The sequence below is a fragment of the Perca fluviatilis genome, chromosome 5, assembly GCF_010015445.1.
Source record: "Perca fluviatilis chromosome 5, GENO_Pfluv_1.0, whole genome shotgun sequence".
Lineage (NCBI taxonomy): Eukaryota > Metazoa > Chordata > Actinopteri > Perciformes > Percidae > Perca > Perca fluviatilis.
Window position 1 is genome coordinate 33,188,810 of NC_053116.1, and position 60,948 is coordinate 33,249,757.

Here is a 60,948-nt window from a genome sequence, read left to right on the forward strand (position 1 = left end):
AATGTAAAGGAATGCTACTGAGTGCTGCTATGTTTTTTACCATGGATTGAAGGCATGGTCAGAACCAGAAAGTGGCATAACCGCATATTTCTGGAGATATGTCTTGTTCTGGAAAACATGCTAGAGCTAGCTGGTCACAATCCTTGTCTAAATTTATTTCTGTTTTCTCTGTATTGTGCTGTCTATTCTGCTGCAGCAAAAACTTATTGAAGGGAGGGGGTGAAACTCAACTGACAGTTGCTTGGTAACTGTCGGCTTGCTAACTGACAGACTCGCTAACAGACAGTTAGCAAGCTTGTTCGCTTAGTTGTTAAAAGAAAAATTGATTCTGTCTATTCGATAGATGCATTTGTACCGTTGACTCCTGTCTAATAACTGTCTGCAAACTATTACAATGTTGTGGAGAAGGTTATACCCTGACAAAGGAGGTTAAGTAATTCTGCCACACAGATAATAAGCTACGATAGCTTCTTCTGTTTTTTACTCTCTGGCTTTCCATTAGTGATAGACGAAAATGAACAAACAAATCTTTCTGAACAACTCTTTGTGTCCGGTATGTGCCGGGTCTGTCTGTCGAATGTACCGAGTGCTCATGAATTCCAGACTTTTCCCACTCATTCCAGACTTTTCCCACTCATACAGCCACAGATTTATCTCAATTTATTCTCTACTTCTCTTCTCCTCTCCTCTTTCTAAATCACTCCTCTCTTATTTCCCCCTCCTCCACACTGAGGATAACCACAGGAGGTGAACTTTAAGAAGCTCAGAAAGACAAAAGCTTTTCCATGAAAAGATGGATTTTCCCAAAAGCCACCAAAAGCCCCGGGTGGTTGTTTTCACACAGAGAACCAAATAATTTGCAGAGACACTAGAGACACATTTATAGATGTGTTTTTGAAGTAGCTACTGAGCTGGGTATTCTCATGAAATGGAGCAAACGGCCACATGCTGCTATTGGCAGCCATTGCTTCAAGGCAGTTGTAAATGTGTTTGACCAACCGATGCAAAGCAGGTGTACCAGTGGTAGGGTTTCTTATGCCGCGTTCCATTTACCTCGGAACTCGGATTTTCCGAGGTCAAAGTTGGAAACACGCCCCCTGACCTCAGATTTCCGAGCTCGGAACTCGGACAACCTCGCAGTAGCCCGAGTTCAAAATCCAACATGGCTGCCCCCTGTATCAACAGTTGTGAAAGCTGCAGTAACATAAAGTTATAAGCACTTCTGTCTTAGTTGTGTCACTAAATCAGTCGTTCACACTGGCATGTCCAACTTCTATCTGTGGACATGTTGTTACGCTGTTTGAACGGCGTAATGCGTTGTTATCAACTGGTATTGCTAACAATAGCTAACCGGGCTAGAGCTAATGAAAACAATGAAAATCCGACTTTTAAATGGAACACATTCAACTCAGGTATGACGTCATTCCCAGCTCCGGCTTCCGAGTTCCAAGATAAATGGAACGCGGCATAAGAAATAAAGTAGAAATTTAGAAAATGTCTAATAGTATGTGTAACATTGAATTCAATTTTATATGAAAGTGATATGCTTTCATTGACATTAATGTTTACACCTGAACCCTTCACACTTTTCTTCAATTTTACCGACATTACCCAAGCAATTCGTTTTTTACTCCCAACTCGTAAAATACGGACGCTTGGTCAGATGCTCTCAGTGTCAGATACAACGCCAAAAGCACCCTTCAGCTTATGTATGGAACGCACCTGTAAGATGACGTAGTATTTAGAGTGACAACGGTAGTGAGTAGTAAGAAAGACCGAAATACCCCATAGGGAGGTTGGTTGGGGTGGTGGATGAGTCAAACAACACGACTTTCAGCCAAGGGCCCGGGGTTTGTGTCACAGAAACATACTTTTTATATCCCCACCCATGATCTTTTCCTAAACTTAACTGTCCCGTTCTTCTACTGTGTGTCACTGAAACATACATTTCATAACCCCACCCACAATCTTTTCCTAAACCTAACCATCCCTTTCTTGTGCCACATGTCAGTCAATATGTCCCGACCTACAGCGTCAAAAGAGAAGTCAAGCGTCCCGACTCTCAAGAAGACTTTTGGCGTTAATAACAAACGCCACAGGACACACTTTTAGCGTGAGTAACAAACGCCAAAGGACGCCAAGATTCCCAACGCTTAAGGAGACTTTTAGCGTGAATAACAAATGCCAAGGGACGCCAAGATTCCCGACGCTTAAGGAGTCTTTTAGCGTGACTAATAAACGACAAAGGCACATGACCAAGCGTCCGTATTATACGCAATGGGAGAGTGAGAATGTGTTGACCCAAGACATATTTTTGGGAGAGAACACATTGGATCTCATGCAAGAACCAACCGTATGAACAGATTTGTTCTTAAAGTTACACAAATTAAGACGACTAATCAAGTTAGAAAGGTGACCCAGTACTGTTAGTTACACAGCAAAATATATTTAACATTAGCTAACATTAGCCACCTAAGAACGAATGCATATATTGAATTGCGCACGAGTCCATTTTATTTATTTATTTTATTTGTCAGAGGAATAATTGTGGTATTTCTTCTTTTAAAAAGGTATAATCTCCATTTAAATGGCACATAGAAATGATTTAGAATTAAATAAAATATTTCCTTGTAAATATTTAGTAAAATATTTGTTTATACTTCATTAGTATGCATGCTTATGCAGTACAATTCAGTAGTCGCTCAGAAAACTCAGTCTCAGCGTCTTTGTGCAGCTTACTGTCCCAAGGGGACCATCACCTTTTTACGCCCGTAACATCACCTACTATATATTATATTCTCTCATCCATCTCAGTAACTTTCACGGCCCCTGGACCACCTCACATCTAAAGGACCACTATGCTTTAGTAAGGCATTATTTAGCATCTAATGTCATGTCATGTCATTCCTTCATTATATTTGTCATTTTCTCATTTTGTTGCGCCCTCCAATACAAATACTGATACTGATTTCCAACGGCCTGACATCAGTGTGAAATTCTTCTTTTTACAGGTACCATTACACAACAACACACCTGTATGAGCAAGCCTCACAGAAAAAAAATGGAAGAGAGGTTTAGGTCAAGAATACGACAGTGTCCTTCCATAACAGGTAGAAAACCTAAATTCACGAAAGTTACAAGGATTTTACAAAAAAAAGGTTGATTTTTCAAAATGTATCCAGGAATCCACAAAAACAGTAAGTATTCACAGTAAGCAGGAAAAGATTTAGCAACGTAACGTGTATAGATTCTGAGTAGATGTTCTGTGATACATAAGAGTTCTGTGGAAAAGGAGTTGCTACAGCTTCATCGGGACATTATAAAGCTGTTTAACCCATGCTGGCCTTGTGACACACTAACTCCTTTGACATCAGTAGTATATACACACACACAAAGAAACACACACACACACACACACACACACACACACACACACACACACACACACACGCATCTACAAACTAGTCTACGCAATCAGCTGTGCCACAGATGTGGTCATTAATTAGAATTTACACTTGTCAGCAGGCACATGGCCATACACACAGAAACATCCAAACCCCCCCCCCACACACACACACACACACACACACACATTCTCTCTCTCTCTCTCTCTCTCTCTCTCTCTCTCTCTCTCTCTCTCTCTCTCTGTCTCTCTCTCTCTCCACGACACACAGCATTTTTCATGCTCCACAATATTAGCTCATTATTCACCAGATCAACTAGAGGTTCGACTTGTGTGCATCAAGGTGTGATTGTGTGAACGGAGAGAAACTGACAGAGATGGATAGACACAAACAGGTTGGAAGAGGGTGGATCAGACATGTCGCCTGAAGGCAGGATTAAATGTGGGCCGGAACGATCCAGAACTGCTTTCCTGCACCTTTGATTAATAACTAAATTAATCTGATTGGCAGTTTCACACATCAGTGTTTCATTCTGCAGTGGGCGTGTGGTTAATTCACATGTCTGTAATAACAGCAGGATAGTTGAGTGTCTGTTATCTAAACTGGTAAAGTCAGTTGATCAGGTGAAGTGAAGATAACATTGTCGGTAGCCTACTGGTTACAAACAGTAAAGGAACGACAGACAGAACGATTAGACAGAGAATATTCGGTTAAAACAGAGTGGTGATGCCACTTTAACCCCAGCTAACAGGCATGTTAAGATGGACTTGTTTATTTTCTGTACCACGTGCCTGTGCTGCAGCCAGGACAATATGCCCTAATATGGGCATGCCTGTGTTGTGAATTCCTGCCTTATGAGTGTCTGTCTCTGCAGTCAAGTGAGTCTATGTGTATGAGAGAGAGTGAGTGAGAGAAATGAGTGTATATTTAGGTTGGCTTCCATGCGGTGGGACTCCACACTGCAGGGTCTGGCTGCCTGCCAAACTCCTCTGTTACCAAGGAAACATACTGCAGCCTGGCATCCAAGGGAAGCAACCCAATTGAACTGTTTTTGGCCTTTTTTTCCTGTGGCTGGGGAAAGCTCTCTGCTGCCCATATTACAGATACTATACAGCTGTACGCATGGGCATGGAGTTCACACGAACACACACAGACATATGTAGATGGACACGCCCACTTGTCTTCCACGACATGCATTCATACACTTTGAGGCACATGCATCTTCTATCAATATGGGAGTTTTGATTAATTATTTTTCAGCACTATCTCTTATAGATAAATCCTGGTTGTAGGTGAAATGAGACAATCCTCCATCCCTGTGGTGGCACCTGACTTGTAAATATGGGTATACCACCGTAATGCATGTAAAGGATTTTACTTTTTATGCATTTTTGTCAAGATATCTTTTTAGCAGATCCTGTAGAACTGGTTGCATGTTGAAAATAGTTTTGCCAAATGCCACTAAAATGAAGGTTACAATCTATAAAACGTTAGTCCAGTTTTAACAGACAACTTGTCTTTTCTGTTCTTTGCTTTTATCAGCTGCTCAAACAACAAACTGAGAATTTGGAAAGTATAAGCCCCATTTGCCATTATTATTAAATTCTCACGTTTCGATCACATTCTGAGCAGCATGCTTAGAGGAGTTGGTCCTGTCAGCATGCTAATCACAATGCGATAACGAAGACTGAGTCACCTGGTCACACAAAACTTCAATCAGAATTCAAGTCAAATATGTGCAATTCTTGCAGATTTTTGCAACTGGTGCAGAAGCACTTCCATCTCACTCTGTCGTGTACTGACACACCCGGAAGGAGAACAACACATCCTCATGTATACAATGCAAAGGGACAGTGAAAACACTGACAGTGTTTCAGGGGATGTAAGCAAACAAACACACACAGATAAGTGCTAATTTGAAGCTTGTCAGAGATGTGTGTGGCAAGCTGTAAGGCAGCTTCATATGAATTCTTAGAAAACCAACCACTTTAGTCAGACAAATGAGGAAGTAAGGAGCAACATGACGAGACTGAACCGTGTGACACAGCAGTGACCATGCTTACCTCTGGATGGAAGAGATAAGGACTTCAGCTTTCTATTTTTCTTTTTCGATTGCTTAAACACTATTTTGAAAACAGGGACCGGTTTTTCAGAAAACTACACACAATTAGCACAGCCAATTAGCAGAACACCTCAGGCCCTTTGCAAAATGAAACACTCTTGCAAAAACTATATACTAATTTATAAAAACATATTTTGTTACCATATGAAACATACACGTTCCATATGACTTAATTCAGTTTGAACCAGTTAACCACTGTTGTTGCTAACCTAAAACACTTTTAGCAATTCTACTTCTTAGTGATTAGAGTACTGTAAATGAAGTACACAGAGAAAGTGCAAATATACAATAAGTTTAACAGACACTACACAAGACCAATGCTGCAGACAGAAAAGATCATTTATTTCTCCCCATATACTCAAATGAGTCAACATGTCAACATGGAGAAACACAACAAAACATGTCCCAGTTGTCATGCTATTGTACTACAGTAGTATGCATACCACTGTTAGCTCAGCAAATAACAGACAAACATGAAATACTGTATCCAGTACAGGTTACAATTACAGTGAAAAAACAATAAAAAAGATCTGAAAAAAACATACAGTACAGGAAATACTAGACTTACCTGCTGCATTTTTATAGTGCTTAAACCTGATTGGTGTGTCTACAATTATGTAAGCAATCATGTGTTTGGGCACCTGATGGCTGTGTTTCACAGATTGGCTCACAGGTGTGGTTTCACAGTCAGTGCTTTGGAATGGCAAGGAAGTAACATCATGATATACTTCTGTGTCTAATGTTTACAAGTGTGTTTAGTGTTTTGAAAATCATTGTGTGTATCGTTTTGCAAAAAGTGTGAGGCTGACATCTGGGCCAATGTTTTGCTCCTTGAGTGTAAGATTTTGATAATTGTGTAATACTTTTGATATCAGTGTGTAAGCAATCGGCAAAAACTGTAAATTCATGTCAATTCTTTATATTTTGAAATTGAAAGCTTCTTTAGGGGTATTTGCATTATTTTTTCCACATCAAGTATTGCTCATGGACGGTTTTAGTGGGTGCACATATATGATAAGCATATATGATTAATGTAATACTTTGCAGTGTTCTCTTGACTTATATCAGAGTGCCCCCTGCTGGTTTAAACATTACTGACCAAAATCCATTCTATTATAAGTTTAGTACATATAGGACTTTGTCTTTACATTTCACCAAGTTAATTATTAATTCAGTGTTAATGCCTTTACTATACTTGGAGACCCTTAGGTGATAGACAAGGGCAATTATTCCAGCCACTGGGCAATAAGATTGATGGACTGTGAAAAATATCACATTTATAATCATATTTCTAATAAATACAACAACTTTTTGCAAGTTGTATATCCCAAACGATATTTCTCCTACTTCTTAAGCTTAAATAAAAGAAAGATGCATTGTCACAAAGCTTAAAACAGAACTCTTTTTCATGAGAAGATTACATTTTGAAGCTTCCACAGGGCAGTAATGCCATTATTTATTACACAGCAAACCATTTTACTAACACATTTAATCCTTCACTTTAACTGAAAAAAGTCAAAACACCATATTTGGAAATCCATGGTTTTCACTGGACAGTGACGAGATATCCCTGTCAAAAGATAAATTACAGCAATGACCAAGATGTGGACTGCAGCAAAACCTTATTAGGCCTTCTTACGATGCATCTACATGTACAGTGTGAACATGCTGCACCATCTAGACTAAAAATGTAAACACATGCTCATGTGTTATGTTCACATACACACGTCTACATACCCATGTTCACGCAATCATATATGCATGCAAATATACAGCATAGACACATATACACAGTGGGAGGTTGTATTAATGAAACAGAATAACAAACTAAACAGGTTTATCATGCACACAAAGCATACTGGGACATCAAAGTGTATATGAAGTTTTCTATTACATTGTTTTTCAACATTCTTTTGAATTTATTGATTGTACTGCTCCAAGATTGTTCTGTCGAGTCATTGCTTTTACTGAAATGCACTCCTTGCCTTTGCTAGAAATGATTGTACACAGGGAAATGTACATACAGTATACAGTATATGACCTTTTTTTTTAAAAACATGTCCTTCTGTTGTTACACAAAAAGTGAACTTGCTAAATGTGAACAAGAAAAGAGAACGGGAGAGACCTTTAACGACAATATGAAAAAAAGGAAGATATATGCGGGAAAGAGGCGGCCCCTTTCCAGTTAACTCCACACAGTTCCTCTTTCTTTAGAAGTCCAACCCTGTCATATTTTACTTTCAAAACATTCCTCTTCCTGCTTCTCTGGCATGCAATAGGGCTACAAATAAATGCACACAGCGTGCACTCACAAATACACCCCCCACTTCCCTTTCCAGTGTCAATGTGACCACACACGCTGACTTCCCCGCACACACTACGATCAAACATTAGGCCGTGTAGAGGTTGAGACCGGACATGTGGTCAAGCTGACGGTGCTCGCTGTGTTTCTTTTTGTAGAGCTGTCACTCAGAGATTCACCTCCCTCTGTGCCTGTTAAAAGACTTGACACTGACGTTGGCCTCCAGTTCCAACGGAAATGACTTATACCTACCGTTCTGTAAACACAGGGAAAGGAGCAGGGAAACTTGTGGTTTGTTGGACAGCGAGAACAATTACTATATGTTTGCATAATACTGTATATAGTGCACCTGCGTGCATGCATGCACAGCTACTGTGTATTAGGGTAATATTTCCTTCATTGTGCAACAATATAATAGGGCCAATTATTATTGCATTTTTTTCTTTTCTTTTTTTAAATGATTTTACATTTACAAATATAAGAAATAGGTGTAAATTAAGTGTGACCTATATAGAGTATAACAGTTGACATTCAAAGAGAAGAGAAGAGAGACTATACATGGGGGCAGGGCAGCAGGTCCTGTCATTTCAATTTCTCTGCTTCACTGGCTACCTCCTCTAGATTGTGAAAGAGTAGGATACCAGCCAAGACATCATCCACACACACACGCACACACACACACACACGCACACACACACAGACACACACACACACACACACACACACACACACACACACACACACACACACACACACACACACACACACACACTTAACGACACTCCCAGAACAGCAATTGAGTCAGTGGTCGGGGGCCTTCGACCCCCCGCTGTCTCTCAGCCAAGTGTGAGTCCAGACCCTGTAAACAGAGCATCTTTCATGGGTGGCTGCTGGTGAGCACAGCCCCGTCAGCAGCATCAACGCCAAGGAGCTGACTGGTGGAAACAGAGCAGGACTGATGACTGATGCTGGACTTCTCCTCTTACAGTAAAAACATGGGGACATTTGTTAAACAGTTTGTACTGCCAAACTGCCAAACGTAAAATAAGATAGTCTCCCTTGCTGAACTTATGCTAAGCTTCATTTGTTTTGTGATACCACAATGAAAACTGAGTAAAATGTACATAAAATCAGCATGCAAGGTATTGGTGTTGAAAAAACAAACAAGAGTCTACAGTCATGCTCTGTGAGGCTGTACATAGACACAGTGGTGGTTGAGCTAATGTCATCATGGGAGTCTAAATCCTTGAAGTTCCACTCCCGGGATTGCTCCATTGCCGATGGAAATTTCGCCGGATTTTCCGTCGCCTTGGGCTTCCTTTGTGTTGACATTTTGAACTCCGGTCAACTATGGTTAACCTTTTCTCAGATCTCTGCAGGGTAAATCAAGACAGCTGATGCTTTTGAGTTTTTATTTTTACACTTTTGGTGCTTTTCTTTTTTTTTTTGAAACATTTTTTGCCATTTTTGTTTACTTTTTTGATACTTTTTGACCGTATTTTACGTATTCAACCGTATTTATTTTGAGTTTGACATTTTTTGTTCGATATTTTCTGACCTTTTTTTGTCCGACGTGTTTTCTTTTTCAAACTTTTTTTGATGTTTGTCCTAAGAAAAACAATGTGTATAGGGGTCAGTAAAAATTGACTTTCACTAACACTTGCGAATCTGTCCTGGGCTACAGAGAACCCAGAAGAAAAGATTGGGTCACAGATGCAACTTGGAGTGAGATCGAAGCTAGACGAGACATCAAAGCAAAACTCAACAGCTGATTATTTTAAAGAAGTGCCAATAAACCAGAGCACATTTTTCTCCCAACCCTGAATGCTGTGTGGACTCGCCAGCACCGTGGTGGAGGAAGGTCTGTTAATGCGAGACTAACAGCATGGTGACATGCAGTTTAGCATGTTCGCATGCTAACATTTGCTAAACTGCATGTACAGTTGAGGCTGATGGGAATGTCATTTGCATGTATTGTGTCCTAAACCAAAGTACAAAGTATTGGACAAAATGAATGGTTGACCTGATGATAGTCAGTGAATCACAGTAGATATTACAAGAATCTCTGTGCAAAATGTCCATTTAATGGTTTTATTTAAATTAATCAATTGATATTTTAGTCTAGGTGAAAGTGGGGGATCGATTGATCAACTGGCATCTTCAGCATGATGCTAGCATGGCTAATAGTAATAATAATAGTGGAGAATAATAATACAATATGGCATGTAATAAAATTTGAAACCTTCTAACCTACAGTATTGGTTGTAAGATTTTGTCTTTTAAATCATTTTGTGGCCTTTCAGTACAGTTTATTGGGCATTATTCAAAGTAAAATGTGTATTTTTACCAATTTTGTGATGTTTTAACATAAAAAAAGGATATCACAAATGTCACACTCTATGTGTAACAGAAAACTACAAAAGCAGAGTTTCAAAACAAAACTCGGGAAAATGTCTTTAACAGCAGTGAAACAAATTTTAATTAACAAATATATTTTCTTGTGTGCATTGGGGTGGATAAAATATCACGGTAGTACCTTTCGGTACATCCAACCACCTGTAAGTATTCACATATACTTTATAGAATCTGGTTGTTGCTATGTGAACTAAAACAAGTCATACGGGTGACGTCAGTGCAAAGGTTGTGTACAGAACATGAAGAATCCTGAGTTAAGCGTGACGCTCCTGCGTAAGATCTGCGCCGTGGCTAAGTACGTAGCTATGTGGAGAAACTAACCTTCTTTTTCTTTTTAATCAAGCTTTATTTAAAAGACGTGGCTATAAGGAGACACGGACCTAGGCCAGACCTTACGTCGTAGCCTGACGTGCACATAATCGGCCATGGCCTTGGTAGCGTTGCATTTGCCCCGACTCATTTCCTGGTTCTCCTTCTCCATAAATAACATGAAATCAAAGAAATTTCCTGCTACAGATTTCCCACCGTGGTCAGAAAGCGCGGAGGAGACACTTTGTTTCTCTCACTATGCCTCTAGAGTCGGTACTTGCTCCGAAGATAATTGTCGTCACTCTCTCACTTTTTCTACCACACACTCCCCACACACAGAGACACACATATGCTGGCCTTGCTATTCTCTTAAAGAGATCGACGCGCACACACACGCACAAGTATAAACTTCATGCCATTTAGGTAGGCTATGGCGAAAGCTCTGCGTGGAGCCTCCGCAGAACCACAAATCATGCTTGAGGTGTCGAGTTAGCTATCCAGTTTCCTCTCTCAGTGTTCAGCACATTAGACAGAGCCAGAATAGCACCACTGACTGCTTGGTGAGGATTCTGTAAAATCTGGTCAGAGGTCTATGTACTGTAGGCTAAAATAACATTCCTTTCATAAATATACAACAGGCCTGCAGGCATTATTACGTTTCCTTTAGCAGGTGATACAACATGTGTTTGCCTTTAGTGTCACTAGATGGCAGCATTGTCCTTTTTTCTATGGATCTAACAGAAATAAACATCATCAGTCAAGTGCAGGCTTGGCTTTTCTTCTGTCAGAGGATCATGTAGCCATGAGTGTGTTGTGTAATGTCAGGCATCATCAGTGTCATCCAGCAGCATTCAACAAAGAGAAAAAAAAGAAAGGAATCTCATTTGGATGAAACACAGTAAATTCCAAAGCTGTCAGCGTGTCATCATGACATAGGTCAGTGCTCTTTACACTTCATTACCAGAGCTCATAAACCAGACACCACTTACTATAAATATTATATGATATAAACAGTGAATTGACTCACACCTAACAGTGCTTTTAATGCTAGGGGTGGAACCTAACAAGTGATTGTAAAGGAACACAATAGAATCTCGTCATTAAACTGGGTGTTGATGGGCAAGATAATGTGATAGCATTGAGCTTCAGAATTATTTATTATTTATTTTGACAGATTTATTATTTTGGGGTTGAAAAAGCCATTAAATAACTAAGCATGTTGTGAATATGCAGATGTTATTGACAAATTAATCAATAGAAATGTTATTGATGTAAATACTAATTCACTTAACTTAACCATTAATCATCTTTAGACATTGACAAAAAAAGAAAATCTCAAATCAAGGTCCCCTTACAGTACACATGTGTTCTGGAGCCTTTGACAGGATCACACAGTCTTTATCAGCCGATTATGTCGTCATGGAACTGTAGCGCTGAAACTGTCCATTATTCAGTTACAACTTAAACCCTGTCTGCTAATTAAGACTATGGTTGTGTCCGAAATCACATACTCTGCACTATGTACTCAATATGTATTATATCGTGGAGCTGGGCGATATGGAGAAAATCAAATATCAAGATATTTTTGACCAAATACGTCCATGTCAATATTGCGGCGATATTGTTAACACAATAAGATTTTTGATAAATAATCACCAATAATGTGGATACAATGACTAAGTGGGTAAAGGCAAATAAAAAACAGCTAGTAAGTCTGGTAAGTTCAGAAAAGTATATCACCTTACTGTAATGTAGCCTTTAAAACCAGGAACATACACCTCTTATGTCATATCACAATATTACGACATCCAAAATTTAAGACAATATCTAGCCTCATATATCGATGTCGATATAATATCGATATATTGCACAGCCCTATACTATCTTTCAACATACCTTTGTGTAAATAAACAGTACTGTGTGTCTTTTCGGACGCACTGAGCTACAATTTTCAGCATCACTCCCTGAGAGCCTCCTTGCCGTTGAAGACACATAACCATGGTAACCCCTGCCGACCTCCGCTCTAGTGGCATCGCCAGATAACGCTTAAATTACTGAAACAGGTGAATAACGAGACAACAGATGTTTAAATATGTCGAAATGTAAATTAGAGCATTATTGACGTTACAGGGCTCCTTGGTCTCTGTTCATTTGTTATGATCGTTGTCGTTACTACCGCGTTGCATTGTTTATTTATTGTTTATTTATGCCAGCGTAGTGTCCAGTATTGCATACTGTAATATTTTACTGGAAATAGTATGCAATTTGCATACTATTGGTTTCATACTAAGGTTTCGGATATACTAGAAAAATCTCACATACTGTTTTAGCCTACTAAATAGCATGATATTATGGAATTTCGGACGCAGCCTATGTGAGAGGGTTAGTTAGTGGTCCTTGAGTTGAAATTATTCGGTTCAAATTCTTTACATCAGGACCCATGGCATTGGCACAAGAAAGTCAACTTTTTAAAGATTTTGTTTTCTATAGGTGCACATGCTTGATTAATCTTAAATCATCTTCAGAGACTGACAAAATAATAAGAATTCAAGGTCCTCTTACTCGCTTGTTCTGGAACTTTCTACTGTATCACACAGTCTTCATCAGCAGATGGATTTCTGTCAGAAGTCATGGAACTGTAGGCGTTCAAAATGTCCTATATTCACTTACATCTTAAACCCCGTTGGTGCATGCCATGATTCATCTTAAATCATCTTCAGAGACTGACAACATAATAATAATATCAAGGTCCTTTTACTCGCTTGTTCTGGAACTTTCTGCTGTATCACACAGTCTTCATCAGCAGATGGATTTCTGTTATCATGGACCTGTAGATGTTCAAACTTTCCAATATTTGCTCTTCTTTCATGGGACACAAAGATTCAGTCACTAAGGCCTGTGTTTCGTATTGCCTATGAGTAATGCCACACCCCTACCAGCCAAGTTGACAGAATATATTAGCTACCATCGAGCTATTCTTAGAGATTCACCACACCAGACAAGACACATCTCTACTATAACAGTAGTTGTTGATACAACCCAACACACTGTATCCAACAACTTGGAAGTCCTCCGGGGATTACAGACACTGTGCTGTGCCGGGATAGATTTCCAACGCTTTGCTTCCTGTAAAAGCTCTACGGAATCTGTGTGCCACCCTGTTACCCCATGATAGGAATAACTGGACAGGCATAGCGGGGACTCAGCCTCATTCCACACAATTACCTCAATTAACACCAGCCACAGAGCCTGCCGTAGGCCTGAGAGAACAGCATGGTGTGCGTGCTGTTTTGGATTCATCAGATGGAAAAAGAGAGAGTTCACGTTGTAACGTGACTCTGGTGTGACTGCCTTGGTTGTTGCTCCTCATTCCATTGTTTGATATTTGCCTTGGCAGGGACACGAGGCGCCTGTAAAACATGCATCATGAACATAACTTCTGTAAAACCTGATCAGGACTTAGCCCACCAGCCATTGTATATTTATCTCTCCAGTCACCTGTGCTGCTGTCACAGCTTAATTTGTCACTTGTTGTCCTTGTTAGGTTTTTGGAGAGGTTTTGCCCTAGAAGTACAGAGATTAGATGAGACATACAGCACCGTAGAGCAGTAGCCAATAACATCAGTTTTAGTGAGAAATTACTCACAATACGAACTGTGTTCCACTCTCTTTGTATTTTGCAGGGTTTGAATTAGCATGTGAATTGAAAATGACACAGTAGCATTTAAACAATTCCCCTGTACACAGTGCCAACGTATTTCTTCTAGTACAGCCTTTCAGTTTTTGCTTCACTATTACAGGAACACACATAGTATCTGCAGTTGTTTATTCTGGTTTGCTTATTTCTGTATTTAGAAATGTTTGGACGCTTCAGATGTCAAACTACTTCCTCATTTTAGCCATGTCCATGACTCTCTAAAATATTTGTGTCCTATACATCATCACAGAGAAGACAGGTCCCAAAGGTCCCGCGGGGAGTCAGTCACACATCCGGCAGAGCCCTTTATTTAGAAGGTTGAAACAATGGAAGGCTCTGGGAGTTTTTTTTATTCAAACATTCTTTGTTAACCTATAATTTCGTCTGCCACAAAGGCTTATTGTTCAGTCTAAAATAATAGCTTAAAGAATTGTCTAAAAAGAAATTCTAAAAAAATTGCAAGTTGCCAGAGCCCAAAATAAAGAGAACCTACAAATGTACTGTAAGGGTAATACATTTTCAATTACAGGAGAAAGCAAAGCTTCAGATGTACAACTCTATTAGGCAGAAAGCTTTAACCATGAAGCGGCGTGTCAGTCTGTAACCATATCTTAGCAGCCTGTCTTCACCCACTCCATCAACACTATGACTGCTGTAAAGCCCATTCCTTCACTCCATCCACTTACTAACCTTTCTATATTAAGGCCCACTGACCACCTCCCCATGTGTGACCAGTAGAGTGCTGTACATACATATTCCATCAGAGGTATTCTGTAGTACATTACACATACACTACATTGTAAGCTCTGATTACTGTTTATTGTGCACATACAGTATGACTTCAGTTCATGTTGCATTATATTATTAGAGATATTTAGCCGGGAGGTTTGGAGGTATATGTATGAACAGATTTGTTTATTTGTGTTATCATATTTATGTTGTGTTTATGCATATTAATTAAATGTGGTTACCATTACACTAATGATCAGTTAAACTGTCCTTATATCTCCTTACAACAACACTATGCTGTGTTACAAACCATTTCCTAAGTGTCTATATATATTGCTTTTGAAGGCTCATCATTGTGTAATCATGGATACTAAATCAACAATCAGGGATTACTGGTACATAATGACACAATTAAACATTTTTCAAAAGCTTTCACAAAGGGAAATGTTTTAAGAAGAATTAGTGTGTCTGACTTCAATAGGCAGAGTTCCATAGTGTGGGGGCTCTAATAGGCAAAAGCCTGATCACTCTTTGTGAAAAACCGTGACTTGAGAGTAACCAGCAGGGCTCCATCCGTGGATCTTAATGGTCAAGAGGGCACATACCAGGTCAGTTAGTTCAAGATGTATTTAGGAGCAAGGCCCTTTAAGCAAGGCCCCTTATTGTAGGGAGGTAAGCACAGGGGTGATGTATGCCTCTTGTCCCGTTAATGAGTCAAGCAGCAGCGTTTTGTTCTGACTGGAGACGGTGGAGGGAGCCCTGGCTGATACCTGAGTAAAGTGTGTTGCAATAAGTAAGCTGAGAATAGATTTAAGCATGTACAACTTTTTGTAGATCAGCAATTGATCAAAAATCCTTTTGGATTTTCCATTTTGGAGATTAACTTAAAGAAACACAACTGAACATTTTTGATTTTATCATCAAAATAGAGGCAAGCATCAAATATAACACCAAGATCAGCAACAAAAGAACTGATGAAATTTGGGGGATCCAACCGAATGACCTCAGACTTATAGGTACTTATATTTATATGGACGATTATTCTAGTGGGTGTGATATTCATGAACCTTCAGAACTTTAAAAGCAGCAGCTGAAGAATGTATTTGGGCATGTTGCGTATGTATAAATGTGTGTGTGGATGTGTGTGTGTGTGTGTGTGTGTGTGTGTGTGTGTGTGTGAGTGAGACTATGATGGTACAAGATGAAGCATCTGTCACCAAGAGTTGATCTGCATAGATGCAGTTTCTCACGCCCAAGAACCCTATACCCAGAACCATTACTGGTGATTAATAAATCTTTTACTTCCACAACAGGTGCTTACACTTTTGGAGAATGAGTGAAACCATTCTCGCACATCATGCACAGACACACAAGCTAAGTCACATGAAAATAATCTGTAAACTCGCCAAATGACTGAAACGTGTACAGGCGATTTGTGTGCACAGAGTGAAGTCACATACTCACATAATGGCCGGTCCAGTGTTCAGAACAGCTGTCAGATATGTTCTGTGATAAGAGCGGCACTTTTGAAAATGATGACATGTTAATGTAATTTCACAGGGCTAAATTTTCTCAATCTTAACATTCAAGTCTTGAACTAAATGTCATATGTCATCCGATCTCCTGTCTATTTGGCTATTGTTCAGAACAGCTGTGTGAGAGATGCAGTTTGTGGGGAATTCACCATTCAAAACACTTGCTGTCTATTCTACTTACAGTTGGGAAAAAAACATTCAGATCCTCAAGTAAAAGTAAAATACTTTTGAGGATATGACGGTATTTATTTTAGGCTAAAGTCTATCCTGTACCATTCACAGTGGTAAAACGTGACTCATTAAAGCTGCTTTATCAATATTTAATATATTAAGAATGATTGATTTGACTATGTAATGTTAATGTTGATAGTAACAAACATTTATATATTTACCAGTTTGGTTGTTTTAGGTTAAAAGAAATGACTTGGTTATGTTTAGGCATCAAAACTGCTTCGTTAAGTTTAGAAAAAGATTGTGGTTTGGGTTGAAATCAGTACATTTGTTACTTCACTTCAGGTTACGCACATGACGCATAATGTGACCTAGTTCCATTTGTTCCGTAAAAAATAAATAAAAATTAAAGTATTTTCTAACTTTCACACTGTGTCAGCTTACTTCCTGCTTTGCTCCTGTCATAAGCACTATGGCCACTAGAGGGCATCTGTTAAGTGTACTGTAAGACACGCTGTGTTTTAATGTGCTGGGTAATGTCATTTTTCCCATCGTGTGCTACATTAAAATCAATCCGGGAGTTTCCCGGGAGAAATAACAAACCGGGAGGGGTCCGTGAGATAGGGCTAAAAAAACGGGAGAAACAGGGAAAAACAGGAGTGTTGGCAGGTATGTAGTAACTTTTCCTCTCCAAAATATCAGAGCATTCTGCTGATGCTCATAGAAGAAAGCTTATGTTTGGTCTTCAATTCTATCCCTCTTGCTTTATCATCAGCCTGATTTTTTGCATATATTATTTCTTGTTCATATTGCAGCAGGATGTAAGCTATAATCACCACTGGAAATCACCATGTCCTACTTCTACACCTGTTAAAAAGCACACAATACGCCACGTAAATAGAATATTTTTTTTAGTTGCTGAAAGGTGTAGTTCTTCACTGTTGATAGAGCTGAGCTAGTTTCCTTTGCTTGGAGCTAAGCAAAGTTCATCACATCCCCAACCTATTTCTCATGTGGACGCACAGAGCTGAACCTGACACTGAACTTCTGATCTGACTCTGTGTAGGATAGCAAACAAGCATAGTTTCCCAAATGTCAAAGTGTTAATTAATTAGGCACAAGGTCTAACCAGCTATGTCAGCAGAAAACTTGCTCCTAATGAACTTTCCATGGTGTGGAGGCAAGAACAGTCATTAGTTGGAGTTAATATTCCCTCCAGTTTGTTTTGGAATTTATAGTCGTGGCTTCGTTTTCACTGCATGTCAAAAACAAGAACGTTTTGAATGCCTCTCTAATATTAATCATGGAAAATAGCAATACTCGTATCACTGATATCCCTGAACTGCTAAAACTACACTGCATGGTTTATCTTCTTAAAATTGATCTCAACATGTTTGCAAAAGGAACTGCAAGAACATTTGGTTTGTCAGTCTTAACAGTCCCGTAATTTAATTCCTGTGAGACTATGATGACAGCAGTGGTGTCGTGATGGCATGGAAAGTTAGGATATGTAACCCGTCTGGTGCCTTGAAGACTACTCTGAATCATCTTGGGATGTAAAAGATTTCAAATATGATGTGACCCCATGTCTGTGGTGACAATGTAACATGATGATCACAAACTTCAAAACACACTCCACAACATCACTTTAATCACCAATGGCAGCCTCACACAGCCTGACCAAGCGCTATGTTGTAAGTGGGCTACAGAGCATAGCAGGATTCTTTTAGAATAGTTTGAAAAGTGGGAATGGTTTTAATTAGTATGAATTTCATTCAAAAGTTAAATAACACCACTAATTTAAAAAAATAAAAGATTTAAAAGTTCAATAATGCCAAAAGATGTAGAACATTGTATGGATTAATACATTTTCCAGCTGAAAGTATGAGTATGTCCAAAAAAGTCATATTATAGTATGTCTAAAAAAAGTCATAAAAAGTCATAGTACATTATGTCAAAACAAGTCATAAAAAGTCATAGTACATTATGTCAAAAGTAGTGATACATTCGTAGTATACTATGTGGAAAAAAGCCATTCAAAGCTTAAGAAAATCAAAGTATAGTTTATTGAAAAAATTTATGAAAAAATCATAGTATAGTATGTCGCCAAAAGTTATAATATAGTATTTGCTCTATATCATTCCCCCTCTCTTTCCCCCTTCAAGTCTAAGCTTTTCTATCAAATAAGGGACTAAAATGCCCAAAAAATATTTAAAAGAACAAAGGCATACTATATAATGTTAAAAAACTCATAAAAAGTCATAGTTTAATATGTCTAAAAAAATGTCATAGTATAGTTTATCGGAAAAAAAGTCATAGTATAGATTATCGAAAAAAGTCATAAAAAGTCATAATATAGTATGTCAAAAACAAAGTCATGTCGAACGAAGTGATAAAAAGTTGTTTTGTATGTCGGAAATAGTCATATATTTCCCGTTTATGTCTCACTTCTGGCTCCGGTTAGTCACCTAGAAGAATGAGTTGGTGCATTTTTTTTACTTTTTGCTATGCATTGGCCAACTCAATAAAGGCTTTTTAACCTTTTTCTTCAACAAGAGTGCCTTGGTTTTCACACTGTTCTTATGCTATAATGAGCTAGTTTGAAAAATTATAACATCAGTATATCCTAATATCCAACCACTTCCCTTTGATGGGTCTCCCAAAAGCATCTCAGTTTTATGCCAGCTATTTCCAACGTAATAACCTTTGTAGCCGTTGGGAAAGCCAGCAGCCCTGGACTGCAGTGACTGACACCTCCTTGACCCACCGCAGCCCTGCAGAGGCAAATACACCAAAAGTATCTGTTTCTTTGTATCATTAGACCTGCTCGTTTGGGCGCTTGGTGCCCCCAGAATAACTACCATGGATCCCAGTGTTGAGTGAGTTCACGGTAAATGAAACACAGGCCAACACACACACAGACACACACACACACACACACAGGTGCAGATAACTACCCCCCATTAGGCCTGCCCGAGTTGTAGTTGCACCCCAGGGGATTTGTTTGTATGAGTACCACAGCTTGAGTGCATTCATGGCTTCTAGTTCAGGGCCATGAATGCATGTTCTCCTTTATTTGAATTTGTTTGCAGATGAGATCATTTTGTATTTTGCAGATGGTCCGGAGGGATGGGTGAAGGTTAGGTCGCCCGTCTCTCTAAAGGACATGATTTGGACCACATGTGAAATGGCACCTGTATTACAGTAACCATGTGCAGTAAAGTACCAGTGTATACGATACAACCTTGCAATATTGGTCTTAATCTGTGTTAGTATATGTGCAATGTATATAATATGCAATGTGTAATCTAATCAGAGCATCAGACCCATGTATTTTACTGCACCATATACATCTCAGCTCAGTGGTAACAAAGTGGCAACAAATCCCTGCATTAAGGTCAATGGTGGAGGAAAGATTCAGAAATTTTACTTAAATAAAAGTAGCAATACCACACTATAAAAAAACTAAATAATAGTTAAGTCCTGTATGGAATTGTATTAGTTTTAGTAGTAGTGGTAGTAGTAGTAGTAGTAGTAGTTGTTGTTGTTGTTGTATTATAAGTATCAAAAATAAGTTACAGTAAGATGGAGCTAATTGTACATACTCTTGGGTAGTTCTTTGTATAGTATGTATAGCTTTCAAATAAATGTGGTACAGTGTTTCCCTCTAAACTTTAATGGATGAGCAAGGGTAGTGTTGTTGATATAATAATATAGTAGATAGATAATAGTAGATAGTAGTTAATATATTGAAGATCACTGGAATGGGGTTGTGGCGCCCAGAGGCACTTTTGAATCTGCTGCTCCCAATGCTTTAAATATGTTAAATGCAGCAGGCATGCTTTAGGTCTTGTAGCTCCACAATGTACTCATGTGGGTGCGCACATGTCTGTTAGTGGTGACAGACCCATGAATCTATCACAGAAGGTATAAAGAAATATGTGAATGACACTTGTTATCTGTATATCAATGCTTTGCATATGCATTACATATACATACCGTACATGTGATTATACTGTATGTAGGCCACTCTATGTGTGTGTGTGTGTGTGTGTGTGTGTGTGTGTGTGTGTGTGTGTGTGTGTGTGGTGTGCGTGCGTGCGTGCGTGCGTATGCCCTTTGCAGAGGCAGTTTGTAATCAGCTGTCAAAGTGGGCTCTGTCCCCATCGCAGCAGTTGAGAGCAGAGCTGCGTGTTGGGCAGCGAAAAGCTCTCAAGTCCACTCTGCACGCCTATCCACGCACAAACACCAACACCAGCAGCAAAGGTGGAGGACGGACAGGACAGCCATTCAACCGGCACTTCTAAAGCATATTGATTAGCTGTATTTTTTCAGCTGTACACATGGTGGTGTGACAGTGAGTGTGTCATTTTGTGTGTTTGGTTTGCCTGTTTTTAGACTCCAGTGACTTTACTGGGAACCAATTGAAAAAAGGTAAGACTTGAAACTGATCAATATCTAATCATAGTTAATATATAGGGATATCAAATACTTCTACTATTGAATGTCATTACTGCTACTGCTGTTAATAGCAAATTGTAATAGCAAGAAGACAGAATTATATCGGTGCAATTTTTGATCAATGATGTACAAATTACCACGGGTCGAACATATACTAAAAATATTCAAACTCAAGTTTCTTTCCACATCTTATATAAAGTTATTATTATGTGATGAAAAATGTTATTTAAGAAATAAAGGATTTAAGGTTGTTTTTTGTGTATGTGTGGCATACACATTCAGGCTGTACTAAAAGATTAATGTGAAAATTAACAATTTGAGGTAAGAGATAAAGATAACAAAGTAAATAAAATCTAAATGTGTAAAAATAGAAAATGTACATGTGTCACAATTGTAAGCAAAGTACTAAATTAAATTAGCAGAGGATAACGTGCTAGAGAAGGTCGAGGATAAACGGAACAGCGTGACAGAGGTCAGACGACAGAGTTCAACATCCTAATGTTTTTTCTGGCTACAATTATTTCTTTGCCAGAGCATAGAAAAAAAAAACAGAAATAAAGACAGGAAAATACTTTACACTTTTAAATGCAATAATGAAGGTAATAATGAAAGTTAGCTGTTTTTATGCTTCCTTTCATCCTCGGTACATGTCTTAGCCATTAGTCCACCAAGACAAGGACCCAATAATGGGTCAATGTAGAAGTCGCTTTTAATCTTTTAAATTACATAACAGAAGCGATCGTATAGACATGAAATGTATTAGATAAATAAAAATAAATACAATTTCATTGTAATTAGATAAATTAGATAATTCGGTTATACTCAAACCTAACTTGTTTGTTTATTTGTTCTGAATGGCACCGGTGGAATTACAGTACCAACTGTACCTGTCTTTAACCCGCTATAACACCATAACATCTCTTCTAATATTATGGTATATATTTTACTTTGCTACAAACTTGATTATGACTGATTGACTTTTCTTTTTTTGTTTTTGTTGTCTGTTTCTGTTTTACTGTTGTGTCTAATTATGATTGTACTGTATATTCAATTATTGTTAAGGACCCCCTCGAAAACGAGATGGTGCATCTCAAGGGGTTACTCCTAATAAAGAAATTTTCAACAACAACAAGGTGTCGTGTGATGCCAACTGTCATGATAACAGTCTCTAGAGAGACATTCAAATCCTGCTTTTTTTCTCACCTCCACACAGTCCACCCCAACCCTTATGTTTTAACATAGTTTTTATTCATTGACTATTTTATATAAACAGAAAGCAATGACAGTTGAAATTTTAAGTAGTAATTTGTTTTATTAGTTTGGATCTGTAAATGCTTTTTTGTGGTGCAATATATTCCAGTACGTATGCACCTTATGGCCGTCTATAATCTGTATGTGTTCTTAGCCCTAACATTTGTGGAAAAGTATTTGTTTTGTCCTGTCCATGTGTGTGTACAGATGATTGAGCTGGGCCTCGCTGACGGCAGTCTGATCGACGAGCTGATGGAGCTGACAGCACAGAGCCTCAGTCAGCTGGAGATCCAGGAACGTTTCAACATCATTAAGGAGATCGGCAGAGGGAAATACGGCAAAGTGCTGCTGGTCACTCATCGCTTCAGGGGTATGACTGGGCTTTGATTTCTAATCTCTTTCAGTAGAGAATAAACTTGTAGCAATTTATTGTTATCACCAATTAAAGTAAAATAATAATAAAATATTTTACACTTGCTGATCTGAATCCCCTTTTTCCCCAGAAAAAAAGCAAGGAGTTAATGTGTTTAATGTGTCTTTAATTGACAGAAGATAGGTTTCTAAATAAAATAGCTCACTACAACATATTTAAGCCATGTTTTTTGTCAGAAACTGAACAAATTGAGTTGTTTTTCAAATTAAGTTATTTGTCTAATTTGTTTTCTTTTTTGTAACTGTCAGCCCAGTTGCAATTTTGCATATGTACTGGAATCCAAAAAAGGGGCCAGCAATCCAATCTACGAAAATAAATAACTTTCCAAAACTTTCATGGCAAGGCACATTTGTTGTAATTCATAGCACACAAAGAGAGATGAAGAGGCATTTACAGAGTAATCACAGTGAACAGGAGGGAGGTGGGAAAAGTAGGCTACTATTTGAAAAAAAGACAAGATCTGCACTCTTCAGAACGGATGGGAACCTTGAACTCTAGGCGACCCTGAGAAAATAAGAGATGCCAAAGTGGAGCAATGACCGGGTCGGTGTATAGACAAAAGGAAGAGCAGAATGCAAAGCATGAGCTGGCATGAGGTTAGCTGGCCCGGGGCTTTGAATTTTCGAAAACCATTGGAAAAGTTCCATTGGAATTGGGGGGCAGTGACCTGCGTGACAATTAAGGTTGTAGAAAAGCCATGCTACAATATATTAGGTAATTATTACAGCATACAGTGAATACCTTAAATCAGCACAGTGTCCCTGAAGTGGTCATACATATTTGTACATTGCTCTAGTAAGACAAAGAAGATGTGCATGAACAGTGATATTAATAGACACAGTATGGGTGATCTGCAGGGACTCCCATGGCCTTGAAAGTGATGCCCAAAGCCTCGACTAAGCTCCAGGGCTTTCTACGAGAGTACTGCATCTCCTTACACCTGTCCTGCCACCCCTGCATTGTGGGCCTCTTTGGCATTGCCTTCCAGTCTAATGAGCACTACTGCTTTGCCCAGGAGCTTGTCATTGGGAGGGACCTGTTTGCTGTCATCCAGCCAAAGGTGAGTCAAACACTGGCAAAACAAGGTTAAAACACTAAGAGTACAGCCCCGATAGCAGTGCTTTGAGATAAATGCTAATGTCAGCAATCTTACATGCTCACATTGTCAAAACTGACATGTTTGTTTTAAGAGGTAGAATGTCCATACCAATGTATCCAATTGTTGTTGAGGTAGGGCCTCTCTTTCTCTAATTGAAAATGTTGGTATTGGCAGTAATAGAAGGATACAGATGAACAGTTCCTCATTCAAAAAGTCATTAGGATTCATCCTCTGGGCACCAGGAATATCTGTGAAAAAGTTAATGTCAATACATCCAATAGTTGGCGCTAGTGAACATTAAAAAAATCCATAAGAGGATTACCAAGGCATTAGGATTCATCCTCTGGGGCCATGAATGTCTGTACAAACCTTTGTGTTAATTCAACCAATTGCCAACTGACAACTGACCGACACATAAATATTGCAATGCCTATGCCGCTAGTGTGGCTAAAAAACAATGGCATGCATGGTGGGAGAAACATTTGGCTCAATCCAAATGTTGAGACCTCAGTGGTCTTGCAAACATAACTAGTGCCTAAAGCTGTCAAAATCCACAATTCATGAAGTCCGAATGGGGTTCATGTGGACCTTCTACAGACTTTCTTTTTACATAAAAACGGAGTTGGAAAGAGTACCAGAATTTTTAAGGCCTATTCACGTAAAAGTACTATTGCTTTAAAAAAATGTTTTACTCAAGTAAAAGTAAAAATTAGTGATTCCACTGTTGAATTAAAAAAAAACATCTTTAGGCTACAATACATTGCATTAAATGTCTTTGTAAACTAGTGGAACAAAATCAGCAACATGAGCCCTTATGTCCAATATTCTGCGACCTTTGGAAGTGACACAAACAGCCCTATCCCTTCTTTTGCCTGATTGTTCTAGGTGGGTATCCCAGAATCTTCGGTAAAACGTTGTGTCCTCCAGATAGCCAGTGCTTTGGAGTTCATCCACAGCCATGGTCTGGTTCACCGTGATGTCAAGCCTGAAAACATCCTCCTGTTGGACAATCACTGCTGCCAGGTCAAGCTGGCGGACTTTGGCCTGGCTCAGAAGAGAGGCACTCTGATACGCTTCATCACAGGAACCCTTCCCTACATGGCCCCAGAGCTTTGTACAGTGGCCCTGATGGAGGGCCAAAAAGAAGTGACAGCTCCTCCGCTTAGTGTGGAGCCAAGTCTGGACACCTGGGCCTTCGGTGTGGTTATCTTCTGCATCCTTACGGGGTATTTCCCCTGGGAGCGCTGCATGGACTCGGACGACTTCTACCAGGAGTTTGCAGACTGGTGCAGAATGGAGAGGCCAAACAATGAGGAGGACATTCCTCCTTTGTGGAAAAGGTTCACTCCAGAAGCCATGGAAATGTTTGGTAAGCTCCTGGCTCTGGATGTAGGAAAGAGGTGCACAGTGGGGGAAGTGAGCACGTATGTGGAGAAAGACTGGCTTAAGAAGGTACATGGGATTGAGCAGCAGCAGACAGCAGAAAGAAACAGTGCCTCTGGGAATAATCCTGGGCATTGCGAGATGGAAATACAGCCTAATACACAGTCACAGACTGAATAAAAAAAATAAAATGCCTAGAAAGCATGTTAAATATACAATTATAGGTGAAAACAGTAGTATTATGTATTGTGTGGCTCTGGAAGCAGCTGTACATATTTGAAAAAATAAAATAACCTTGATGATGTTGGGGTTATCTTGGATTGGGCTTTAAACCTAACATTTTTAACAGAAAGCCTGCATTACAAACTTGACACATAGGGTTTGAAAGAATTGTACACACTTGCATTGTGGGAGTGTAGGATCCACTGTGTTTGGAGCTTGACAAGTCAGGACATCTCAGCCTCTGCTGCACCATTCTCTTTCAATCTGTGTCTTGTGAGTCCCCCAACTCTACTGAAATGCAATACTAAAATGCTGGCGTACCCCTTTAAAGGTGCTGTACTCAAAATACTGAAACAATTGGTCTGGGATTGCCTCCACGCGGCTCTCACAGACCGTTCTCCAGCTTGTCAAATAATTACCTTTTGTCACTGCCCTCAGCGTCTGATAGCGACGCACAAGGCAGTCACATGCACAGCCGAAGAACAAAGAACAGAGATGCTCAAAAAACATTACACACAGAGGGAGCATGACTTCATTCTCTGCTCAGGACGCCATTATTCCACTATTATCTTTACATGGCAAATATTTGTTTACTGCTATATCAATGTTCTGAATGTCAAGTACAGCTCCAGAATAATACCAATACCAGAATAAATGTACTTTCTAATATACTAATACATGTAATTTCCAAACACTGTTGAATTATTAGGTACAACACATAGACATGTATAACATGACAACAAATGACCCATTAAGTGGGACTACATTTTTATGAACCATGTTTTTTCATGATTTCGTAAAATTTGCTTTGTTTTTTATAGTTGTTCTTCAGTATAAAGTTCTGCTCAAGTATGTACAACTGGATTTCAGTGTCACCTTCTTCTCTGTTCTGAGTACATGAATTACAACCTTTTACCATAGACTAAAGTACATGGCTGCAAACAAATCCATTGTTTCTTGTACTGAATAGTACAACAGCATGGGATTGTAGTGGTGCCTAAGGAGTAAAACGGGCTGTTTGTGGACAGCAATTACATACATTATTTTGTCACCCTTTGGCATTTGTTTCCAGATATTGCTGTGATCTGCATGCATCAGGCAGCACATGCCCTATACTTTATTGCAAAAAGCATCTGGAGTGCAACAGGCTGCTGAAGCGCATTCTGACCTTCTGCCCAGGGTGGGGCTGTTGTGTCGAGTTATCACATAGAACTTAAAGTAAAAGCAGTGCAGCTCTATCTAGGTTTCACCTATGTTGCTGCACAAACTGATAAAAATTGTTGAGAGTTTTAAACATGGATTGTTTATTTAGATAATTTTAATATACAGTATAACTTTGATATACATGATGTATTATTTAATGTCAGCTATGTTGGGAATTAGCATATTGTCCCGATTACTTGCAGGTCAACTAACAATATTTCTCAACAGCAACACATTTAACAGTCTGACATTTAATATAGATGCAGGATGCATGTTAATATATATTGATCAACATTTAAAAAGTGAAGTTCATGAATGTTAAACTATTTATGAACTTTTTGTTATATTTTATATTTATAGAGATTTTGTAATTCAATCTTTGATTATAATGAGACAACAATGAGTTTGACATAACAAAAAAAAAGAAAAACATAACAGCATGAAATAATATGTAAAAAATATGAAGCGTGAGCAGGTGATGACAGACGTGTTTCTGTAAACAGTTTAATCAATCATCCAGACTTTCTATGTATAGCACTTTTCATGCATAGAAAATGTAAAACAAAGAGCATCACAGTGGATTTGTAACTAATAAAACAGTCAATAATAACAACATTCACTGAAAATAAAAACAGGAGCTGAGGAAACGCAATCATAAATATCATTTTACTGTGAGGAGACACCAGAAGCAGTTGTTAACGTACCCCTACACTTCACAATTGCTGTAGCGTTGTTCGTAATGTTACGGTGTGAGAGCATAAATTAGAATCATGCATCCATCCACTTAGTCGTGCTCTTTTCATCCACTCTCTTGGGCTGATATCATATTACCCTCTTTGAAGTTAGAACCATGACCTATGTCAGATTTCTGTGTCCGTCTCACTCAGTTTTTATCCCCCCTTTCACCTACTTCACTGACCTTCTTCAACCCCTTTACATTAATAATCTCTTGACAATCTGCTACAGCTGGCTCTCCACTGATGGATGTCCTGTTTTGTCCGAGTATAAAGGACATCACAGGTGCTTTCAGGATGGGACATGAGCCCATCTAAGGGGGGCAGACCCAAACTTGGCAGGGGGCCTGGACCTGCTTATCCCCCTCATGTGTTACAGCATTTTTAGGGCATTACACTAACCAGGGTCATCTTTCAGCTGACCCCTGGTCATACAAACACTACTACAGCCAGAAAATCTGACCACAAAGCCCTCTGTGCTTGTGTTTACACACATACAGTAGCCAACCTAGTGTTTAAAAAGATTAAAACAATATTTTGCATGCCTATTCAGTGTAACACAACATTACAATCAGGGTATTAATCTTGTGCACTTTAACCAGCTTGCCTTGTTACAGAACAAAGAAGAAGAAAATATATATTCTTTACGTGTTTCAATACATATTTTTTCTCACTTTGCTGCATACGAGTGAGAGATTATGCTTTCCTGCTAAATCTAACCGTCTAAAAAAATCATAATTTTAATGGTAGACTGAACAGATAAGCATAAGTGGAATTTACAGGAAACTTCATCAACACGAGAATCAGGTCTTATCATTCCACCATTTCCTTTGCCTGCCGAATTAAGATTGTTTAGTGCTGTTATGAAAGACACTGTGGTCATGGACTTTCCCTTTATCTTATCTACAAGCTGTCATGCTTCTGATACTTGACGACTAACAGAAAACAGCACATCATCTTGCACTGTGACAGATAGTTACACATGTTCTGAAAAGGGCCGTTTCAGGCCAGCGGTCCCCAGCCAGGGGTACTTCAGTTACCAGGGGATACCTGGAGTAGCTCTGCTTTTATGAGAATGGAAACATTATGATATCAATAATACTACTTCATAGATTAGTTTGAAGCTTTAACAAGAAGAACTTTTGGGTTGCCAGGCTGTGAAAAAACACCTCTGGCAGCTTTCCTCCAGCAGGACACCTGATTGGACTTTTGAGCTCTTCAGTTCATCAGGGAGTTTTTCAAAATTAAGCATTCATTGATGTGTTTATTAACAACTTAGTAACATTTACAGCTGCATTATTAAAACTCCATCTACTGACGCTTTAGTCATGATTTAGTAACATTTCAAAACACAGACTCAATGGCTTATTAGAGAGCCAGTATCATTTATTTATGTTACTGACATTTAGAACTGCATTATTTCAAAATAGAAAAGAATAAAGTGATAACACTTTAAATGCAACTATAATGACATTTTCATTATCCGTTTATACACCAGCCTCCATAGTATCCATAGACATTGTACCGTTACATATGTCTGGAGCAAATGTTAAATCAAAACACTATATAATAAGAAGTCATGTGTTTCCAATAGCATCCTTTCTACCTCACACACACACACACACACACACACACACACACACACACACACACACACACACACACACACACACACACACACACACACACACACACACACACACACAGATATCCAGGCATTCTGGATGACACCATACACATTTGTTTGTTATGGAAAATCACCACAACTGGGGCCTTTTTCCCAGCTGATGGCTCGTCTGTCTGTTACCTCCATAAAAAGTCATCATGAGGATGGTTGAAGAAACTTTTTACAGTATCAACATCGATCTGTGTTTGAACAAATGAGGACCATGAGAGTCACAGCCAGCAGAGGAGACAGATCAGAGTGCTCCGGATTCATATTTGAAACATGAGATTATGAACATTTGGTCAACAAAGCCCGTCACTTTCTATGTCACGTGTGTCATTACGTCATGTACTTACTGTACTAACGGACATTAAGTAATGTGACAAATGCATTTATTTTAACCCAAAGTATGATCTTTTCAGAAGCCAAACAAGTCGTTTTGGCGCCTAAATCTAACCAAACTGTGAGCGTATAACCACTTTAATCACATGTTTAAAACTACGACGTTTCACGTGGGTATGAGGACGTGTTGATCTGCCGCCGCCGGTAGGGCCGCTAATTTTAGAAACGCTCCTGTGGGTTGTGTTAGAGGGAACAAACGACCTATGTGGTCGAATGGGTTGAAGGACTTGTTGGCTTTGTTGAGAGAAAGAGAATTTCTTATTGAGATGACGAGGGGTTGTTTAACTGGGTTACAAATTCAGTTAAACAACACAATGCTATACTGATCACTATTTGTCTGCTGTATCTATTTCAGCTTTAGCCACACAGCAGATCTATTCCTTCCCCCAGATCCCCCAGCAAGGCCTCTGACAGCGGGGCTGGGTGCGATGTTAACATATCATACGATATGTAAGCTGCTGCTTACAAATTAGTCCCTTTGGGTGTATCATTGGCTCTGTGGTCTCAGTGGCCCTTGGCTAACTCTTGACTAAACACGTGAGGCTCTAGCAGGCCCATCAATCTCTCAGAAAGCACCACCAGTTTGTCTGCCGATCCCTTATGGATGCTCTTACCCATGTTAACATTTGTAGCGAGCAGCTGCTCTATCTATGTTTCGAGGATTGAGGGAGGGATATAGAGAATCCTAAAGTGCATGAAGATGAAACTGTATTCAAAATGTTTGCCAGAGTGTTTGGCTTTTATTTTTCTGTAGTCCGGGGTCACTGTTTGACTTTGTGTGGTAAATGCAGAGCAAAATCACAACAGTTAATTAATAATAAATCAACAAATTTAAATGAATACATTAAAATTAAAGAAGACATTAATGCATTGTCAAAAATTAGACCAGCAGGGAATTTCAGGCAATCCTGAGTCACTCTAAAAACGATGTCATGTGAAGAAAACGGCTTATTGTGCTGTGTATCAAACTATATATGACAAAGATAACATACAGTTTGATACTCAACATCTGAGCCGTTTTTCAAAGTCCCCGGAGTCTATGAGGCATCACTAGATGCAAGTAGAGAATAAACCCTAAAAGTGGTAACATAGAGCATACACAAAGTCTTGGTAAAGAATTTAATGTTGTGCTGCACAAAACTGCTACAGTATTAACACAAGGCTAGTACAATGTTGGTAGTCTGACACCATTGGCAGGGCTCAGTCCGAGGTGCCCTCTGCACTCATAGCCAACCAGAGCAACGCTAGTTGATAGATTAAACGTTTGCCGTATCTAGTCGGCAAAACTCCGAACACATCTTCCTTTTTTAAGAATGACTTCAGTGCTTAATTCCAAGTCTTCCAGATACACGGCTAAAGCCGATTCGAAAGACTGCTGTTTGCCAGCAGCAGCAGCCATCTTCTTTGTTTTCAAGTAGCAGGGAATTCACACGGAACCGTCGCAACTCTGCCGTCCGTATGTTAAGCCCGCCCACCGACTCTATATATGATGTGATTGGCCTGACCAGAATTTGGTTTTTCCAGCTCACAAGCCAACGGAGAGTTACTAGACTGACCCTGGCTGCAAATTACATTTGCTGCCGCTAGGGTCCGTCTAGATTTGTAGGCTAGCACAATGTAGCAGTGCAACAATATACAGTAACTGCTACACAACTCATGCTATGATGCGCTGACTGAATTTAATTCTGAAGTGTAACACGTAGTAGCAAGATATAGCAACTTTCAGTTAATAAAAAATGATGCAAAGTGTATTTTACAAAGAGATCACATAAAAGAGACAGTATTTTTCTTTGTTAACATTGTTGAAAATACAAGATAAAAAACATGCCTAAAGGAACATTTAATTCATGTTTTATAGAATATGTTTAATGGAATATTTGATTTTTTTTTTTAAATAATTAAAGTTAGATGAAGAGATTGATACCATTATATCAATCTTCTCATCTAACTCTCTGCAACTATTCCTTTAAAAACACATTAATGTGACAATAACGTCTCAGTGTTATACATTCTTACAAAGCTTATAATCTTGTGATAATATGACCTGAGCTTACTGTATCAGATGTGTTACACACAAGGAGTTTGACTCATGTAACATTTATTTCATTTTTGCTTTCTCTGTGCTTCCTGGCTGCTATAGGCCTTGTTCATATAGGCGTTTTGATTGCAATTGATAGACACATTGACATACTACAGCAAAAGTAATCTCTCATTAAATATTGCATCAATCATAAAAGCTCTGTACAACTACTGTATATACATCACCTTTTTAAACAAAAGAATAAAAAATCATATACAGTCATTAAAACATTCTGAGCACATTTCATAAAAGCCATAAAATCAACAGAGAAAGTGGATTTTAGAACAAAAAAGGGGTATGTTACAAAACTTTGCTAATTGCCCTAAGTTCCTATCACTCTAATGTTATACATTTTAAGAGAAAGGAACTTTAACCACTCATTTTCCTCACCTGTGATTTGATTGCAGGCTTACACTTTGCACATTTGATATACACACTTATGTTAAATGAGAAAAGTAGCAAACTCCATGTCACTAGAAGGTACACAAGCAAGCAGTACACAATCAGATTATGTATTCTGAGTATATACAGGAAACATCTATTTTGTCATCTATTTTGACTGTACAAGCTTGTCTGATATGAAATTTTGAGTATTTCAGAGTATGCCTTATTCAATTTGTTTTATCTAGGGATACACTTATTTTTTGTATATAAACTCAATATTAAGGTTACTTTAAAGCAGTGATCTTCAACAGGGGGTCAGAGTTCCTCAGAGTCAATGCAAGGGGGCCTCCAAATTATTCCTAATTTTTTATTTGTTTTTCAAAAATTAAAAAGGTCATAACATGAATCTAACATATTATTAGCAAATATAAATGCAGTCACTAAAATAGCCATCCACAGATACAGTTAATCCTAAAGATTTACTGTGCCTTTGAATGTTTTAACATTAAAACATGATTTACAACAATTTAAGGCTATTTTAATAGCTTTGTATTCTATGCAAAAAAGGTATGTATAAAGGTTTTAGGCCGCCCTGCACGTTATTGTAGGCCCAGTTTAATATGCAACTTAATCCTGATCCGTTTCTTTCAGTTAAGGGGTCCTTGGCTTAAAAAACATTGAAGACCCCTGCTTTAAAGTTTATTTCAACCACTTTTGCATATTTCTGCTGCATAAAAAGCTTTTTTGCACTAATGATGTTTGACTATAATTTTGACTTTTTTAGTATGTTTTTGTAAATGGTAGCCAGATTGAAATGTATTTCTGTAGCCTTTAAACCTAGTTTTGGCTCACCCGTCCTGGCCTGGCACTAGGTAGTCCTCATCCCCCTGCACTAATCCTTGAGGTGCCTCTGCGTCGCTTTCAGGTGTTGTTTGGGGGCTGTTGTGGACTTCAGCCTCGGTTTGAGTGATTTCAGGGCAGGCTTCGATGTCATCGTAATTCTCCTGAGGGTCGTCCACCTCGTAGGTCACCCCATCTGTTAAGAAGAAAAACAGTAGCATATTCAAATTTGCTCACTCTGATTGCTGACAATGTGAGAATTTGTCAAAGTATTGGTCTTCAAGTGTGAAAAAGTTGTGAATAAACTGGCTCAAAACTTTCCTGTGCTTTCATCGGGGTCACCCTGATTGATGTTGTTTCTTGAGTCAGCATCAGTGGCGACTTGAGAGGTCAGGGGTTGAGCCTCATCAATATCATCGTAGGGAAAAGAGGAAGTGCTCCGTGCATCGTTCTCCGTGATGACTTCAGTCTCTGATTTGAATCCTGCAAGAACAACGGCGAACAAACACTTAAACAAATGCTACCTAGTCATATCTGGTCGTTTTGGTGCCTAAACTCAACTGCCACGGCCCCTGAAAGGATTGTAAAGACCGCTAAACTTAAAGAGCCCCTATTATGCTTCCCCTTCCCCCCCAGCTTTTAGTCTGTTATACTGTTTTTTGTGTATGTAACATATGTATAAAGTACAAAAAACCCATTTAACTCAAAATGGACTTTTCTCTCCCACAGACAATTAATAAAATTCCTCAAATAGTGATGTCACTGATTGAGAATGCCAGCCCAGTTTGTCAAATGTGCTGCCTATAGGTGCTGCCTGAGAAAGTACAGCTCGCCAAGCGGCTTGTTTAAATTTGGTTGACCAATCACAACAGAGTGGGACAGCTGACCAATGAGAGCAATCTGGGCTATTCATAAAGCCATGACAAGAGCTCAAACCGAGTGTTTCAGGCAGAGGAGCTGCAGCAATAGGCACTTTGCGAAAAATAATGTTTTTTGGATATCAAAGCATGTAAACCTATTCTGGTAGACCCCAAGAGTGTAAATAGGATGCTGAAAAGGAGTATAACATATGTATAATAACATACCGACGCTTTCTGACACGGACCAAGCGTCAGTACAGTGACGAGTTGGGAGTGAGACCTTGTTGACGACTCCTGTAGTAATGCTACTGGTAATATGTAACAGAAGCTGGGGTGCAGCCTGTGAATAGGATTCACTGTCCTACAAATGATTTAGGAAATTGCAAAAGCAAATAAATACCAATAATATAAATGAATTAAGATGTTTTAAGACTCACTGCTAAGGTTAAAGTCCTCCATTTCATTGTCTTTGACATCTTCATAGTCTCCACTTTCAAACTCCACTTCTTTCCTTGACAGCTTTCTCACTATTTCAAAAGAAAATTAGACAATTAGCAAAACAACAACTGTCTCACAGCAAAAGGACATGACAAGAGCCGGGAAAACAGTTACATTTAAATAGCAATACATTAGTGGCACAAATTTAAGAAGTTTGGGAGCTAAAATAATACAATTATTATTATTTTACAATTATAAAACCTGTGTACAGTATAACCATAAAACGTCCTTCTTTAAAGAAAACTAATTCATTTTCACATAAAAAGATAAATACATCTTTAATTTATCATTATATCACAAATATGTTTCTTGTACATTAAACTGTTAAAGTCAAGTTTAATATTGTGAAATACATTTCCTGGATTAGATCAAATTAGTGAATAGAGAAAATCTGTTTTTACACATGTAAATCTCCTTCATTAAACAGTAAAACACCAAAGAAATACACAAGATGTCATGTACGATTCAAGCTACACACTGTATTTTAAATATGGAAAATTACTGTATTTTTACAAAGACAGATATTTTATGTTATTTTACAGTATTTTTTGGTATCAAAGCTGCCGGAATATTACTGTTTTTTACAGGGTTTTTTTTTGACAGTGTGGCCAAAAGCAGCAGTGATACCATTATTTTTAATGCTCAGTAAACAGTGAGAATTTAGTCATCATGCAGAAAAACTGGCCTCTTGTGGCTAAAGGCTCCAGTTCACCCTGTTTAATACACTGGGATGATCAGGATGAATAAATAGATTGATTGCATTTGTTTTGTCTTTTGGAATGGTACACTTGTTCAAGACAATTCATTAAAAGCAAAACAAATTATCAATTAGTATTACATTGTAACTAGGCATTAACAACTAAGATAGGTGTAATGGAATGATATACTCACACGAGAAATTCATGGCTTTTTTTTTGGCTTTCTTGACAATGCAGATGCGTACAAATACAACAATCAGTATGACCAGAACCAGAAGAAATCCTACTCCCAGGATGATATACAGTATGTTGGGCGGTGGTGGAACAGGATCTGTTTCCTTTTTGGGCACATACCCTGAAATCAAACACAGCCACATTCTACATTTACTTCCAGTAAAGAGTGGGGGTGTTCCTTGATTTATTTATTCTGTGCCATGTCAATCCGATCAGAAATTAGTTTTATGTTAAATAAATTCAAAATGCGGCAGATTACAAAAAAAGCCCATATTTCCTGTTATTACATGCAAATGATATGAATGAATATTTTTGGGAACCAGTTGGACTTATTTGGAAAGGATTCATGATTTGTGTTACCGTCACAGTAGATCTCAGCTGGTTGGGCATCTTTACAAGGTTTTTGGCTGACACAGTATGTGATGTTCTGATGATCGTTGTTGCACTCCAGCAATATTTCCAAGTTAGGGACAGGGTCCTTGAAATTGAAATTGAAACTTGTCTTTAGAGTAACACCTTACCATACATAACAATACAGAGTCTGTCAATCAACAATGCTGGCGGGATTAATGATAAGGACAACATAGTGTATACTGCACTAAAACTATACATATGTCCCAATCCTTATTTAACTAATGAATGGGACATTGCCAGAAACAAACACAAAGTGGAACACAAAGATTTACCTGTTTGTTGTTGTTAGTTATGCTTTCATTAAGAGAACCACAACCAAGTACTTTACACAGCATCTCCTTATGTTTCTTGGAGAATAAATTCAAGGGACACACTTTTTTCCATCCACGTCCATAGCTGACTTCAATCTGACCTCCACATGTTTGGGTGGTGTTAAACTTAACATTGTCTGTAAAAAAAAAAGGAAAAAAACATCACCTGTGGGAAGTAAAGAAATAGTCCCGCATATTAGGACTATCCAAAAGTCTTAAAACCAAAGAGTTTACTTTATTTTTCACATAGAATCAACAAACAAAGTATAGCATGTTTATTTTTCAGCTTGAGAGGTGCTGGTTGGCATTTTTTGTTTTGTTTTTACTTCGAACAGAGACAGCTAGGCTAGCTGTTTTACACTGCTCCACATCTTTATGCTACGCTAGGCTACTCGTCTCCTGGCCAAAGCTGACACGAGAGTTGTAACAATCTTTTAATCTTACACTCTGCAGGATGAACAAAGAGTGATTGCATAAGGCCAAATGTCAAACAATTTCTTTAATACTGTAATAAATAAACATGATTCTTTATTTGAATTGATTCACCATTTCAGCTGCAAAGATTGTAACAATTATGTTATTTTCAGGGGATTTACTCCAACATGCATACGATTCCTTATTTAAAAGGCATCAACAGAGGAGTAATGTGTTCTCCATTTAAGTGGTGATCACATACATTCTTTATATTCTGATAAAATGTAAGAATCAAAAATAATGTGGGGAAGATAATGTGTGAGGGCACTAGAAACTTAATTTGGATCATTTTGTATTTTTTCTTTGAAGTACTGTGAAGTAGTGTGATGTTATTTAAAGTAATATGAATGGCACTTCCTCAGACAGGGGGGACAGGACTGTGACTTTTTCCAATTCTGATTTCTGATTCTGAAATCTTTTTCTGAGGAGGATTAGACGAATCCTCAGCATTTTGGATGTTAAAGAAAGCACATACTTACGAACGCAGTAAACAGACACCAGTTTTCCTTCTTTTCCATCTTTTTGACACTTTCCCTTGTATCTCTTGCACTGGCCAGGATTATTATGGTTTTTCTCACAGCTGACGTGGAAGTAGTTCTTTTTTGCCTCAGCCGGTTTATCATGAGATACACCAGCAATAGCGTTGCTACAATTCTTTTCTCTGCAAACCATGTCTGAATATGCATCGTTCCAGTCAGTGGCGCACACCGCAACATCATTTATCTTCAATTCACCATGACATGTGTTTGATAGGGTGAACTTGGGCTCATCTAAGGAAGGAAAATAACAAGATCAAATATTGAAAGGAGGAACAACAAGTTGTGCTTTTCTGGACGGACATATATGCTGTAATATTTAGTTAGCTAGAAATAGGCAAAATTCCTTCAAAACCCCTCCACAATTATTAGTTTTTATAGATTTGTATTGCAATTACTGCTTTTAACAATCCAATATTCTCATCTAACTCTAACGCAAGACTGCAAATAAACATATTTCCTAAAAACAAATATTCCAAAACATTAAAGGTATAGTAAGCGATGCTAATCCAATACACTTTTTTGTCAATATCTCCTCACGGTCACCTAGCTCTCTATTTTCTGTGTGCGCTGTTTTTATACAGCCCTGGCTCTGCAAATGGAAAACATGCAAAAGGTGCATGCGAGCCAAACAATGCTATTCCAGCCAATCAGCAATGGATGGTGTGTGCAAGCAAGTGATGAGGCGGCAGGAGTTATGCCAGGAGTTATCAACAACAAGAGTTGTCAGCGAAACAGCAAAAGAGTCAAATAACTGAAGAATACAAATTAAAGAAGATGTATGACTGGGAAAGGAGGAAGGGCCTTGTTAAAGGTGCAGTAAGCGATGCTGCGCAAAGATAGTTGATATTTGAACTCAATTGCCAAACAAACACATCCAGCTATACCGACAGTTTGCCTGTTCTCATGAACCATACATTTGAAAAGCTACGAAGAGATAAACACTGTACGGATGTACGGTTTCACTTTTTCTTGCCTAAACCTAACCATAATCTCCACTGAAATGACCGGCAGCTCACGGTGCTCTGTCCCCGGCTCACAGTCACTTTTTCTCGGGTAACTGAACCACCAACCATCGATGACCTGACGGAGCACCATTCGGAGCACCACAGCCGGTGCACAAAGCTCTGTAGCGGCTAAACACATCAACAAACTGTCACTGATACGACGAGCTGTGACGGAGGTCTGTAGCCACGCCACAAAGCTGTGTTGCAGCTAAAACAGCTAGCAACTGCCGCTCTGTAGCACGCAGCTGTGCACGATGTTAAAATCTGCCAACCAGCTGTCTTGTTTATTTATTTATAATATCACAGGTTTTAGTGCGTATAACATTTTCGTACGATATCATACAAACCCTTCAATCTTACAATGCATTGTACAACCTACGCGTGTTAACACGAAATATTTAGTTTTTGTCAGAGAAAGATTAACAGTAGTGGCTATGCGAAATTGCGCCCATTTTGGGGGCGGAGCTTCTGAAGGTATGTATTTGTTTGGCAGTTCAGTTCAAATATACGTAAACAATCTTCTCGCAGCATCGCTTACTGCTCCTTCAATGGTCAATTAAAATGATTGTGAAGTATCTACTGCATCTGTAAAAACGAAATACCCACTTTTAGGAGTTTTTTCAAGGAGGTTTACAATGTAACTGCAAAGCTTCTATGATCATTTGAGAGCAGAAATAGACCTTACCTTGACATTTGAGAAAGAGCTGCTTCTGTTTGTCCGATGTTTGATTTTCACATTCCCAGATGCTTTTTGGATCCTTCACACCTGCACAGCTGAAGCTTGTGGTCAAGCTAATAGCCGATGTAGCTGTCCCACTTGAGTTGAAATAGCCGCACTCCAGATTCTGGCAAAGCACATCCCCCTCTTTTTTTGTCCAATCTTTAACGGAAACAGCACTCGTTCCGTTCTTTGAGAGAACGGACACAGCTCCACTACAGGCCATATCCACACCTACAGTCAGCTCCATCTTACGCCAGTCTACAAACACAGCAGGGGAGAATTGAAGGTGTGAGAGAAGGTTTAGTAAATACAAAAATTTAAAAAGTTATGGCAACACTTACCATCGCTAATAAATGGGAAATTGAAAGTTAACTAAACTTAAGTTAGTTGTTATTTTACTGTTAAAAAACAACAAAATGATAATTTAATGTTTACTAATTATTAGCAATGCTATCATTTTTGTTATTTCAATAGAGTATTGTTGCTCACATCATAACATTTAATATATTATAAGCATATGTTTATGTATGTATGTGTGTTTATGTACGTGTATGTATGAATGTCGATATACATCTGTATATGGATTGTAAATTCATAATACCAAATTGTATATAGTAACATGGGAGTGTTCTACAGTAGTAAGGGTCAGGAAGGGAAGTTAAAATATAAAAAAAAAAAATTATTAAAATTAGAGTTATGGAAAAGGGTTAGGATTAAATAAGTGTATACTTCTTCCTACTCCTTTTCAGAAATGTCTATGTTGGCTAATATTTCTTGTTTTTTATTGAAGGTTTTGTTTATTTAACTTATTATTACATTTCATTGATGTTTTGTTTGGTTTATTTTTTATATGTCTGAAATAAATGTATTAATTCATTCATATGTTAATGATTAAGAAGTTGTTTGTAAATCGTCAATAAACATTACTTGGATGGCTATTAGAAAGTTGCATCTGATGAACATAATACCTCATTAATGGTTAATAAAGACATTGTTCTATAAACATTGTTTAGATAGATATCAGTTTACAAATAATCAAATAATCCTCTTTTCTATAGATCGCCAAAAATTTTAATTTTGAGATTTAATGGGACCCAATGAATGTTACTTGATGCTTTATAAACAACTTATTAATCATTTAGTTAAGCATTAGTTGCAACTTTATATTAGTGTTGATGGTTTACAAAACAATTATTAACCATCGGCAAAGTATTACTATCTATCTATGTAAATGTATAAACTAATTTATAGTACACTAAACTAATGATAAAATACAACAAAAATTATAACATTTATAATAATTAGTAAGCATTATAAATCATCGTTGCATTGTTAACAGTAAAATAACTATTAACGAAAGTTGAATTAACTATGAATGTACCATTTGTAAGTCATGGATATTATAAGGTTTTGCCACATTAGTGAATACTTGAATTGTTGGGCAAATAAAATAGCCTTGATTAAAGTTTGCGTTCATGTTAAAGCGTAACTCTCTCCAAAATGCAACCTAGGGTCTTTTTGTGAATATACCAGAGTCAAACTTTCATTTAAAAGCATAATTAGGATGGAAACACCACTTTTAAGATTGACCGTATTTTTGATTTTGGTCAAATGGCCTTTTGAATGGGAGCGCTAGGGGCACTACTATGATCGCATCAAAATCGCTATTTTTAAAACATTAAGAAGGCTCGACACAACATGAAACTTTGCTCCAAGTATCACCAGGGGCTCTACACTCACTTTAGCTGTTGGTTTTGCCACTCGCCGCCATGTTGCCAGTCAAAAATTGTCGATCTCTGAATGTTAATGAATGACTCCAGAGGAGGAAATGTCATTATTATATGAGGCTCCTTTTCAACTACAAGGTCAATGTTGTTATTCACTAACGAAAAAACAACAAATTATCCATGCATTTATATGGAACTAAGCTTTAGGAGTTTTCCATCTTTACTCTCCTCCCTGTTACGTTGCATTCGGAGATCGACTTTTTTTGACTGGCAAACACCAACAGCTAAAGTGAGTTGTTCAAAACCTTTCTTTTTAGTAAACTCTCTGTACACAAACAATGTTCTCAATGCTCGAGTTCATGTGTAGATATTGTCATACCTACTCAACAGTTTCATGTTGTGTCAAGCCTTCTTAGTGTTTTAAAAATAGCGATTTTGATGTAATCATAGTAGTGCCCCTGGCTCTCCCATTCAAAATTATGCTTTTAAACTAAAGTTTGACTTGGGTACATTCACGAAAAGGCCCTAGGTTGCATTGAGGCGAGAGTTACACTTTAAAGAAATGGTTTGATGTTTTGTGAAATATGCTTATTTGCTTTCTTGCTGTGAGATAGATATATAAATTGATACCACTCTCATATCTTTATGTCAAGTAGCACAAATAGTGGTAGTGACTTCAAGACTTAAAAACCGAGCCAAGAAATACTCTGACACTTATCGTTTTTTAGGTTTTTGTATGGATTAATCAAACAATATAACATGTTAATAAACGAGCTTTAGAGGTGCTGTGAGACAGAATTTTTTTTCCATTGGATGGCGGCTAGCTGTTTTCTGCTGCAGTCTTTATGCTAAGTTAAGCTAACGTCTCCTGGTGGTAGCTTCATATTTGTCCTATACAGGCATCACAGTGGTATCATTTTGTTCTTATCTTTTCTAAGCAAGCAAGCAAATAAGTTAATTTACCAAATAAAAAAGACCAAACAATTCCTATAAAGGAAGGTCCAAGATATGTTGGAATGCTAGAAGAAAAACTGCCACTGAAAATTGCCCGTCCACTATTCAGACCTACACCTCGCAAAAATGCCCAATATGAAAGGTTTACATAGAGAAAATATGAAAAGACACAAGCAGCAGTTTGACAGAGACAGAGGACATTTAGAAAGTGATAAATCTGAGACAAAGTCTTTACACATACTGGAGCATTGAAGACCACCACGTTGTGAGCAGGTACTCGGAGGACCCGTTTTGACCTTGCATGCTGTTATTGATTTTGCGTCATCCCCACACTCTATTTTTTCAATGACACGACCCTCTGTTGATTCCGGTCCGAAGTAAGGAATGGGTTCTCCAGCCAGACCACATTCTTCCCCACAGATGGCCTTTTGTGTGTTGATGTTTTCAAAAGCTTTTTTGCAGACTGGGAGCCACTGGCCTTCATACTCCACCAACACATTTCCAGAACATTTGTCTCTGGAAGAAGAAAATTTGGACTTGAAACTACCTGCAACAAAACAATTCAGAGGGTACAGAGTTAGAACCTCAGGTGATTTATGTCATTTGTTATTTTAATACAACTAACAACAAATAAATCCTCTGGATGGTATATGATGCAGCTATGATGTACATGCACTCTATGAATTTATCACATCTGTCTTATTGACCATCTTATTGTGCCATCTCCCGGTCACAGGGATGTACTACAGTACAACAATACATTACAACCACTTTTTAAACTGTTTAAACTGACTGATATTACTGTTGGAGTATTAAAAACCAATAGGACTACAACTTATTGAAATGCCTTTGTTTATGACCAATGTTTGTTTCTTTATAAGACTTTATAAGATATAGACCTGGCTATTACATAATAATAATAATAATAATAATAATAATAATAAAGCATGTATATAGCACTTTTCAAGCTTAATAAGAGGTGTGAAATGAAGGAAATAACTTATATATATATATAAATAAACAAAATTCAAACCACATATATAAACAAATATCTTGCAAATATAAAAGACGATCTCATTTAAGGCAGGTAATGATATCATTTAAATCAGATAGAATGCCAATAAAAGAACAAACTCTTAATTTAAAAAAAGTGAAAAATATATGGAAGTAGGCTACATATAGACTCAAGTAAATAGACTCAATTTGAATTTTGTGATAATGAAGTTAAAAGAAAACAACATAAAATAGTGATGGGAACTCAGAAGTGATGTGATAATGGGAAAAGGAAACATTGTACATTTTTGGCCATTTTGTATAAATGAGTTTTAAGGAAGCACTTAACTGCATAAGAAAAAAAGACAAAGAACTATCACCCACCCCCGCAGTTGCAGCTCTACCGAGCAGTTTAGCATCTTTCAGCTAATCGGTTGGTTGTACAGTCTGTGACTTTGATGTTTTGGTTTAGCCTCAGCAATATCATTAACTTCACTTCTATCCAGCAAAACAAGCTCTGATAGGCCCGAACTGATATTAATGTTGCAAGATTATCAACCTATAGGCCTACAACTTATTGAAACTTCTTTGTTTATCACTAATATTTGCTTACTTTATAAGATACCGCATGGTGTAGTTCTCCCACGCTCAAACAATTTGTTCTCACAGCTTATGGTGAAATAAGACAACCACGATCATCAAGGGGGGACTGTTACTGTATCTATCAAAAAGTTTCTCAACAAAATTTGCTCTAAATTTGCACAGCGACAAATCAGTGGAATGATATCCCAAATCCCATTAAAATAATATCCCAAATATTAATATCTATATTTTTTGTTTATGTCAATTTAAAATTAAAGTTTGAAAATAGTTGAAAGACCGTCATGTTGTCATTAAGGTCTGACTATGCCTCTCTGAATGTGTATATGTGTGTGTGTATATGGACTGTACACACGCCTAGGGACAGCAAATGAGAATCCGCATCGTGCTATGTCTGGGGAAATACATTTATGTATAAAAAGACAATAATATCAACTTTATGCAAAGATAACATGAATTTCAACAATGTTAGGATCTGATTAATGTGAGCTTGTTTGACGCAAATTTGGTTTTGATTGTGTTCAAGCGTTGTACTGTAGTTTGTATCAAATAGGACACACCTTTAAGAATTTGAAAGAACTTTGGAAAACAAGAGCAGTCATATAATCACATTTAAAAAAAACGTTTGTAATATGTATTAAAAACAATCCATTACCTGAGCAAACAACATAGGCTTGGCGAGGTTTACAGATGTAATCGTTTTCATCATTTTTAATGAAGATGCTCTGGCTCAGGTTGTTCATGTTGTTTGTAGTGTGCAAACCCTTAAAAAGCACCTTACTCCCTTTAGTGTTGGCTTTGGTCTCTAGGACACTGTCCCCACAGCCCAGGTCTTTACACAGCATCGCATCATTTTTGTCTGTCCAGGTGTCTGCACACACATTTCCACACTCTCCATTTGCACAAACATTGACATACCCCCAACACTCATTGGTCAGGTTCACCTCGATTTTTCCTGTTGGGGCAACCAAAAGGCAAACAGCCAAAAGGCATAAGAAAGTTATTTGTGGACTTCATCAGCAGATTATTTCCAAATCTACGCATTGCATATACATGCAGTATGTTACATCTCTACGTTTCAACACGTGTCACATTACCTGAGCATGCCACAGTGGCAATAGTGTCACTGTGGTTTGATGGCAGTGTTGTGTTTTCACAGTCCAACAGAGATGTGGAGTTGGATAAGCAGCTGTAAGATACATTCCAAACATCTTTCATCAAATCAGCACTAGGGATGGAGGTATGGTTCAAGGCACTCCCACAGTGCATCTGTCGACACACAGTGTCGGCAGAGTTTTGGTCCCATGTCTCGTTAGAGCCGGAGAGCCAGTAGGTTTTGGTGTCGTGCTCTATCCCCACCATGCCAGAACAGGAACTATCTCCTTTCAGAAATACCACCTTGTGCTCTGACAGGAACAAAAGAAATTAAGGCTGTTAGTATTAGTATTATCATAGACTGGTAAATTGTCCAGGGTGTCCCCCTCTTCCTTCACAATGCATGCTGGGATAGGCTCCCGCACACAAACTTGAATAAGGTAAGCAAGAATGGTGATGAATGATGAAAAAGATGAGGTGCCGTTTTAAGGGGAGACCGTATGTGTGAAATGGGATCATCATTTTAACTAGTAAATAAAACCACGAAACTTCGCCAGCTGATTACTTACATTAAAAACCAATTATTACTACAAGTTTTCTGGAATTGTTTGATTAACCCTCCTGTTGTCCTCGGGTCAAATTTTACCCATTTTCAAAAAGTTTCTATATCAGAAATTTGTGTTTTTTTCAACCAATTTTTCAACAACAAAAAGCAACGTGGATGGTTCTTGGTTCTTGTCATGGTTTGACAAAAACGTCAAAATGTTGACTCAGAAAAACAAAAAGTTTTATGGTCGACGGGAAGACAACACAAGGGTTAAATTCAAATTAGCCATTTTGTAATTAAATATGCACCACGTTGCATACATTATATTGACATATTAGAGTTTTGTTTGTTTTATTTGGATCCCCATTAGCTTCAGCATAAGCTAAAAGCTATTCTTCCTGGGGTCCTGCAATCTATCATATGACAATACAATTTACAACATCACATTACACACCATACGCACAAAGACATTACTTCACATTACACAACATTTGAAAATACAAATCATATTTTACGCAATTAAAAGAAATAAAATAAAAAAATTTAAATAAATAAAAATTACACTACTCCGAATAGATCTATTTAAAAAAATAAGATATAACAAAAAGCCCTATAACGGAATATCTTTAAATTGATATTAAATATTGAAATCTCTTTGAAGGTAATATTTCTTAAGTGATTTTTTAAAACCATAGTGAGTGTTTTGTTGTTTGATAATATTTGGGAGAGAGTTCCATTCACACATTGCTCTGTATCTAACTGAGCGTAGAATTGATTTGGTTTTCACTTCAGGTAAAATAAAACTACCTCTTACTGCATGCCTCGTTGGATAATGTGTATCACTACTAAAAGATAGTTTTGTATATAAAGTAAATGGTGTTTTGTTTGTTGTAACGTTATTGTAAAAAAACCATTAGTGAATACATAAATCTATTTTTAACTTTAAACCATAAGAGGTTTTCATGCATTTTATCAACATTTGATCTAAACCCACATGAGAGAGCCACACGTGGCGCTTTATTCTGAATCACTTGTAGTTTTTTATTTATTGTTGAAGTGCTGGACCAAACCACAGAGCAATAATCAAGGTGTGAAAAAAACAAAGCATGAAGTACTTGTTTAACGCTACTTCATTCAAAGGTTTTTACTGAGGACATTTTGGATGTCTCTTTGTATCACTCTATAAATCAGTAAATTATGTCAACACCCACTAAAAAACACAATGTTATATAAACCTGGCTATAATAATATTTATTTTATTTACATAGCACCTTTCAAGAGCAATAAGAGGTGTAAAGTGAATGAAATAACTCATGTATGAACAAAACAAATAATGTAAACGGCATATATAAACCAATAAATAAAAGAGATGATCTCATTTAAGGCAGGTAATGATATCATATGAAGCAGATAGAATAATGCCAATACAAACATACATATAGACTCAAGAAAATCGACTGAATTTGAATACGTTATGACAATAAAGTTAAAAGAAAAGACCATAAAATAGTGACTTTTTAAGCTGGTAATTTATCAATGTGGCATTTACAGCTGCTGCCTCCAGGTGGCAGAATAATGAGCTCCATTCATGTTTTTAATTAATGCTACTTTTCACAGGGTGAGACCATTAAAGGGCTAAGAAATATGGAGAACAATTTCACAAAAAAAACTACAGATATTTGTAGAACCTTTGCAATGGCTTTTACATTTAAAAAACCATAAACAAGAAAGTGGAGGGCAGATTAGAGTTCACTTGAGTGCATTGATACACACCTCTGTACTCTAACTGACAGTATGGAACTGATGAATGACCGTCAGGTACAACAAGAGAAGGTCAAAGGCAAAAACAGACGAATGGAAAAATAAAAATAAAAACACTCACCCTCACAGGTTATTCCTACTGCCACCAGATCCTTGGTTTGGTCGTTTGAGTTAGTTTCTGGAATACACTCAGATATATGTTTGGCGTCTGGGTTGCATTTTACAGTTTTGCGTAGAAAATCATTTGAACCCTGGCTGAATTTTTCAGGAGTGGTGAGAACTCTTCTACTCCCACAGTTCAGTTGTTTGCAGACAGTGTCTGAATTGGTACCTTTCCATTCAGCTTGATTGACCCTGTGCCATTTGCCCTCATGCTGGACCTCCACTCTCCCAGCACATTTACCAGGACCGTCCAACAATTTCACTGATATACTATCTGTTCAATGACAGAAAGAGAATTGTCAAACATGGTACACAACACAACATCGCACAGCTGTCACATGTTTGCTTCCAACATAATGTCAAAGTTTAAAAGACAGGAAGAGTGCATCACATGTGATACCTGCCATACCTCACCTGCACAGACTACGTAAGCAACGGAGGAACATTGATTCTTGGAATGCTTGGCTCTACAGTGCCACAGTGAGGGTTCATCGCCTGAGCATTTCACATTGTCCATTATCCCTTCTCCCCTTACTGACTTCGCCTTGTAAATAATCACCTAGAAGAATGCATAATCACATGATTTTTATTATTAATAATAATAAAAATAAAAATAATAATAATAATAATAAGTAATTGGCACTGCTCATATGTATGAAAGACTGGGACATTTAGACAATATGAGGAGATTGAAAGCCACTCTCCTATCACATTAAATATGAAGGAGATGGTTAGCTTAGCATGACGACTGGAAACAGAGGGGGAACAGAAGGCCTGGTCCTGCCTAAAGGTTTGTTTCCAGTCTATATGCAAAGCTACATGTAAGCCTATCATCTCCTGGTTTAGCTTCATATTTAGTGGACAGAAATGAGAGAGTTGTTGATCTTCTAATGGAACTCTCAGCCAGTGAAAAAGCGTATTATTTCAAATATCAGACTATGTCACTTTTTTTTTAAAACACATTGTTCTTCTTACAAGTTAAAAGTAGAATTCATAGTAATGTAAAACACAACATCACACGCGTGCTTAGTCCAACACACTGCTGCCACAGCCAGTGGTGGAGGAAATATTCAGATCATTTACTTTAGTAAAAGTACTAATACCACACTGTTAAAATATTCTGTTACAAGTTAAAGTCTTACATTAATACTTACATACTTTTACTTTTAAAAGTATGTAAGTATCATCAGGAAAATTTACTTAGAGTAGTAAGAGTAAAAGTACTCAATGCAGACAAATCCTCACATTTTAGAATTTGGAAACGATCCGAACAGTTCTGTCAATCAAATAAGTGTTCAGTCATCTAATCATTTCTGCTTGACTTGTAGGCTGTTATATTGTTGGATAGTTTGATTTATAAAAAAACATATTTTATAAACAAAAATCTTAATATGTAAAGTAACTAGTAACTTAACATGTAAGATTAATGTCGTGGAGTAAAGAGTACACTTTAAAAAATGTGTGTATGTAACAGTTTGTTTGTCTGTATATTTTAACATAGATTGTCCATAGAACGTGATTAACAGTTGTATTTCTTTTTTTTTTATATTTCAAACTGCATAATCTGTGCTCCGACAACCTTCAGGGGCCACACACGTTGGTTTTGGGAGATTAAAAAAGCATTTTGTCAGAATACACTATTGAACATCTGCTTAGAAATATAGGACATTTGTGATAGGATAGAACAACAAAATGTAATTCTGCTAAATAAAACACGTAACATTCATTATTAATTTAACTTGTTAAAAAAAAAATCCAAATACCCATTTTCTATCTGCCTTTGCAAGAAATACTTTTCCAGTGCTGTTCAGAAAAGTTACATTAAATAAAATACTTTGTTTGAAAACTCACGCTGCCGCAGTTTAGCTCCGTGCAAACCACTTCAGCCTCCTTCTTGGTCCAGGTCGAGGCGGTCCCACACACGGCCTGACTTTTACCATTCCTTTGAATATGAACTTCACCGTAGCAGGTGCTGGGTTTGTCACTGTCCTTCAAAACTACTGTAACATTGTCTGTTGGAAAAATAAAAATGATGCAAAGTGATTTAGATTTCTATGACGCTCAAGTGGTGGCTCTTTTGATGAATCAATCCATCAATTAATCAATCAATCAGACTTTATTTATATAGCACTTTTCATACATAAATATTTTGCACAAAGTGCACAATTCTTTCATTTCCACCCCCTCCGCCCCACACACACATAACACAGTTGCATCATATTGTCGAAGATATAATACATAAGACAAAGCTCTTAGCGAAAAAGTTGTTTTGATCGGAAATACGAGCTGCTGTTGGAAAAAATGTGGTGAAATATTAGTTGAATTACCTGAGCATGTCAGCTGTATGCCGTTGTCGCCCTTACTGTGGAAGGCCTCCGTACCACAGTGCATTTGCTGGCACCAATCATCAGAATTATTTTTTTTTTTTAAAGGATTCCACTTGCCATTTTCCTCTATTTCCAGCCTCCCAGAACACACATTTGATGCGTTTCCTTTGAGTCGCAGTTTGTCATGACCTGTTTAGGAACCATTTTCTCAATTTACAGATTATTTGCAACCATAGTAAAAAAAATGGATGGTGGATTAAGTTGCTAAATTTGACTCATTCAGCGACTGAAACGTTACTACTCCACTGCTCGTTTGTCTGGTACTGCAAAACCTCACCTCTGTGACTTTCCAGAAGTCCGTTCATACCAAAGTTTATACATTACCTTGAAGATAGAGCACATAAAAATGGCTGCTGCTCTGACCATTCTGCTACATTGATTTGAATGGAAATGGCCTTTCTATCCATTTTATTTCTATGGTTGTGTGTGTGTGCGTGTGTGTGCGTACGTGCGTGTGTGTTACCTGTGCATATGACAGAAGCAGGCTTTTTGCACGATCTTGATTCCCCAGTGACACACTGCCACAGATTATCTATTTTTCCAAAGCCTGAACACTTGATCGTCATCTTCTTTGTTGTCGTCTCTTGGAATTTGTTCAGAACCATCCAGTCCTTTGGAATCTCATCGGTTGTACCACAGTCGAGGTTTTTACACAAAAGATCGGCTTCTTTTGTATCTTTATGTGAAATGAATCACATACACAGTGTTTAATAATCATCATAATAGTACTAAAAATACTCCATACCTAATCCTAAATCAAACGAATTGATTTGAATGCATTACAAAGTGAAAAGCAAACAGTACTTTGAACTTTAAAGTGTTGAAGAAAAAGAGAAAAGAGTCTGTAGTTATACACTGAATACTGTTGTAGTGTAATGCATGTGTGATGCTAACTCTTACCCCAGCCTGTATCACCGCAAAAGTATCCTGAATCAGTTAGCCCCCCATCTGTGGAGTACTTGACAGCTCCCGCACATTTAAATCCATCCAGGCTCATTGTGATGTTATCTACAAGAGCAAAAACAGGTAACAGCCAATTACAAATAGAATAGACAGCCAATGACATCATCATCATCATCATCATGTTATAATATATATTTTGGATTAGCAAAACTATATATATATATATATATATATATATATATATACTATATAAAGCAGCTATTTTGTAGCACGTAATCTGACTTCAGAGGTGTACTTTTCAACAGTGCATATGTATCTCAATCTCATCATATGAATTATATTTCTCCATATCTGTGTATCTGTGTCAGTGTCCCTGTGTCCCAACCGGCAGTGGCAGATGGCCGCCCACCAAGAGCCAGGGTCCATCTCTTGGGGAGGGGGCATGTTTATCTAAACATGTGTAAAAACTAGTTCATGAAAGTAAAAAATGTAAGTTCAGCCTCACTTGAACATTTGATCTTTCTCTGAATTTTCTTTTTGGAACTGCTGACTTTAAAACCAGGATGTTCACAGTTCCACAGATGGTCCTCCTTTCCATTGCACTTCACTTCGTTGAGCAACATCGGCTCAATGGCCCATGACACAGTGTCTGATGTGCAGTTCACAGGTTCCCCACAGTGAGTGCTCCTGCACACCACTTTGTCAGTGTTCTCGGTCCAGTATTTCTCTCCAACATGGCCCCATTCGCCTTCATGGTAGATTTCAATGTAGCCTTCACATGGGCTGCTTCCATGCCTCAGAATCAGCCTATTCTCACCTGGTTACATGACAAGAGGTTTATAGAAGTATGTAAATATGCGAGGTGGGGTACAGTATACGTATCCATTTTGTAGTCTTCATTCATTTATTTGCTGAGAATTTTGAGTTTGCTGTCAGCGTTGAACTGCTCTGAACCTATTTCTGAGCCTTCTACACACATTTGCCACAGAAACATGTATTATTAATCAAGTCAAATTTCATAAAAACTCTGCTGAACTGACTTTTTTGACTTTAAGAAAAACTGACATCTGGCCATTCTTGTTTTCCTATTTAAATGCCCTTTCATGTGTTGCTTTTTAATGACAACATCGGTTCCACAGTGTAACACAATTCCCATACAAATCAAAGAAATGAGTTTATAGAGAAATAAAAGATTAATTTTACAAATCTGTCTTTTCTCTCATTCCTATTTGGTTTCCTAGATTAGAAGTAGGCCTATGTCATTTGATACTGTTTATAATAATATAAATTAGAAAATAGGAATGTCCTTGACAAATAAAGCTCCATTTAAACGTAAGCACTGTAAATATTCATTCATGATCTACAGTATTGTTGTAGACTTTATTCCACCTATATGCTTGATTTTAACACCTTTTTAAATGATTAAAAAACTATTCAGGAAAAAATCCAATATTGATATTTACACCAAATGTTATTTAAAGGTAGCATTATTTTTGAAGTTTGGATGTTTTTGATATTTTCTGTCCGTTTTTTAGAATTAAAAAAAATGGTTTCAAAACAGCATCCCGACTCAACAAAAAAACGTTCCGTGATACACTCCAAAACCTCTGAACTATCATTCAAAAAAAAACAGAGTTACTGTTTTTTTTTTAACTCAAAAAAAGCTTTGAAAAAAGCCCCAAAAAGTTCATTTTGACCCGGAGGACAATAAGTTCATGGTTGACAGGAAGACAACACAAGGGTTAATCTAACTCTTAATTGTAATTAGTCCCAGTTATAGAGAGTTGAATCTAGAGAGTAGTTGTTACTTACTCGTGCTTTGGGCGATCACCGCCTCAATGTGAGCAGTGTGCAGGAGAAGAAGGAGGAACCACATCGTCGCCACAGCTCATGACTAGAGAGTGAGGTAGATCAATGATCTGAGCTCAGCTTTATATCGCCCAGGAAGTGCCCATTCAAAATGGATCAGAAGCTGTAACATGCATGGGATGCATATAGTTCAACTCAAAAACATTGTCTCACAATGAAGGAAAACTGAATTCAGCCTCCTTTTTCTCATACTAACAGCCAAGGGCATAGGTTTTCTTTGATTGGTGGGGGGGGGACACACATTATAACCAGGGGCTCTGGGGGGGTCATTGGCCAGAAAAGTTTCAGCGTCAAACACTTCAGTTCCTGCATTTAAAAAAGAAAAAATCTGTTAAATAACAGAAAAGGTTCTGGTAGCTCATTACCTTGACTTTACCCCGATTAAAAAGGGTTAGGCTTAGGGTTAGGGTTAAAAAAAAGGGAAATTATGTGTGTAGCTACGGTTAAAACACAGAACATTTTCTATTATTAAAAATGTCCTCATACATAGCTGCTCAGTTAGTAAACTTCTGAAAATGTTGAATCAAACTTCAAAATATGTCGAAAAAAGCCACAAAAACATCTGAAAAAGTGTCACAACATGTCGAAAAAAGCGACATTGTAGATTTACTTTCTCAAAACCAATCACATTTTTTGAGGGGGACAAATCTATTTTTTTCTATTTACCATGCATTTTTTCTTTTAAATATTGGGGTGGCATTGCATAAAATGTGGCATTTAGTTACATATTTGCAAAAATTTATACAGTATCTGTTGATAAACTGTAAGGTGCATATTCAAGTTTTACAACAGCTACACATCTTCAAAAATGTGTTTTTCTCTTCTAAAGACTGCAAGACTGGAAGGATTGAAGTATTTTCACATTACTGTTACTGCGATGCACACTTTTGTGTATAGCGGAGATTTATTTATTAATTTAATAATGATTACAATGTCTTAGTTTGCGATAAGATCACAGCTACTTCTTTAAACACGGCAACACAGATGGATGTGAATTACTCTCATGCCTGGGTCAGTTGATTCAACTATTAATATCAATGGTTCATAATTATCAATAGTTGCTTAAAAACTCAAATCAAAATCAAGTCTAAAATCAAATTTTTAAGGGGAGACACTACAGGTAAAAACACATTTACATGTACAATTTCTTTCAGACTAGTGGAAAAAAAACATTTATTTTACAACACTTCAGTTTATTTGTGTCTGTAGATTTCTCTTAAATTTACCAAAGGTTACCAAAAGTTAGTGCCTCATTTGCCTATTTAAACATACAATTTCAGAAAACTTATTGAAGAAATAATTGTCTAAATGAAGGCTAGCATAGGCGTAATTTACAATTATCAAAAATGGCCAGTACAACCCCCCAAAAAAATCTGTTATAACTTCCTTTACATAAATAAAGACATTTGCACCATAACTTGATGCAGAAAGGGCACAAATTGTTGCAGAAACAATTCACCAGAATGCAGAAAATGTGTTTGATATGCTCAAAATTTCAATTTTGAACCCAAAGATATACCCAAAGATACACCCTTGAGGCTAAGTAATCAACTGGGGAAGTTCCACAGTGATATCTATCAGCCTATAACATGTTTACCCTATAGTGTCTTGCAAAATGGATGGATTTTTTTTTTTTTCTAAAACATTCGAAAAACATTTTCAAACATTTGTGAAAGAGAATATAAAAACAGGTAAATGAGAAAAGACAAGAATGAAAGTTACGGTGAAGTGTAAGAAATGGACAAATATTTTCAAAAATATTTGTCTATATAAAAAAAAACTATATAAAAAAGTTTGCACTGAGGTACAGTTTTGACAGAATTGTATTTTCGGTTGGGGGATGATATCTCCACTTTTAAGCAAATTTGAAAGTTAGATTTTCCCATTTTCTGCATTCTGGTGAATTGTTCTGCAACAAGTTGTACCCTTTCTGCATCAATGTATGGTGCAAATGTGTTGGTTTATGTAAAAGAAATTATAATAGATTTTTTGGAGGGGTTACACTGGCGAGTTTTTATTATGGGGGGACTGTAAATTAGGCCTATGTATATGATAATATTTCAATCACAGGGGCACCGTGATCTAATGGAAAGGAGTATAAATAGCCCACCACGTAATGAGCACCATGAGTAACCCTTGGTCAGGTTTAGGCAAAAAAAACTACTTGTTTAAGATAGGAAAAGATCACGGATTGGGTTAAAATAAGTATAGTGGTTAACGTAAGTTAAGTAGTCAGTGTAAAGAAAAGTCAACATTGACTTTTAGTTTCACTCTGGACTAGTGCTGGGTATTGGATTCAATACTTTTTAGGCACCGACCGAAAAATGCCTCGTCATTCAATACCAAATTTCAACAGCTAAGGAGTAAATATCATCAGCGTCAGTGAGCCAATAAGCATGCGGTGTCTAAGATCTAATAATGTCTGTGATTGGCTGCCTAACGTTCCACATCGTGGAGAAATACGGAAAAACTTGACGTTACACAGAGACGGCTCAAACAGTAGGACCTAAAAAATAAAAATAAAAGATTCGTGCCGGAATTTGTAATGTTGGTATTTCTTTTTGTTGAAATGGATTTCGTAAAATTCGTTAGCGAAAAAAGTATCGTTTAGGAACCAGTACTGAAGTCACGATATAGGTTGTCTATATCCATGACGTTCCAGGATTGCTCCGGTGGCCGCTGGAAATTCCACAGGATGACACACTTTTCGGCCGGATGTCCGTTACCTTCCACTTTCTTTGTGTTGGAATTTTAATCTCTGGTGGATATATGAGGACTATGGTTAACTGCTCCTCAGATCTCTGCAGAGAAAATCCAGACAGCTAGTCTGATCTGAGATTTCTGTTGCACGACTAAAACAACATTTGAACGTACACACGTTTCACCAAAACAAGTTCCTTCCCGAGGCTATTTTGCAGCGGCACCGTGGCTCCGTCCGGCGCTTACAGCCGACCAATTGTGATTGGTTTAAAGAAATGCCAATAAACCAGAGCACGTTTTTCCTCCCATCCCGGAATGCTGTGTGGACTAGCCAGACCCTCCTTTGCAACACTGTGGAGGAAGGTCTGGCAATGCGAGACTATGGTATTGGGATCAGGTACCGGTATTGAATATTTTGGAACCATAACCAGCCCTAACTGCGCCCTGTTGGCGGCTGTGGCTCAGTGGTAGAGCGGTTGCCTGCCAATCAAAAGGTTAGTGGTTCAATCCCTGGCCCTGCAGTCCCATGTCAAAGTGTCCTTGGGCAAGACACTGAACCCCGAGTTGCCCCCGATGCTGCGCATCGCAGTGTAAATGTGTAATGTAAGTGAGTGATTATCTGATGAGCAGGTGGCACCTTGTACGGCAGCCTCGGCCACAGTGTATGAATGTGAATGGTTCCTGTACTATGTAAAAGCGCTTTGAGTAGTCGTTAAGACTAGAAAAGCGCTATATAAAAACAGTCCATTTACATGGGACACAAACTGCGGTCTCCTGGGTGAAAGTCCTTTGTTTGTTTGACCCATTGACTTTTGTCACTCTTTATACTTCATTACCGTTAAAGTCAGTAGAGACTATATGGTGTAAAATGAAAAATTATTGAATTGTGATAAACAAAATATCTCAAGAAATTGTTATATTATCGTTAATTGAACGCCATTTGGTGATACCATGCATAACCTGTACCTTTGCTTTTGATACTTTATGTACATTTGCTGACTGTACTTTAACTTAAGTGTACTTTGAATGCATGATTTTTATTTGTAATGGAGTATTTTTACCTTGTTGCATTGATACTTTTACTTAAGTAAAAAGATGAAAGAGTTCTATCGCTCAAAAAGAGCACTATACCAAGTTTAGTTTGCTTGTGTTTTGGCAAGGTGTTAATGTAAATGTCTCTATAAAACCATGTTTGATTAAAATGTCCCTATGATACAACATAACCTGACAGTGTTTCAGCCATGAAACAAACTCCTTCACGGAAACAAGACTTAATGGCAAGGGTCAGATTGTACATGTGAGTGCTGCCTGGATGTGGACTGTGGTTACAGGTGCAAACTGAAAACTACTGGAGAGCTGCACAGGGCTGTGGCTTTGTGGTTTCAGACTTTCCAGAGCTGTAAAACATCAGTAAGTAAAACTTAACCACACTAAGCTAGAAAATGCAAAACTCAGCGAAGTGCCCTTTAGTCTGTTGCTATAGACAACATTAAAGCACATAGTTTTTACTGGCTTTTTTTAGCTCGCTGCTTTCAGGTGCGCATAGCTCCGTGATGGAGGGCACATTCAGATCCTGTACTTATATATATATATATATATATATATATATATATATATATATAGAAGTAATACTGTCAAATACTATTCAGTGAAATGAGCTAGTATATATATACGTATATATATATATATCATTTCACTGATGAAATGACGAGATGATATATATATATTTTTTTATTTTTTTGTATTTTCAGGCCTTTTATTTGATAGGACAGGTTTGAAATGAAAGGGGAGGGAGAGGGGGAACGAAATGCAGCAAAGGGCCGCTGGTTGGAACCGACACCGCGGCCGCTGCGGCAAGGAGTGAGCCTCTGTATAAGGGTGCACGCTTTACCAGGTGAGCTACCCAGAGCTTGAATATTTTATAAGTAAAATAATTTTTTTTAAATAAACTGTCAAATAATGCTAATGAGTAACAAACAGTTATAATAATATAAAACATGTCAAGCTATAGTTTTTCGTTTGTGCAGTTTAATTTGCATTTAATTTAGCACTACTTGCACTCTGGCACCTCAAACAGGTGTACTGTATATGAGTGTGATTTAAAACCTGTTCAGATGAACTATAGAGCCACTCTCAGAGGCGCACGTGAACCAACGATCACGTACGTGTTGCAGCCGAGTGCATTTGCTTCAGATATAATCAGTAAAGGGACCCCGAATCTCTACAGATACCAAACAAGGAGTAGGCCTACCTAATCGCCTCTAAATATAGACAGGAAAACGCCACTCATTCAAACCAGGGGGGAGGTTGATTTCCATTCTCTTTTTATAGAAACTATCTCTGATTTCATGATTCATTAAAGTAAAAGAATGTTGATGGAAACTAAGTACAATTACTCAATGAAAGGCAGCTTTATTCATAGAGCACATTTCAGCAGCAAGGCAATTCAACGTGCTTTACATAAAACATTAAAAACTATTTACTATTTGTGAAAGAGAATGTAAAAACAGGTAAAATAGAAAAGACGGGTATGAAATACAAGAATAAAAGTTACAGTGCAGGATGTGTGTGTGTGTCTGTGCGTGTGTGTGTGTGTGTGCGTGCGTGTGTGTACAGTAAAACTATTTCAGTTATGTTGATAAGTATTGTGTGTGTGTCTTGCTCTTTTTTCTTTTTTGCTCTACGCTGCTGTCACAGTGACATTTTCCACTAAATAGATCAGACTTAATTAAATACAATCTACCTTTTCTTTTTCATCACAGCCTTTTGCCTACATGAGATAACACAGTGTCTTCCTTAAAAACTTAAACCTTAATACTATCCTTTAAAGAAATATGTTAGGACTTTTTGTTTATGAACCTTAGATGCATTCAATAAAACAAATGTTAAAAGTGCTTGTATTTATTGTCTGGAATTGTTTGCAATTTGTTAATGTATTCAGTTGATTAATGTAATAAGCAATGGTTCCAATGTATAACCTTTGTGCTTGCTATGATTGCTAATTACTGTGCATTACTATTTTGTGGCTGTGCATTTTTAACAAAATCTAAACTCACAAATCCCAGATAAAGATGTACAGTTTAGCTCAGGGTTAGCAGAACTCAAGCTGCAGTATGTATGTATGTATGTATGTATGTATGTATGTATGTATGTATGTATGTATGTATGTATGTATGTATGTATGTATACATGTATGTATGCATGGTGTGGAAATGCTATGCACTGTATGCATGGTATGGAGATTAGACGGTATTTGTTATACATGGAAAATGTATTAATGTAGTTCTGTATGATTCGAACAATATATTGCAAAATTGTCAGTTGTGCCCCCTTTTTTCCCGTCAGGTTCACACAGGTACAAGGATTAGACACAGCCCAAATGTATAAAGTTCATTGAATAAAAATTCCTCTCTCTTGAACTAGTAAATAAAAGGTGTTTTAGATGAGTTGCTGTATTTAAAATAATCTTTTAAGTATCCATGACCCAACAAAGAATAATTATTTTCATATATATATGGCAAATGTTTGATTTTACGCATTCTCATGAACGGGTTGGTACGATATAGTATGACAATTTATGCACACCAATTGGTATGATGCTTCATGAGAACGGCCTGGTTTAATTTCCCTGACTTCCTCCCAACAGTTGAATATTACGGCCGAACATTCTCAACGTTTGATCTCACAGTGATGCGTGTATGACTCATGTAGAGGAGGTTTGACCACATATTTTTACATTTATCAGCGAGGCAATCACAGATTAAGTATAACTGACTCAACCACTGGCTTGTGAGCGGAGCTAGCTTAGCAGAAATAAAGCCACAAACCTCTGGGTTGTGTTTATGCAACCAACAATCTTCCATCTAGGCAGGAAACTTGTTTCTGCCTCCGATGTTCTCTCAAGGAAACATGAAAGTGTTGACTCCTAACTGTTTTTTAGAGTTTATTTAAAGAAATCTGCTACTTACAGTAGACTTGGGATTTTATGTATCTATAATTTCATGGACACAGGATATCTGTGAATTTATCCATCTTTTTTGTATATATACTTTATTTTAGGAGTGTAGGAGTCAACATGAATTTACATTTGCTCATGTGATGTTCATATGTATAGCATTCCTACAATGGTCATATGTGTTATAGTAAAAACTGAATAATAATGACAATAATATGAATAATAGTTATAAAAAATAACAGTAAAAGAGGAAAAATCAGAAAAAAAGAAAATAAAGCACACAAAGTGCACATATAGTATACACACATATAATTTAGTATACATATATATTTATACATACATGCACATATACACACACATGCATAAATTGAGAATAAATTACTGAATAAAAAGTCAAAGGGCACTCTGAACAGCAGCCGTCCCTGTGCTAAGGGTCTCACAGTGTTACGAGAACACCTAACCCTCAGTGGTCTTGACATTTACACATGGCATCAACATACTACCACATGCAGTACTGCAACAGGAGAAAAAGGTCTCCATGAACATTTAGTGCACAAACCACAAAAACCGCTTTCAGATTTTTTCACTGGATGTTTCATCTACTCCCACAGAGTAAAAACAAAAGCCGGCCGTGACTGATGTGGTTCACTCATGTTATAATTACCTCCTCGCAAAAACAAATTAAATGGCTGTGTTTTCATCTTGTTGCCAACAGAGATGATTTGTCTGCTGGATGATTGAAATTAAATTTGACCGAAAAGCTACATTTAGTTACTGGTGATTACTGCACACATCATACAGTATGAAGGATAAGACTATAATTTAACTCAAACTGCCAATAAGCAATGATGTGTCTTTGACAGAAGTCTGATATATATATATATATATATATATATATATATATATATATATATATATATATATATATATATATATATATATAGGTGCAATATATTATTAGCAAAGATAAATCGGCCTATTGGTGATTTTTTTATTTACACAACATTGAAGACAGGATTATTGGCCTGTAGGTAAGGTAGCCACTAAAGGTAGCCAGATAAAGTTAAGCTTAAGGATTCACGGTGCTACATGTATGTTTAACATCAAAACATGATGTGTAAATATATGGATATGTCAATAATTATTATTGTAATACCTTAGTATTATATGTACAATCAAATGGTATGTGTAAAGGCTTTAGGCCGCCCTTGTAGGCCCAGATTAATATGCAACTCAATTTAATACAATATGTGTTGGGGGTCCCTGCTCTTTCACCTAAGCGGTCTAGAGCATCAAATCTGTAGCTGAAATAGTCCCCAACAAACGCAAATGCATCCTGTTTGAGTAACATTTGCTAAAATCGACAGTGCCCACCTGTTTCAGGAAATTATTTAACCTTTATTAAAAAAAATGAATTCATATTTGTGACCATTTTTAAAGATTGACACCTTCAGTAGGAACTAGTGGGCTTGGTGGCTGAGGGAGACCTGTTGAAGTTGTGAGTTTTAGTGCTGAGAAGGTTTGAAACCATGATGATTAAAACCAGGTATCAACAACTTTAACACAGAGATTATGATTATATTATATATTTGACCTACTGCTTGCCTTTATCTGAGGAATATTTAAACGATAGTTTTCCTATTAATTAAGAGAGATGTTTTTTCCAAATGCCAAAAGCTGATGAAAATTGTGAGAATACAAAAGTAAAGTGCTAAAAATCAATCAAAAATACAGTTAGAAATTTTAAAAATAATGCTGAGAAAGACTAAATATATTTTTTATATAATTTGTCCCCTGTCTCAGAACTCTAATCAATAGACTGATAGTAACGGCATTATCAAAAGAGGGTGCTCCCCCGGCTTATCAGATGTTAGCCATGACTGAATTTACTCACCCTGCCAACTATGAGAACCATTTTGACGAGGCTGGCACTTCCTCCGACGAGGAGGAGGAAGGAGTATAGTCACGCTGGGTCTAAATTACTCACAATCACCACCCAGTGCCCCCCTCTCCCTGAGTCCCCGTTTCCTATCTCCAACTGTTTTTCTATCTTCTTATCTGCTGTCAGAGATTCCCTTCTTTGTTTCACAGATATTGCGCGGGGCTGAAAATCAGCCCATAGTCAATATAGCCTTAAGCAAGACATAGGTTTGAAGTATGATTTTACAATTTTTTAATTAATTACAATAATTACAAAAGATGTTTGTTTGAAGTTTGCATGATACACAATGTATAGGGATTTCCACAAAAATAATTGTAACCATTGGTATAGTCATAGAAAGAGCAATGGATTATGCAGCTTACATTAGGAGCTAAAATCTACATATAAGACCCACGCACCACACCGCTCTGACATGATATCTATTCAATTCAATTCAATTCAATTCAATTTTATTTATAGTATCAAATCATAACATAAGTTATCTCGAGACACTTTACAGATAGAGTAGGTCTAGACCACACTCTATAATTTACAAAGCCCCAACAATTCCAACAATTCCAGTAATTCCCTCAAGAGCAAGCAGTGCGACAGTGGCGAGGAAAAACTCCCTCTTGGGAAGAAACCTCGGCCAGACCCAGGCTCTTGGTAGGCGGTGTCTGACGAGCCGGTTGGGGGTGTGATGAACAGTGGCGATAGTAGTCACATTAATAATGGAACAGTGACTGGATGTAGCGGGAAGCTGCAGGGTTCAGCAGGAC

The 60,948-nt window shown here is 37.6% G+C and overlaps 2 protein-coding genes across 2 annotated transcripts; one reads left to right on the forward strand and one right to left on the reverse strand.

Annotated features, from left to right (window-relative positions):
- The first annotated feature begins 20,849 nt into the window (after positions 1-20,849).
- si:dkey-8e10.3 (serine/threonine-protein kinase SBK1) lies at positions 20,850-26,571 on the forward strand. The gene is made up of 4 exons (XM_039799482.1): positions 20,850-21,118; positions 22,604-22,766; positions 23,687-23,889; positions 24,814-26,571. Exons 2-4 carry the CDS (start codon positions 22,604-22,606, stop codon positions 25,489-25,491), a joined length of 1,044 nt encoding a protein of 347 aa, XP_039655416.1. The 5' UTR covers positions 20,850-21,118; the 3' UTR covers positions 25,492-26,571.
- Positions 26,572-32,654: 6,083 nt separating this feature from the next.
- LOC120559907 (scavenger receptor cysteine-rich type 1 protein M130-like) lies at positions 32,655-51,619 on the reverse strand. Its single transcript, XM_039801991.1, has 19 exons — positions 51,537-51,619; positions 50,230-50,541; positions 49,722-49,829; positions 49,285-49,497; positions 48,762-48,950; positions 48,286-48,446; positions 46,849-46,993; positions 46,394-46,708; positions 43,967-44,275; positions 43,525-43,824; positions 41,518-41,823; positions 38,560-38,853; positions 36,811-37,101; positions 35,819-35,994; positions 35,493-35,610; positions 35,092-35,253; positions 34,140-34,229; positions 33,164-33,325; positions 32,655-33,038 (listed from the first exon to the last, which is right to left on the reverse strand). The coding sequence occupies exons 1-19, from the start codon at positions 51,598-51,600 to the stop codon at positions 32,851-32,853; spliced, it is 3,903 nt and encodes a 1,300-aa protein (XP_039657925.1). The 5' UTR covers positions 51,601-51,619; the 3' UTR covers positions 32,655-32,850.
- Positions 51,620-60,948: the final 9,329 nt, after the last annotated feature.

Bases quoted from the DNA above. Each gene is read 5' to 3' on its own strand.
- si:dkey-8e10.3 (XM_039799482.1), top strand. From the start codon at position 22,604: ATGATTGAGCTGGGCCTCGCTGACGGCAGTCTGATCGACGAGCTGATG. The intron at 22,767-23,686 runs GTATGACTGGGC...GGTGATCTGCAG, and splicing joins GGTCACTCATCGCTTCAGGG to GGACTCCCATGGCCTTGAAA. The intron at 23,890-24,813 runs GTGAGTCAAACA...TGATTGTTCTAG, and splicing joins TTGCTGTCATCCAGCCAAAG to GTGGGTATCCCAGAATCTTC.
- LOC120559907 (XM_039801991.1), bottom strand. From the start codon at position 51,600: ATGTGGTTCCTCCTTCTTCTCCTGCACACTGCTCACATTGAGGCGGTG. The intron at 49,830-50,229 runs GTGAGGCTGAAC...TTGCTCTTGTAG, and splicing joins GAGAAAGATCAAATGTTCAA to ATAACATCACAATGAGCCTG. The intron at 48,951-49,284 runs GTAACACACACG...GTTCCTAAACAG, and splicing joins TGCTTCTGTCATATGCACAG to GTCATGACAAACTGCGACTC.